Source organism: Acromyrmex echinatior, chromosome 5 (genome assembly GCF_024713525.1).
Source record: "Acromyrmex echinatior isolate Ae372 chromosome 5, ASM2471352v2, whole genome shotgun sequence".
Classification (NCBI taxonomy): domain Eukaryota; kingdom Metazoa; phylum Arthropoda; class Insecta; order Hymenoptera; family Formicidae; genus Acromyrmex; species Acromyrmex echinatior.
This window is the reverse complement of record NC_141856.1, coordinates 9,661,848-9,722,795: the sequence shown is the minus strand read 5'-3', so window position 1 is coordinate 9,722,795 and position 60,948 is coordinate 9,661,848. Positions and strand designations below refer to the sequence as shown.

Below are 60,948 nucleotides of genomic sequence, written 5' to 3'. Positions count from 1 at the left end.
GTGAATTTATATCAATAAAGTTTGTAGAGTATAAAGTTTGTTAAGTTCATTCAATTATGACGAATTTGAAAAAAATCTTTCGCATAATCCATCGCATTACCTAATATTTTAATGGCCCAACACTGACTAAGTAACGCACTTACAAAGCGTTAACAAAGCTAGAAAAGCGCATGCGATCGCTTTTTTAGCGTTTTGCAAGTGCTATTTGGGTGTACGTTTAATTAGATTAAAATTACATAGAACTGTGTGTATATATATTTATATGTACATATATATATATATATATATACACATATATTTTATTACTTTTTATAACAATATTTTACAATAGTTAAATATTTTGAATACTAAATACATAAGTACCGTTTTTTTTTTCATATAAATCTATACATTATATTTATCGCGCATATTTTTATCTTATATATTTTATAATTAAACAAATAGAAAGAGACTGTAGGTGTAAAATACAAATTAATTTTTCGTTACTTCGTTATTTTAAAAAATTATATATATGTATAGGATATGTAATACGTGCGATATATAAAATTGCATTTGATGTATAAAAATATAAAATCGATTTATTTTTCCCTCGACCTTTGAAAAATTGGAGGCACCCTACTGGTTGATCCCTAAATGATTGCTCGATTCTATTCAGCGATTTCTAATCATAAAGTGCATCACAAAAAGATTGTGATTAACTTTGTTCTATTTAGACAGATACAGGAAATTCGACTTCTACATATATTCAAAATACGTTTGACACACAAAACAGAAAAAAGTGTAACATTCAACATTTTTTCATCTTAAACTTTTTAAGTAAAAAATTAATAACTCTTACTTTATGCTCGTAATTCTTAGAGGATTAAATGATATTGGTATAATTAGATAATCTCTCTATTCGTTACTGCATCGCTAGCTAAAAGCTCATTTGCACTCTCCAATTGATGCATATATATTACAGTTATATAACTAATAATTACTTCCTATATGGTTGAAAGTTAACTACGCGAGATCGATTCTGCAATCACAGTGACGACGTCGCGTTACATTGTAATGAATTACGCAATCGATATTCAATGTCGTGATGCAAATTACGGCGTTGACGATCTACGCCCCTTATTCGCACATCTGCAAACCGACACGATGATGCAGCGATGCAAGGACGAGCGGAAATAGAGACTGAAGGCGAGAACGAAGAGCGGAAATCTCTCGGAGAATCCATGACAAACGGATGCGTTTTGCATCAGTCCAAAAACAATTCACGAAAAGGAATCTCCGAAAATAGCCAACACGAATTAAGCATATACTTTAAACTCTGATGTAGTTTTAAGTACACTGCATTTTATTCTTCTTATCAATCTGCTGTATTTTGTCATAAAGATATAACATCTGCTTGATTACATTCAATTATTTTAGTCGATTAAGCATTGAGAAATTAAAAATCGCAGCATGACAGGATTACAAACTATTATAAGTAAACGATTGACATTGAAGTTCTTTGATCTTTCATCTGACCTAATCAGATGAAATCTCGAAATAACAATCTTCATCGACACCACACAATTAATCATCTCTTTCTTCAAATCACATCAGTCTATTTTTTCTGCTTTTTCTGATTCTGATAAACATACATTATAAGCAATTTCCTATGTATTAGGTGTTGGAATTAATTCGTAGCGTTTTACAAGTGATGGGAAGTACTTTCATTAATGTATTTTTTAATGCTCATGTGAAATAAATAACATTCTTTCATTAAAAAACGCTACGAATTAATTCCAACACCTAATAATATAGAATAAAAAGAATCATATTATTCTTCGATAATCGCTAGAAAATAATTTGTTCTTTCGACGACTCACTTAGGAAATTTTATCCATTATATTTCGTGTCAGCCTACTCAGTATTACATATCTACTATTTTAGGTATCATCATCGCGAACACGCGATGAGTATAGGTAACAAGCATTCCAAGAAGTTTCAGTTACATCTGGTAAAAGAATAAAGTTTAGCCATAATGGCTTTTGCGGGTGTTAAATAAGATAAACAGCGGCAAAGTGTGGCAAAAAACGTATGAAAAAAATATCAGACCACATTTGAAGAACACAACTTTTAAAGTATATTCTAATAGTTTATTTTTATGTAATATTCCAAGATTTAGCCAATTATTTGCATGGATTTCAATTAGAGGAAGAGGCAAAAAAAAAGCAGCAAGAATTAATTTAATGAGCACATACCATAGTATTTTTCTCTCATTGGATGGCAAGAAACATCAAACCGATTGTCATATCGATTGTCAGATTTTTTTTACCGTACACATATACGAAGAATGCAGTCTTCATTGAAATAATAAGGTCAATGAATTTTCTTCCACATAACTCCAGTCGATGTATGCGGAACGTCTGGCGTATAAAGTCTAATCTAAGGCACGTATCTTGATATCGTCATTGGTGCAACCAACTATAGAAGCTCACGTCGATACGTCCCTCTTCTCTCGTAATAAGGATTTTTTCGCATAAAATAGCAAGAAATATAAAATTGACAGTACTGTAAAGTGTAAACTAATTAACATTTCAATCGATAAAAATACTTTTATGAATTATCTATATATATGGAAAGCAAAAATGCAATGCATAAAATTTTGAATTGGCTGAGAATAACTTTGGCTCTAGATTTACGCCAATTTTTAATAGTATTTTCTTACATGGTATATTTCAAACGTATACACGATAAAATGCTCTTATAAACAAATTATACATATTGTTATTCCTTTCTTCGCATATCGGTCAATATAACAGATATACGTTGCTACTCTGTGAAAGAAAATATCTATGAATAAGTAAAATAAAGCGCTCAAATGCTCCTGAATAATCCTGAATGTACATCTGGATGTCAATTTGATGTACGTTTAAATAATATTTGATAATAATAGAGCAATACATGCAATGATTTGGTGCAATATATCGTGCGTACAATACCTATACAGATAATCTTAAAACGTGTATGATTCTCCCTCCGTGATTTTTACTTTGTATAGTGATTCAATACGTTAATATTTTCTTTCCCCCCCTCCTCTCTTTCTCTCGTTTAATATTCTTTTATTATGTGCGTCAGTCATCTGCATTGTTCTTTGCGTATATGCAGCCGTATTGAATGACGAAGCGACGACTTCTTTATATCGTTCTCGCTTGCCTTCTCAAAGAACTGCATTATGAATGGAAGAAGAACACTTGTTTCTGCTTCTTTTGTTATTAAATATTCTTTTTATTCTTGCGAAAACAATTTTTTCAAAAATTTTTCGTAGTATTTTTACAAAAAATAATTTTCTTTATGCTGTAACATATATATGTATATATATATATTAGGTGTTGGAATTAATTCGTAGCGTTTTACAAGTGATGGGAAGTACTTTCATTAATGTATTTTTTAATGCTCATGTGAAATAAATAACATTCTTTCATTAAAAAACGCTACGAATTAATTCCAACACCTAATATATATATATATATATATATATATATATATATACATATATACATGTGATTTTCGTAGATATTTATGTTTTTTTTTAAATATTTCATTTAAATATATTTTTCTTTTAAACAATTTCAAATGTACAATATAAACTGAATTATATTATCTAATTTAGAGGTACACACAGGTGATCAAAGTGAGACAACGACGAAGATACATGATTGATAACGAAATTATAAGATAATATCAGACGAGATTACATTAGTAATGATACAAGTATCAATATCTTACGATGCTATTTATAAACTAGATCACTTCCTCACGGCACTCGCCAAACCAACGTGGGTTCAATTAAGTACCGTTATCTTTATACAACGGTTATGCCTGCTGCCGATGATTAGTTACGCGCTGTAGTACAATACTTTTACACGTATATTGGAATTATGCACGCAATTCCGAAGCAAATTAATTCACCGGGCAAGGAACAAAGACAACAATTTTCGTAGATGAACATTTAAAACTCATAAAAAATTTTAACTCTTCTTTTATTTGCTGTTCTAAATATTCAAAATAAAAAAAAAATAAGAACGGTGAGAAGCGAGCTATATTTCGAGACACATTAAATTGATTAATCCTTGTATCATTTGAATTTAGTTAGTATATACCAGAGCGTTTATTTGACTTGATCACCACAAACTGGTCTCACTATGTATGTCTCGCTAGGTCATTGCAATATGATGAATTTGCTTGTACAATTCAACGGTTTACGCATAAATGCGTAAACTTCAACATAACCGTTCTTACATGGGCTAAATATAAACAGCAATAGCAAGCCCCTAATGCATCTTTTCGCTACTTCCACCTTCTCTCCTTTTATCGTACGCACAATGAGCAACGTGATGCCCGGTAAACAAAATGTTCACGCCCATATATGTATTATATGTATACAAATCCAATCTACCCTACGCGCGTTCAGGCGTATTACATAGAAACGTGCACACGCCTATTCGCCGCTCATCACAGCGCAAGTAAGCATATGAAATAACAATTATCTTAGGATTAATTAGATAGCGCCGAGACATGTCGTGTCTCCTCTCTTGATATACTCGTATTACTGCGGATTAAAGCAAAATCTAAGACATGTTTTTAAATAATATTATAAAAACTAGAAATCTATGTGTAATAAATATTATGTAATGGCATATCAAAAATACAAAGTGATCAAAAAGGAAAACGGATAAAGTACAAAAAATATTAATGTATAAAATACAATATTAAAATCATATTTCAAACAAATTATCGATATCTTAATGTCAGTTAAGAAAAATATACTATTCGATACACGTTGATACTATTAAAATGTATTGAATCTAGATCGATAGAAGCTATTTGAAGCAAGATATGTAATAATTGGTAACGCGTTTCATTATTAAAAATAAAATATGAATACTATCTAAATCAATTCGATTGAAAATTAGAGACATATGTATATCTCTATAATCGAGTGACATGAAAATTTTGTAAATAACATAAAATTGTGCAAAAATGAGAGAAGATTAACTTTAATGTTCCTTTGTTTCAATCCTTTTCAAGTCATGCAATCGTATAATTATCGTTTACAAGTAGAATTGCCATCCATCTTTTTTCCACCGTCTTTTTTTTAGGGCATCTTGGGATGTTCAAAGGGGGAGTTCAAAAAACGTCTGGAGTAATTATAAGCGTTCAGAGTTTTAAGGAATCTTCTAAATTTTTTACTTTGACTCCTCTCCCGTTATTCTGTATTATTTCTGATTTACAATAGGTTTAGTAATCCTTAAGAAACTGATCGATCAATCACAGTTGAATGCGAAGAGAATAATCGACTATATAAAATTCAATCTTTTACATTAAATTAATACCACTAATCGTAATGAATAATTAGATGTAAAAAAATTATTCGTTTATTGTTTTGATTAATTTGACTAACCTACGCGCATTGTGATATATCTCCGTTACTTAAAAAAAAATCGCGGTATTTCGCGAGTACTCTTACTTTGCATACTCTCGTACTCTTGGACTCGTACAGCTCGCAGCGCGCATTCAACGTGCCTCGACGGCGACGGTGCGACGGCAACACGAAAAACGAAGGGACGAAAGCGAAGAGAAACGAGTCTCGGGGAAGTCTTTTGTACCTACTCCCGCGTGACGCAATGGACCCTCTCTCCGAACGAGGTCCCAACCGACTCCCGACTCCCGACGCGAACGTGAGTCGCGTAGCGCTACAGTAGTGGCTGCCGCCGCTCAGAAACTGGACGGGCAGTTGTGGCCAGCTGTGGTGGTGCATTTCCTTCTTCCTCTCTTTTGTCTCTTGCAATCGCCACTAATCTGACTAGCCTCCTGAGCCTTCTCTCGAAGCGCGTCCCAACAGTGGTGTTCCTATTATATTCAACATTTAATTAAATGCCCATTGCATAGATCCTGTGAATAATATAGTGAAAGTATTTGAGAAAGAGAGAGAGAGAGAGAGTGTGTGTGTGTGTGTATGCGTGTGTACATGCACATCCAACTGATCCACGTGGTACCGCGACATAAAGACTACTCTTACTGTGAATACATTTCTCGAGTACACTGAACACCTCGACGATCAAGCGAAGGACATGAGGCGGACCGTGGACCTGTTGGTCTGGACGCTGTTGGTCCCGTCGCTTCTATTCGCAACAGATCCCTTGCAGCAGGCTACTGGAGCAACAGTAGAATGCCCACAGAAATGCGTCTGCTACAACAACACAATGCAGGTGCGATGTATGTTCCTAAAGCTGATCCAAGTGCCACGGGTGCCCGCTAATGTCACCGTCCTGTAAGTCGTCTATTTTCTTTATAAAAAGCAATAATTATTTTAATTTAACGTAATCATTCGAAATTTCGATCACTACTGCATTATACATTTTATATAGAGAATATTCTATATAAAAGTCGAAATTTGAAATTTTCCTATATGCGAAAATTCTTATACAAGAAAAATGTTTAACCATCGTTGCTTGATTATTAATCAATGTAAGTGGAATTATATGGTAAATAACGAAAGGTCAAGAGAAAGCGCATTGATGTCCATATTCGCTCATATGGGAAAACACTAATCGAGATGTATGATTAAGAAGACCGCAACTAAGCGATTTCTCACATGTGAAAAATATGCATTCGTATTTTCCGCACAGTTTATTTATTATGTTTCGCAGAAAGAGAAGAATGATATATCATTTCAATGATGGAGACTTGTTCCAAGAACTCATCGTACTATAAATTACAATTAAATAGTAATTAATAATAGTAATAGTTGCATTGTAATCAATCTGCACAATTATCTGCAAGAAAACACAATTATCTTAAATAAAAAAATTTTTTAATACCGGAAATATGTTCTTTCAAAGCGAGAGTGAGAATGAGAGAGAGAGAGAGAGAGAGAGAGAGAGAGAGAGAGAGAGAGAGAGAGTTAATTACATTTTAATCAGTAAAAATCAGCAAATGCACGAATTTGAAATGGAAATCTAATTCAGCAAAGCGTACAAGTTATCCAAATTTAAGGCAAATTAGATCAACAAAACCGAAGATCACCGGTTATTTAGAACTGTGTGTGTGTGTGTGTGTGCGAGTATGTGTGTGTGTGTGTGTGTGTGTGTGTGTGTGTGTGTGTGTGTGTGTGTGTGTGTGTGTGTGTGTGTGTGTGTGTGTGTGTATATATATATATATATATATATATATATACACACACACACATACATATAAGTAACGATGTGACGTTAGGTGGAGTTTCGAAGAAAGAGAGGAATGAACAGAAACGAAAGAGAATGGAGTAAGACGAACTCGCGCGCGCGCACAATGCAAAACCACAGACTTATTTAAAACCATATTTTTTTATGTTCATACAGTACTATGAATACATATATTTTACGAATTAGTATATTTGGGTAATTTTTCCTGATAAAAGATCTCGATCAATGGAATTTGTTTCGAGCTTTATTTTTGTATACACGAATATTACATTAGCGCATATCTTATTCTATTTAAATGTTACAGACATAAATTTACAAGACATAAATTGAAAATAGTTATGATCAATGAGGCAATCACATAAATTAGAGACGCGAAATATGAATGATGTATTTTGAACAATCGGCTTTTATGAATGTCTACCTAATCAATCTAAGCTTTTATTGCAGTTATGTCATTCTTAATTACTTTTAAAAAAAAATAATTTTTCTTTTCTTTAAAAAAAAATAGTATCAATGCACTGATTTATAACATAAATATGTGTGTCTTTCTGATAAACGTATAACATACTTATATACATATATCAGACTCCGCTGCTTCAAGAAGCGCATATCCCAAAAAAAATATTTAATACTTGAAATAAGAAAACGGTAATGTGATATCGCAATATGTAAACGGCCGACTATTTTATCGTTTCACCTCGATTTATCTTGCGGTGATATGTGTCATTGATATCGTGTAGGTACCCATAAACTTTGACGCGCTTATTGGAAAAAATAAGACGATAATCTACAATCTGTATGAAGAGTATATAAGTTCTTTATCATTTTTATTGTAAGTCGTTACGCAAAATCTCGGACAAAGACATATGGTAAATATATATTGGCGTATCAGTTTGCAATTCTGTGAATCAACGATAAGTGTAATTAATTCTATTTGTCTTAACGTGACTTTAAATGTATGTGTTACATTGTAATCGTATACGTATCTCTTTTTAATTTATATAACAACTTAAAAATTATTGCTATAAAATTACAATTTACTTTATCTTAAAAAAAAATATTACTCAATAAAGAGATTCAACATTATGATAACCATGACCTTATTACGCTATTAGATGACATAGATCATTGTGATCATCTAACCTTAGAACACATTGTGGAAATGTAAATCTAGAATTCTCGATTAGGAAATATAATTTCCTCCGTTTTTTATTCTTTATTTATATGTAACTTTTCTCTCATGCGATTTATTAAATCATTTAAAATAAATAAATTATAAAATAAATAATTTTTCAATTGTATGTGTTATATGTACATGCATATAAGAAATATTTTTTCTCATCATATTATGTGAAATAATAAGTTCGAAAAAAATTACTAATCCATAATTTATAAATAATGATTGTCTCGGATTACATCCCACAAAAATTAGAAAGCAAATGTAGTGACAATTAACCAATCATTTATACGAATGCATCTCCGAAATATAAAATTTCAAAATATAAAGTTTCCGAAATATAAAGAACTCTTTGATAAATTTTACGATCACTGTTCATGTGACGGTGATGAAATTTTGTTAAAATAAAGAACAAGTAAATACAATTCATAGATTCTATACATAATATTATTTCTTGTATCACATAAGCCAAAGAAAAATTTTCGCGATTAAATCCTTTTTTTCTCTGTGTCTCTATCTCTTACGCTCACACAAATATGATTATATAATTTATATTATTTTGCTTACTATTTCTGTAACGATGACCTACCCAATACTCTAAAGCTTAATCTACATTGTCGTATCGTAGCGTCGCGAGTATCGTAAGCATCGTGCGACTTTAAAATTAACGCATCGGATTGGCTGATGCAACAAGGTTGAAACCTTCAACGCCTACAATACGACCAATGTAAAATGAGTCTAACGTATTTAACGCGTTCATCGTAGATTCGTCAGATTCAGAAAAATTTTATTTAGCTCAAAAGAAACAAAAAGATTCTCTTTCACACATTTGTTGAAAAATTGTAGCTGAATAAGAGTTTGAGCTCTCTTCTGACAATCTCAGTGCCAATGAAACAGCATGGATAATAACTTGTGCGAAAAAGTTGATAAACTCGGGCATCGTATGATGATTGCATAAAGTTAAGAGAAAATAATAAAATATAAGTCCAGGTCTACAATGAGTCGGTATAATGAATAGTCCTAAGTTTTACGTAGGTGAATCAGTCAAGTTGGCCAACAGCCAATTTGTACGATTATCAATTTTTTTAAAACTAGCCAAATTCAACTTTTTTCCTTCTGCTTGATCGAGCCAAACGATACACTGTACAACTAATGACTCATTATGGATGCGAAAAATAGTAGTCGCACCTTTGTTATTTAGGTTAAGATTTAGGACTTTCGACTACAGACTACTGACTCACTGTAACATTATTTATGCAAAGTTTTGTATAAATAATATCGTTTCTAAACAATTAATAAACAAGAAGAGCATACGTTTCTGTAACAATGCACATAAATATTGCACTTTTTGGCAAGTAATTAAAAATAAATCAAATTTGAATGTTTTATTTTTATACATATTATTTATTTATCTAATAGATGTGTTATTCGATTATTTGAAATTTATTTCTGATTGCGCAACAAAACTTTTGTATTATAATCATTATGCGTTTGACTGAATTCCCATATGAATTAAACTTAAAATCTCGATACATTTAACATGTAATTACTGTTTATTCTTTAAAATTAAAATTACAAAATATAAAAAAAAATATATATAAGTAGTTACACAATGTCTGCTGCATTTATCGATCGATAATCAATAAAATATCCAATAGAACGTTGATTGAAATATTGAATATTTTTAAGTATTCGTCTAAGGTCTCGTTGAATAAATATATGTATATATATATTATACTTATGGCACGATATCGATATTTGTTGAGATATTTGTTTCTTATGCTACGCACAATTATAATCTTTGATTACATAAAATAGCGTGCGCAAAAAATTATGCTGCGTAAAGTAAGAAATTATATATACTTGCTCGATTAAACTGCGATCGCTGATGTGAGATGTCCACGCACTAGCATAAACATGCGTTAAGTATCAGTAATTCTCGATATTTTGATAACACATAGAAATAAATTTCTTTTCTTCTTCAATGTTAACAATATTTAATACATCAAAATTATTTCTCTCCCTTTCTTTCTTTCTCTCTCTAATTGTATCTCTTTATACATAACTGTTGTAGAAATAATTTAAAATTTATTCATTTTCATTTTTGTTTTACTTTACGTATATCAATTATAACGTCAACGTTTATTAAAACATTATGCTGCGCTTTGCCTTTTGGATTATAGATACAAAACAAGGCATATCAATTCGAGAAAGTGAATTCGCATTCCGCAAGGGGACAGATTACGTCATCGTTATAATTGTAGATATAGTCGTGCATCTCTCAGTGAATCAAATGGCGAAGCTGTAGCTTCGATGAAATCTGTGATGAATATGGTTCAAAAGAGACGGATCGTCTTCCTGGAATCATTCTCATAATGTCCGCTTCATATACTGCTATTAGTATCGTTAATTCACTTGCGATTTATGTTATTAATATGAGCCCTCGTAACATTAAACGAACAAATTACGAATATTTATATGCATCGATGCATTTATATGGAATATATATTTCTCGAAACTCGCTTCACATTTCATACAGTTGATACAGTCAACATTAACGCGATGTTTTATTAAGACCTCGTTCAAAGTATATCATTTAACTACCGTAAAACTTGAAATTGTCTGCAGAGTAATTTAACGTCAGAATAAAGGAATTGAAGTTGATTACTGGAATCGCTTTCTTTCGTACGAAATAACACTATAATTTTTTATTTTATTATAATTATCACGCGCGCGCGTATGTGTGTGTGTGTGACTAATAATGTTTCTAGTATCTAGATAATCTCTTATCAAAGTAATTAGATCTTCATCTTAAATAATTTGAAAAAAGATATTATTTTAAGATACAGATAAAGATAATATACATATGTTCTAGTAAAGATAAGATAATACCATTTAAATTATCCAAATATTTCACCTAAATACCAACAAATAATGTATACGACTATAAAACGTAATGTAAACGTTTATATTAACAGCCATCATTATTCCACATTATACATCGATGCCTGAGCTGTAGAAGGCTATATAAAAAAACATGAAGAAAGGTCTATGTCAAAAAATGAATGAAAAGCGATCTATTGGGTCATCTAAAAAGAGACTAGGTGTTGACCATCAACACCGTCTAGTGACAAAAAACCGCGGATACTTTTTAGATGACCCAATATTTCGCATGAGGCGTGAAAACCGATCTACGAAACGCATACGAAGTACGGTTTATATCGAGAAAGTGAGAAGAACGATTTATATAATTTATATACATATAACGGTATATAATTTGTATACCGTTAATGAGACATATTTTAATTCAGTAACCTTTTTTAATAAGCAAATTGGAATGTGCAAGAATGTAACTTATTAATCGATATTTATTTATGTTAATAGATATATCTATCGATGAAATAATAATGATTGTTATTTACTTTATCTTATATTTCAAGAAGTGCTTACGAATACTTTTGCTCATTTCACTAAACAAGTAGGCGCGGAGAAATAGATATATAACTCCGATATTCTCGCCCACATACGAAATTCCAGATATTTATGTCGTAGAGAATTATATTTAGCGTTTAGAGAAAGCAACCGAAACATGATTATTATCTGATCTACAATCTGAGATTGTATGAAATAAATAAAATGACCATATTATCCAAACTTCTATCTTGTCGCGAAAATAAACGCGAATATAAATCCCTGATACCTTGTAATACTTTTCCATTGTTGCAAAACGTTAATAATTAATTACGTTCGTATTTAATTATCAGTAATTGTGTGATACGTAATTTTAATATAATCTCCTTCTTTCCGAGAAAGATAATCTCACACTCATCCCGAAACTCGAAATTCTTTCAGAGATCTCCGATTTAACAGCATCGCGGAAGTGCGCGGGGGATCATTTCACGGACACAATCAATTGCATACCTTGCTGTTGAACGACAATCACATTCGACGGCTGCCGGCAGGCACGTTCGAGGGCGCACCGAATCTACGGATTCTTTACTTATACAAAAATCGCATCGAGCACATCGCGCCGGGCGCATTCGCGGGGTTGTCACGGCTCGAACAATTGTACCTGCACCACAATCATCTGCGGGAGATCCGACCGGGCACGTTCAACAATCTGCCAGCGCTGGAACGTCTATTTCTGCACAGCAACAAGCTTCATCGGTTGCCGGCGAATGCGTTCGTTAACGTTGGTCCGATGACGCGACTGCGACTTGACAGCAACGCGCTCATCTGCGATTGTAATCTGGTCTGGCTGGTGGAACGCCTTCAGGACAAGCCTACGGAGATGGCGGCAATTTGCCAATCTCCACATGAGATGAAGGGTCGCTCCTTAACTACAATGTTGCCCGAGGACTTTCATTGCAGTTGAGTAAAAGCACGCGTAGAAGAGTACGATTTATACATATATAATATATCATCCAAGGGCAATAGACTGGATTACAGACATAGAATTATTTATTATAATCAATGAAATAAAAGAAAAGTTTTTGATATATTTCACAAGAATCTGTCGCATCTATCTATTGTATTGTTTTATTTTTATATTAGAGAGAATTTTATTTTTATTTTATTGTGTACTTTTTCGCTTCTCATGTCACAAAGAGAATAAGTTCAGATAGTGAAGTTTTAAGTTTATAGTAAAATTTTTCAAGTCCTTAATTTTTAAAAAACAAAGTGAGTAAATATTCCCCCCACTTATTCCTTAATTATTTCTCTTTTAGTCGACTTTTGAATACTTTGCTAACAGTTTATTCTTTCATTGTTCTTTTCATTGCTCATTATTATATATTATATATCAATAACACATTGTTCACACGATTATGATATTATCACTGTTACAACTTAATGCCGATTACGTCGTTGTGGTCATTGACACGTCGGCCATTGCACTGCATCTTATGTGACGATGGCTCTTGCTAGGATGATCCTTTATTATATCGGAACTTTCAATCAACTGATTGTTCATTAATTCAAAAACTTTAAGCTTTCAAATCGATGATAATGGAGGCAATTCTAAACCTATACTTACTTACAATTAATAATATTAATATGACTATCAATTTAGAGAACATATTTACACATATTTAGAGTCTTTTATATAATAAATAATCATCATATGATCCTCTCCGTGTTATTCGTACGAGCTCGCAATGAAAAATTCGGATAGAAAGTTCAATGTGACAAAGGCAGATAAAATAAATAGATAAATGACGTGATATATTATACATGTGTATCGCAAAATTAGAAAAGATATAAAAAAAAAGAAATGAGAGGAACACGAAAATAAATAATTTCATATCCATTTATCTATTAGGTGTTGGAATTAATTCGTAGCGTTTTTAATGAAAGAATGTTATTTATTTCACATGAGCATTAAAAAATACATTAATGAAAGTACTTCCCATCACTTGTAAAACGCTACGAATTAATTCCAACACCTAATAATTTTTCCTCAAAATTTTCGTCGTAATAGAAGATTCTTTTTGCAGCAAAACCGCGTATCATAGAAGGTCCGGAAGACACTGTAGTGCGATTTGGTGACACGATAACGTTGACGTGTCGAGTAACAGGTGATCCGATGCCAAAGATTAAATGGATGAAGAATACAAGATACTCGTGGGAGGCGGATGACGATGAGGAAAAGTATGTAGTAATTCGTGAGGACGGCGAAAAGTACGTGATCCGCGAGGACGGCACCTTGGTGATCTCTGGCACGACCGAGCAAGACGGCGGGATGTACGAGTGTGTAGCTAGCAGCGATATGGGTTCGGCCAAATCCAGAAAGGCCAGAGCAGTGATTACAGCGGCGCCTCAGTTGATACTCGCTGAAAGACCAGAATCCCAAAATGTGACCGCCGGTACCAACGTGGCCTTTTCTTGTCGAGCACTGGGTAATCCTAGACCTGAGACTCGCTGGCTCAGAGACGGCCGATCAATCCCCTTCAACGATAGAATCTCGTTCGAGAACGACGACACGTTGTTACGTATCCTCGCGGTTAAGGAAACCGACGCGGGCAAATACGAGTGTTATCTTAGGAGCACCGATCACACGGTTCATCTCTTCGCAGATTTGAACGTCGTAGATTTAACGGCGCCCCGATTGCTATTCAGACCGCAAGACATCGAGGTGGAACTGAATGCCATTGTCGAGATACCCTGCCGGGCTGAGGGTATCCCGAAGCCAGTGATACAATGGAAGAAGGACGGTAGCGCGCTCGAGGGTAACAGGGTCAAGATCACACGCGGAGGAAGTCTTCTTATTTTTAACGTGACTCCGCAAGACTCCGGCAGGTAAGATTGAAACACTAGCATGACCGCCGAGAGCGGTCATTAACTATCATCTTTATTTTCAATGGGAAGATTAAAGGAGTTATTTTTGTGAATGCAGGTACGAATGTTCAGCTATAAACGATTATGGCCGCGCAACCGGCGATGCTTTGGTGCACGTTCGACAGCCCAGTGCAACGGATACACTCGTCATACGAGCCTTCCAAAGTGCCACTGAGGAGATCGATCGTGCTATTAATAAAACGTTATCGTCTCTCTTTAATTCGGACGGCTCATCGAAACACGTTGATCCATTTCGTTTGATACGATTTCCGAACGCGATCGATCGCGCGGCTGCTAGACCCGCCGAGCTCTTCGAAAGAACTCTCATCAATATTCGACGTATGGTGGATACTGGCAGTAAAGCAAACGTGACTGGTGAATTCCGTTACGAGGAAATCTTAACGGCTGAACAGGTAAAGTTGATCATCAAGCGTACACTATCATGCTACGTATGTATATGTATCAGCTGAAATTACACTGAAATTACGCTGCACGTCCCGTTGCAGGTGAAGGAAATCGAACGATTGTCCGGATGCACCGGTCATAGACGTCGGCAGAATTGCACCAACAGGTGCTTCCATCACAAATACCGGGCTACAGACGGCAGTTGCAATAATCTGCGCCATCCTACTTGGGGTTCGTCGCATACAGGATTCCGGAGGGTATTGCAACCCATCTACGAGAATGGATTCTCGATGCCGGTCGGTTGGGAGAAGGGACGACGATACTACGGTTATCCGAAGCCCGCTGCACGTCTCGTGTCGACCACGCTAATCTCTACCCACGCAATTACGTCAGACGATCAGATTAGCCACATGGTGATGCAGTGGGGTCAGTTCCTGGACCATGATCTCGATCACGCGTTACCGTCGGTATCGAGCGAATCGTGGGACGGAATAGATTGCAAAAAATCCTGCGACAATGCCGCACCTTGCTTCCCGATGGAAGTGCCGCCAGGTGATCCGCGCATCAGCAACAGACGGTGCATCGACTTTATCAGAACTAGCGCTGTGTGCGGTTCTGGCGCGACCAGTATACTATGGGGCGGCTTGATGCCTCGAGAACAGCTGAATCAATTGACCAGCTATTTGGACGCGTCGCAGGTCTACGGCTACGACGACGAGCTGGCGCGCGATCTGCGTGATTTCACGACGGATCGTGGCCTGCTCCGGGAAGGTCCCACACTTCCCGGTCACAAGCCTCTTCTTCCATACGCGTCTGGTCAGTTTGTCGACTGTCGTAGGAATCCACTGGAGAGTTCGATCAATTGCTTCGTAGCCGGTGACATTCGTGCCAACGAACAAGTCGGCCTGCTGGCCATGCATACTTTATGGTTGCGAGAACACAACCGCATCGCTCGCACGCTACGCGAGATGAATCCACACTGGAATGGAGAAAAATTGTATCAGGAAGCGAGACGTATCGTCGGCGCAGAGATGCAACACATCACTTATCGACACTGGTTGCCGCGAATATTTGGATCGGCGGTCGAGGACTCTATGTTGGGACCATACCGAGGCTACGATCCCAACGTAGACGCCAGCATATCTAACGTTTTCGCCACCGCTGCTCTACGTTTTGGCCACTCGCTCATCCAACCGCGTCTAGAGCGGCTGAACGCGTCCTACCAACCAATTCCTCAGGGTCCTCTCAATTTGCGTGATGCCTTTTTTGCGCCTTGGCGACTAGTAGAAGAAGGTGGCGTCGATCCGCTGATCCGAGGTATGTACGCCACAGCGGCGAAACTGAAGCTGCCCGAACAGAATCTCAATGTCGAGCTCACCGAACAGCTATTCCGTACCGCTCACGCGGTTGCGCTCGATCTAGCGGCGATGAATATCCAACGAGGAAGAGATCACGGGCTTCCCGGCTATGTAGAGTGGCGCGATTATTGCAACATGTCGCGCGTCGAGACGTTCGAGCATTTGACTAACGACATCAGCAGCGCTCGAGTGCGGCAGAAGCTGCGCGAATTATATGGTCATCCGAGCAATATAGACGTTTGGGTTGGTGGTATTCTCGAGGATCAGTTGCCGGGGATGAAAGTTGGACCGCTGTTCAAATGTCTCCTACTGGAGCAATTCCGGCGAACCCGGGATGGCGATCGGTTCTGGTACGAGAATCCAAGCGTCTTTCGCGCGGAACAACTCGTCCAGATTCAGCAAGTGTCACTAGCCAGAATCTTATGCGATAACGGCGACAACATCACTCGCATACAACCCAACGTGTTTCTACTGCCCGTAGAGAGTCGTAATGACTTTGTCAGTTGTGACGAGATTCCTTATGTAGACTTGAACGCGTGGTCTGACTGCTGCGAAAATTGCGAAGATCGTGATAATACTATTTCCCGCGTGCGTAGAGAGGCTGAGAAGTATTTTGCACCCAGTCGTGACTACGAGTCGTTGAGTCGCGAAGAGAAAATCGAATACTTACAAAGGATGTTTGATGAAAGCAATCGAGAGGCTAAGCGTTTGCAACAACAGTCTGACAATTTGTCACGAAGAATGAAAGAATTCGAGTTACTTTTAAAAGACATTAAAACACAATAGAGAAATTAAGTGTGTACTTGGATCATTCTCTCTCTCTCTCTCTCTCTCTCTCTCTCTCTCTCTCTCTCTCTCTCTCTCCTCTCTCTTTCCAGCAGATAGTAACGCTCTTGCATTTTTAATATATGCCATATTCTTTATGCATTTATTGTTGTAAATAAAAACATTTGCAAAAACTTATAGCGAATTCGATTGGCCGCACTCAGTGTGCACTGATGCACATTAAAGTCATCGTACACAAAATAACGTAAAAATATGTTTACACATAAACATAGAAATCGATTAAATCCTGAAATACTCAATATATTTTATTATACTATTAGATAAAATATGTATTTTATAATTCGAAATATTTGCATTTCACTTTTATACTCAAATAAAATCAGTGTACAACGGCTTTAACATGCGCATTAGTTCTTCCAATCGAATTCGCCATTAGTTAATTATTGGCGTCATTTCTTTTAGACTAATGCAAATAATGTTAGCAAGGAACACATGTATAATGCGATGTAAGCCGAATCATGCATCATAACAAAGTTTAAACCATTTTTATAACAAAGCTTTTATATATATATATATATATATATATATATATATATATATATATATATATATATACGTAGGTCGTTTTAAAAGTTTTGAGCCTCAACATGAAGATGACATTACTCGTCAAAACCATTTTGGTACAATCGTACATGCTTTAAAAGATACCTGTGAAAATTGTAGTCATTTTAAACATTCAGTTGTTGTTTACAGTCATTTGTACTAGTCGATGTATTTTTATAAAAATGGAAAAAATCGAATATCGGTACCGTGATTAAATTCTTGCATTTGGAAGACAATACGCCTGCGCAAATTAAAGTCGCTGTTTACGGAGATTACTGGGACTCTGCCTCATTATTTGCTACTGTGAAAAGATGGGCAGCTGAATTTAAAGGGTCGTATCAGCTTGTCTAATGATGAGTGTTCGGCACGACCAACAATTGCGACTATCACCGATAATATCGAAAAAGTTCACCAAATGGTACAATTGGACAATCGTTGAAGGTTAAAGAGATATCAGAGGCTGTGAGTATATCGAAAGAATGTGTTTATCATACATTGATGATGAATTAGACATGCGTAAACTAACCGCGTTGGATGCCGCGCTTGCTCACTGTGAATCAAAAACGCATTTGAATGAACATTTCCAAGGTTCTGCTGGAGCGGATTTTTTAATGCGTCGATTAATAATTGTTGGTGATGAAACTTAAATACTATTTCATTCCTGAGATGAAGGAACAGTCAAAATAATGGATTGTGAAGGGTGAACTTGTCGATTCGAAGAAAGTGACGACGAAATTTCATCGGCCGGAAATGTGATGGAGATTTTTTTTTGGGGGGGGGGGGATAGTCATGGAATTATGTTCATCGATTCACACTTATTAACAATACTCTTATGCGAATAACACATCACAATTTATATACTCTTTAATTTGTATATTAGAATATACGACTTTCATACTGATGAAGATTCAAAATAAGGATCGAAACATTTATGTACTTATTTATGTTTAAAATAAAATATTATTTGCACCCGTACATCTAGTGCTGACTCATACAGGTTTTTTACACGCATTATAGATGTTCATTGACTATTTTGAAAAAGATAAACAATAATGGAAGTGTACTACGCATCATTAATTGACAGGCTGAAGACGGAAATTGTGAAAAAACGATCGTATTTGAAGAAGAAAGTGCTGCTTTTCATCAAGAAGCACACTGTCTCACACTTCAACAGTCGCCATGATAAAAATTCATGAATTTTGGTTCAAATTAATTGATCACCCACGTATTCACCAGATCTGGTCCCCAGCGATTTTTTTCTATTTCAAAGTTTGGCTCGGAGGGCAGAGATTTTCATCGAACGAACATGTCATCGCATCCGTAGAAGCATATTTTGCAGAACAAGACGCCAAATATTATTTGAATAAATTAAAGAGGTGGGAGCATCGCGCTGGGAAGTGTATCGACTTAAAAGGAGATTATGTTGAAAAGTAAAACTAAATTTGATCAAAAAATACTTATTATTTCTATGTTAGACTCAAAACTTTTCAAACGACCCTTATATACACACACACACACACATATATATATATATATATATATATATATATATATACATACACATGTAATTACAATGTATTCTACTCTTTATTTTATGTACATTTATCGACATTTGAATCAAACTGATAATCTTTAGTTTCATTGCGTAAGTGACAATCCAACATATTTCGTATGTTGTCCACGAGCAACAATATCCTTACCGTCGTTCTTTGTAAGCTCTACCGCGAGAAAAACCAAATTCTTTCCGGAACGTATAGTTTTAGCATCAACAGTCACTGTTTCACCAGGAAATGCAGCCTTCAAAAATCTGTGCCATTATATTAATAATTATTCTGTTGTACAATATAATAGAATATATATATATTTTTTTTTAACTAATAAAAATTATAGTAAGTTATATACAATTGTTATATTCAATTTCTAGTCTCTAACCAACATCTATCGTAAACTACATATGCGTTTATATTAAAATGTAAAATAACATAATAATGTAGTAACCCAGATAGCAAAGCATGTCTCAACAAAATCGAATAAATCTGTGATTGCTTATGAGCAATCGCTAGCTCGTAACACGTCGTAGATTTGTCTTCAACGATTTCGAATATATATATACCTATATTATAGCAACATGCAGACAACAATATGTATATGTATTGCCATAACAGTTTAATAGCAAGATAGTTGTGTCAATGTCATCTTGCGTTGTCAGCAATATGACAGCATTGCATGATGCTGCATATTATTATGCAACATAATGGCAATAGTATGAATTTTGATGATGATGATTTTAAAGTTGGCAAATTGCTATTCAATGTTGTCATATCGTGAAGGCATCAAGTTGTCAACAAATGAGGACTCAGTTGCTGCAATTCTGGTAGCAACATTTATAGCAATGCATACTTAGCAAGCAACAAAATAGATGTTGCTATCTGGGAACTAATAAATAATAAAAAAAACATGACAAACAAAATAAAATAATAAAATTTCAGATCAAAATCTTACGTTACATGCAGATCTACAGAAACACCAGGAGGAGGATCAGTTTTGTGAGTCATTAATGCATATGTAGATACACAGTCTATAACAGTAGTAGTAAAACCACCATGTAAGAAACCACCAACATTCAAATGCTCCTCAGCCACAGTAAATTGTGCTTTGCACTTTCCATCGCCAGCTGACAACAACTTTATCTGTTCGGAAAAAAATATATATTGCATTATATTAATATTTTTATTTACATTTAGTAGCAAATGTAAAAAAATGTATAACACAAAATAATGAATAGGTTAGATCTAATTATTAAATATTAATAGATTAAATGAAATTTTTTGTACTTACATTTTTCATACATCGACCAAAGCCTTTGCTATTCGCTACTTTCTCCAAAACATTTTTTATAAGTTCCATTTTACACGACATAATCTTTCCCGTATTCAGAACACACGTTTATGATATTAGTGCATCAACATATTATAGTTACGTACGTATTAGAATTTTAAAGATGTAGATGTAGACTCGTGTTTAGAACGCGCTTACAACGATGTTAGCGCTATAATTTACATTACGCATACTATTGGGTCATCTAAAAAGTATCCGCGGTTTTTTGTCACTAGATGTGTTAATGGTCATATATCTAGTGACAAAGTATCGCGGATATTTTTTAGATGACCCAATATAAACTTTTAGAGATAAAAGCGCGCTTTTATCAATAAAATAATAATAATTTTATGATTTATTAGTTTCGTAGATGTGTATATAATGCTTAAAATTTTAATAATACTCGATTTTTATTTAAAATTGTGATTTTTAATGTTATCATCTGTTTGTTGAGTTTAATTATCAGTAGAAATGCTGTCAGAGAAAAAATTGTAATTTTTCGACAATAATATATAAGATATTATAGCAAATTAAAAGTATGCGTACTTGTTTATATGGGCCCGTATTCAAAATGCGCTTTTATCGATAAAAGCGCACTTTTATCTCTGAAATTCTTTAATATGCGTGACATAAAATATAATATATTAGTTGCTAACATCGTGTTGTAATGTAATGTACGGGCTACAGTATTTATATAATTAAAAAATCACGAATTTAATAAATGTATTTTCGAAATTAAATGTATTCGCCGAAAATTTGCCGAAAACTGATCGCGTCTTTATTTCGTCAGTAGTCACAAAAATTTGCTCAAAGCCCAAAGCTAATCGTTTTTAATGTATTAGTATTTCGATTATCGGAAATATAGTACATAATTATATTAGGATAAAAAATTGGAGGAAAAAAAAGACACGAAATGACAAAAAAATCAGAAAAAAATTATTTATTTAAATATACTTGTAGTAATAAATAATAAAAATAAAAATGTAAAAAATCGATCAAGAACAATTAATAGGGTTACCCTGACCATCTAACAAATGATCCTGTGGATTATTGAGATATTTAGGCCCATCTCCTATTTTAGTGTATATCATATATTTAAGTTGTCCTGGTGGATACTTTTGAAACTTTAATTTCTCCAAGAGATCCTATACAAGATAATACGTGTAACAAAAGATATTTCACAAATACACATTTAAATAATGTATCTACATATATCAGTTGATATATACTTGAGAAGGTTTAATTTCTTCTACAGGTAATCCTCTTCTATATTCAATAGCGTTTTCAGGAGGAAAGAAGTGATCTAAAACACCTATCACTGCTGATACATCTTTCTCTAATAAATATAACGTAGCATTTGGCCCAGCATCGTAAGTATAAGCAACCTAACAATGTGTCTCGTTAATAAAATAAAAAGTATCCAGCTATTTTTATGCTATAACTTGTAGAAAAATATTTTATATACCTTTACATCATTAACTGCATCATTATAGGAATGTACAAGATTCATGATATTGTTAGAAATATTGTTCATATAAATGCATGGAGGATATGTATCCAAACATACAGCATGAAACTGATTAGAATCCTTCATAGTGAGTTCGGCAAAATTTTTGAAATCCTTCTCAACGATTGCTTGTTGCATTTTATTTGCTCGTTCCGGGACTACATGCATTATTCTATGTTGCAGGAGTTGAGATGTTTCTATGCTTCGTTTCATACCTATTGCACTTGGAACTTTTTTTTGTTCATCGCTAACCTGTTGATTTATATTTTATAAATATCTCTGCTATCTCTCTTTGTTATCATATCTACCTTTCTTATCAAAACAGGTAGAAAAAAATTTCTTTCTTTACCACTAGCACTAAAATTCTCATTTCAGACCAATGAGACGCAGGTACGATTTGTTTTGCTAAACTGTCTGTCCCATTCTTATCTGAACCCATGTACCATCTTACAAAACCACCCATAACACTGCGACATGCTGATCCAGAACCAGAACGCGCTATAATACTAATGTCTCCCTACAGAGATGTACAATATTCAGAATACATACAATATAATTTTAAAATATAAAAATATTAAATGTATTGAACGGAAAAAATAAATTATCATACTTCTATTTTATAAAGCTTGGCTAATGCTGCTGTAAGACATGCATATCCTGCAGCACTAGAAGCTAAACCAGCAGCGGTTGGAAAATTATTCTTTGAACATATACGAATCTTCCAATCGTTTGTATACCCAGATAATTGTGAACGTTTCCTAACTTAAAAAAAAATCTTAGTTTAATTTACAGTAAATATTTTTAAGAAATTTCTATGCACTAACTTACTCTCTTTTAAACAATTTTGAAGTCTTGTATTGTTTATATCTTCTTCTCTGAAAATGTCAGTTTATTACACATAAAAAGAATAATAATAAAAATGATAATTAAACATACTTTCCATTCAGCCAGATACGATCTTCTTTGAAATCAGAACTGAGCATAACAGTAGTTTTTGCATGTAGCTATAAAGAAGATACTATTAATATATTCATATCTCTAATGTATTTGCATCTTCTCCTCATACATTTAGAACTTTAACTTTAAATTTACCTGAGCTGTATCTAAAGTTGCACTTATGGAATCGTTAGTTGGTAAAATTAAGGATTCATTCCTCTTTCCCCCTAAAATCATACAAATCTAAAATGTTAATTTTCACTCAGAAAAACAACAGGATAAGAAAAACATGAGAGTTAAATATTTCCATATCAGTATTGTAACTAGCTTCTTACTACTTTTTACCGATAGCTAATCAAATTCAAATATATTCATGTAGCACAAACTTTGAGCGAATCATGATATATTCAAACGTATATATAATAGAATTAACTATAGCTTAATAATAATTGACTTGTATTTATTACTTATGTAATAATGTAATTTTCGAAAGCGAATATCAAAAATATTTTTTCTAGATAATTAATTGCGACTTATAAACTTGTATCTTTTTTTTCAAAATGTATATTGTGTTTATTACTTCAAATTTATTAAATAATAAACAATTTACGATTTTATATGTGACAATTACATTAATAGATACACATCAGTAGTAGTAGTAGTAGTAGTAATTAAATTAATGGCTTCTGCTCTTAGAGAAATAAAAAAGCAGTTAATACAGCCAGAACAAATTATAAATTAAAATAATGAATGCACGTTTAAAACCGGTCACAATATACTTTCAAAAATATAAAAATGATGTAATATTTGGACCTTGGACCGAAGCAGACATCCGCTTCAGCTGAGAAATCTTTCAAGCTAAGATACACATCAGCAAAAATTTTAAAACACAACAATACGTATACATATTTATGTGTGAATTGTATATATGCATATATGTATGTATATACATATGTATATAGGTATACAATATATATATAGGTATACACGCGCGCGCGCGCGTGTGTTTGTATGTGAAATATATCTGTCCTCGAAATATAAACAAAAAACTATAATGAAACATTTCAATTTCTCATTGAACAATAAAGCTTTAATTATATATGCGTACAATATTTAATAACTGCAATATTAACTGGTGCAATGCAAGTAACAGTAGTATTCATAATTGGCGTTGATGTTTAACTGTGCGACTTCCAAAGTTCAAGTTTCACTCCGAATCCAATCACTCTCATCACTATCGGCTGTTACCAGAACTGCCGGCTCGCTGAGTAGAGTCCTATATATACAGAAACTCGACATGATGTCCAAGTTTCTAATTGGCAATCCGATATGTGTTCTGATTGGGTATTCCCTAAGTGAAGCAGCCATATTGTGACCGCAGCTGTTTACAGTAGAGACCTTTTAACTCCGTTCAGCGGATTTAACAGTCGAGTGAGTCCTCGCTGTTATTGGTATATTCTTCTAGATCTAAAATTTTGATTGGATGAGAAAGCTAAAAGAATACACCAATAACAGTGAGCGAATAACTTACTCAACGCATTCTCTATTTCTATTACACATTGTGTGATTTCACTCGACATAAAAGCGAAGCAAATTGGGCGATCAACTGTTGAATCCTGCTAAATGCAGTCTATGCTTATATTAAATAAATTGATTTGTAAAGTTACTCAGTTCTCGCTTTTATTTTTGACTAAATTATAAATAAAAAAAAAGACAATCTTGAACACACAGTATGCATTCCTCTCGAGCAAGTGCGAGGAATCAGAGTAATATATATCTGTGTGTGCTGTGTGTGCTCTATGTGTGTGTGCGTATGTGTGCTCTGTGTATGTGCGTGTGTGTGTATGTGTGCGCGTGCGCGCATATACACATAATTATTAGTGTAATCTGTAATAAATATTACATCCAACAATATACAATAAAACATGTACAATAAAAATATTAATTTTTATAAACTATGCTGGGTTAGATGGTAATCCCATGGACCATGCGTCCAGCAACTTTTTGTCCTGAGGTCCAGCACCCAAACTGAGCATAAGTCCAGAGAGATCGCCACGATGGCCTCGTCCACGCATTGCATGAACAACTTTTGCAATACTGCGCACAATAATAGAATATATATTTCATTACTATATTAAAATATGTGATTTAAGAGAGAAAAAATACATGTTCAAACATAAATAATTGCATATATGTATATGTTTAAGAAAACATCTGATATCTCTGTTTAAAATCAATATAGAAGTGAAACAAATCAGTATATATAAATGACAATAATTCATACTTGGCCCATTCTTCCTGAAGAGTTGCAAAGTGTGCTTTGAGAACAGAGTTTCCAAGTTTTTCATTATCGAGTGATTTTTCAATTTTTGTTAACAGGGTCGGAAGTTTTGTTGGTAAAGAACCAGTCCACTTAACTATATGGGATTTTGCATTCTCAACTTTGTGTTCATTAAGTATTATATCTAATCTGCATACAGTTGTACAAGGTAAGGGAACTGCTACTGAAGTATCTACACCTAAAATTTAATTTAATGCAATATTGTTATAAAATATTTCTTTTATAAAATATATGTATATATAAGTTATGCTTTTTATAATAGTACAGTACCGATAAAGTTACATGTGTCAGGATCCATGTATTCCAATGTTTGTGTATTTACCCGTCGACACGCTCTTGGAACAAGACTGCTAAGTCCATACAAAGATTCCAATCTTTGAATCTTTGGGCCTCTCACCAAGATTTGAACACCAGTTAAACAGGAATACAGCAATTGTCTAAACTGATCTTTCCCTAGTATTTGTTTTAGATTTCGTAAAATTACAGCAGTAGATCTTTCTGCAATTTCAGAAAATTCCGGCGAAAGCTCAGAGTCATCCCAGTTAAAATTAAAATTTACTGGCAATTTTGCGTTCAATAAAGTAAAACCTTCTTCAGTTTCTGTAAATTATATTTGATATTATGACTTTTTTCCCCATTAGGAAAAATATTTATTTTAATACCGATTGTTATATTATAGATAGAAGAAAATAATATAATTATAATTGCTAACCAATTTGATGTTCAAAATTATAATTAAGTTCATCATCTAATAAACTCATTGGGAAAATTTCTATAAAATGTCTCGCACCAGCACTAAGGATCCACACTAACCACATGTGAATTCTGAAATATTTATATATATATAAATATTTCACGCGCGCGCGTGTATAATATATAATTCGAATGTAATTATAGCAAATAATTGTAAAAATTGTACACATTTTATTGCGATTTACAGGATGCAGGATTAATGTAACACTTACCTTACAAAAACATGCTTCTCATTTGTTATATCGGTAAGTGTTCTAGATTGTTTAATAGAAGTACTATGACAGCTCATTCCACCGTTTGCTGTCAATCTCATTGCCCTTTGCGGACATTCTGCTTCTTCCACATTATATCTTCTCTCTGCAAAATCTTGTAGTTCTCTAATTACCTCTTTTAAATTGTCAATCAAAAATGGCCACATGTTCAACAAGAATTGTTTATCTCTCATAAAAACGATAAAACTGCACCATCTTCTAAATCCTCTTGCCTATAAAGAAATAGATGTATCATTCTTTAAATGTGCCAGCATAAGAATGATAAAACAAAAGTGTGATAAAATCTTTAGATTCCAGAACAATTTTAAATAATAGCATGATTTGAAAAATTTGTTGTAATAACTACCAAACATGCTTTTTCGTTGCATAATTCACCTGGGCATCTTTCAATGTAAAAGTATGACTTAAAACATGCCCCCTGTACTCATCTCCAAAGTAGCAAACACCTTCTTTACCAGGATGCACTTCACAACTTAGACTCCTTGAAAAAAGATTTATAATAATGAGCTTTAAAAAACTGAAAGCATACATGTATCATATATTTTGTGTATACTTAATATCAAATATGAAACTTTAATCTTTAATAAAATCATTATGATTTATGAATAAAATATATTAATATATAATATAAAATATATTTCATATATATATATATAAATTTATATCCTTGTAACAATTTTTTAATATGAAATTTGTAAACCAAAAAATATAAAAAACACAATATACCTAATGCAAGCATGCTTTAGCAGATTTCCTATATCTTGCATTAATGATTGCTGAGCAGACAAAAAAGATGTTCTTGTTTCATGCTCATTACTTAAATATTTAACATTCCCAATACTTTGACAGCCCTCGCATTCATCTTGTCCATCCTCCAAGGTAGCATGACTTTGTCTCAACACTTCTTTAGGTCCATAAAATTTTAGTTTTTCTGTATTCTGTGTATCATAGTTACGATAAGTTTGTGTGGTAAATATCACTTTAGGTCCATGTATTTCACAGAAGGTGCACAATGCAATTGCAGCATTCATCGCTCTCGGGAAATACAAGCTTCTACAAATCCTTCGTATTTACTTCAAAAAACAATCCAAATATTATTTATTATGATTCTTCGCATGATCTTGGATTGTTAAATAAATAGAATAGCCTAGAAGTATATTCTTTATAAGTTTTATGCATTCTACAATCTGTATCCATACATACAGACTTATATATGTAATAAATGAATAGAATTATTTTCTATTATAATAATATTATTGTAATATATATTATAAAAATATCTAATAAATTAAAATGATGGTTAAATTCCACGAAATATGTATTATTAGACATTCATAGAATGTGATCTACATGAACGTAATTGAATATTTATGTAATTACAATTTGATTTACAAGATTAAATCAATTTCTAACATAACCTCTGTTAAAATACTTTTATAACACGTAAATCTATCATTTACCTGCTTCTTCGTAAATTGCTCAGCAAGACTTCACGACGAAGTTAATTTTTTTCATCCTTTTCACGTGATAAAACAAAAATGAAGTCGGGACAGAGACACGTGACATTATGATAGCTAATCTCGACATTCACACAACGAATGCGCGCATACGCCACATACATAAATGCATACATACATACACACATACATATCTGACATATACATATGAACAAAACTAAATTTACACATTTGCATGTCGGGTTGTCAATTGAAAGGTGCTATATCAAAATAAGTCATATAAATAGACCAATATAAATTTTATATCAAATACGATAAAGAACACAAAGATCGGTCAAATTTTAGATGTTACAATTAACACATTATATATTCTTTTATTGAATCAATTTATTCCAGATATAATTGCGATAACATTTCGTCATTTCAACACAATCATTCTACGCTAATAATCCCCTCTAAATTAAATTAAAAAGAAAGAAAGAAAGTAAGAAATTTATTGCGAAAAATATTAGTCTCAGCCAGGATAAATTTTATATATATACATATAATATAAATTGTACATATTGCATTGCATATCTTACACTATTTTTTGAATAACTAAGATATTAAGAAGAAATATTAAGGAATAATATTAAGGAGAAATGAAAGAAAACTTTCTTTTCTCTTCTATATATCAAATTCGTAACCAAATTTCAATTTAACACCTTCATAAGCAGCTCTCATCCATATGCCTACAGCATGTGCTCCAGGATGTGGATATTTGAATGTCTACACATTTATAAATTATGATAAATTATAATTCTGCTCCAAATTTAACTATTATATGTATGATGTACATATGTATACAAAACATTAAAACACTCAAATAATACCTTGCAATTATTTGTAGAATCAATAGAGAGAGATCTTGACATATGTATAGTTTGCATAGCAAAAGTTTCGGCAGCTTTGACAGCTTCCCCGAATGCATTGATAGGATTTAAACCAGAACTTAATGCGTCTCTTAATTTATTTTCCGCAGGTATCAAAGCATCCAACATGGTTCGATCACCAATCGATGTCCCGCTAATCTCAGATATCATCTTGTTTGCAGATGTTAGAGCGGTTAACCACATATCGATAGTCACTTGATCATCATTCCGAAACTTAAGAAAACTCTAAAATATTTGTTAAAATTTCTTAATCTTAAAGATGAAAAAAGATTGTATTGTTGATAATCTTACTTTAGCAGCAGTATCAAAAAATAACGAATATATTCCACTTTCTAAGCTACCCATTTCTTTTTCAATAATATGGCTTATTTGTATAAATGTTACAAAAGGTCTCGTTGCTAAAATTCTCCCTTCCTATGATACAAACAAATATTTACAATTGTTGAAAAAAAGAAGATTTATAGGTACTTTATTTCATTCATTGCATAACCTCGATTGCAAATTTTATAGCATTGGCACTTTGCGCAAGTATAGTTCCATAATTTCCATCACCACATTCTCCATCCATTATATCAAGTTGTTTTGCACATGCTATTAAAGCTTGACAGGCAAATGTTAAAACTATAAGAAACGCTGAACTATTCTGAGGTTGCATTATTGGTCCTATATTGGATACATTGTCTTTACACGCCGCCTGCAATTAAAAAACTTACATTATAAACAGTAGAATAAAAATCATTTACAATTACAGAATATATGTTTGAATTTATAACTAGTATGTAATTTGACTAGTAATTAAATTAATTAAATTGATATTACCTGGGAATTTTGCTCTTCCACTTTATGTAGCATTTCGTCATCTTTCATCATAAGCGCGCGAAAAAAACGTAATAATTGTAATTTTATTTCTATATTTCTAAATTACACTACGCGCGCCGATATTGACATGTGCATTCACATAGATACATACAACTGCATCTGACTAGCTACTATATAGAATAGAAATTTTTTATTGAATTGAAATACTGAGCAATACTGAGCTCTACGAAACAACATGGCGACTCATGATCAAATTTTCATTGGCTCTCAAATATCTGCGCGTCATGTTTATAAAAACAAATAGTGAATAATGAAATGTTGAATCTGTAATAACATCATCATAAATTTAATTATTACACTACCCTAAAAGTGTTATATTTTATACATATAGTTTATATATATATATATATATATATATATATATATATATATAATATACATAAGTATAATTATATGTTTAATAAACTATTGTATCTCTAAATAATATTTGAAAAATACTATATGCATGTATAGTATATATAATATTAAAATAGTAATTAAATAAAATTTATATTATATACGTAAATTTAATTTATATAATGATATTATCATAAATTAAATATATTGGACACAATAATTGATAAATTAGGATAATGTTATCTATTCTCTAAATTTTAGTTGTTTCAGTATTTGTACCAATTATAATAGTACATATTCTTATTTGCGTTACCTGAAAAACAGTAAAATAGAAATAAAGTACAACTTGAGAAGAAATATTTCTGTATGTATAAAGAGGTATTTATTCATGATCGTGTAAAATTCAACTGCATATAGTTGAATTTTATCGCACTACATGACGACTACTCTCGCACACTGCGTTTTGTCAGACGTAATATTGTGGCATTTAAATTGTCGTTAATCGGATGCTCATTGCAATAATCCGACAGATACGTAACAATACGAAGGACAAACAATTTAACTTGCCATAATATGTAACAATTCGATGAGTGAGCTCAACAATATGGATTGCATCACCAACCGATGAGCAAGCTGCAACTCGACGAATAACAATATGACAATTTTCTTACATATATATTATCAGTCTACAAATTTATACTAAATTTTTGCTCATGTAAAAGTTGAACACGAATCGTCGTAACAAATACCCGCAACATTATATGTCATGCATTCACGCGATCGTTGCACGCAATATATACAACATTCTAAGATTAAAAATTCATCAATCTCACACAGGATTCATACCGCACAGCTATGGATCTTTTGCTCATACTTATGTTAATTCCATTTTGGTATAAGCATTTTGGTATATGTATTGGATCGCGTTCTTAATTATTCGATGTAGGTTGAAAACCTAATCAGAATCGGGATCTTTTAATGACTGAATTATTCGCGTATCTTCGCTCTCTGTCTTTTTATTTTATTGTCTACCAAAAGTTTGTGAAACTCTGCTGCAGCGTTCCAAAGCTCTATAAAAAAACGTCAAATATTCTGCACCTTATTAAAATTGAGCAAATCTACAATACAGCAACAATAAAGAAGTATCAATATTTTGCAGAAACTTTAACAAATGCTTAGAAACGATTGTTATTAAATCATTTGGATTATTAACGCTATTATTGCATACGTGTAATATATATGTATATATATATATATATATATATATATATATATATTAGGTGTTGGAATTAATTCATAGCGTTTTTTAATGAAAGAATGTTATTTATTTCACATGAGCATTAAAAAATACATTAATGAAAGTACTTCCCATCACTTGTAAAACGCTACGAATTAATTCCAACACCTAATATATATATACACACACACACACACATACACACACACACACACACACCAAGCTTGCAAATACACTGACTTATCGCTTCATAACATGTGACATGATCGTATGCGTATTATGTACAACTCGAGTGATATTTTCACAGGTAATTTGATACGACTTGATACATGTGTTAAATTCATATCCGAGATCCTATCTCAATTTTCGAATTCGGCCAGATTTTAATCACATATTTAAAACGCGATACTGGTTAATTTGTGTAGCACGAGCTGTGATACTACTTTTAAAGTAGTACAAGTCCTTGGAAAAATAATCTTAGCTTTATACGAATATCTCAGAGTGACTTAGTGATATTGTTAAACAATCGTTTGCCCCACCAAGATTCCAAATCAAACGGTTTAAAGTCTGAAAAAATTTATTTTTTGTCATTTACTTTGTACAATCAATTACAGTAGATAATATAACAGAAGAATATTATTTATTCCTAATGGTGAATAGTAATATCGCACTTACCTTGCAGACTATTGTTTGGTTCACCATCATTGTAATATACTATTGAATCCTTAGGACCTAGTGTATAAAATATTAAATTATATAATCTAGAATGTCTTTCTTTTTAATAAATATAATGAGTATGAGCACATATACATGTATACATATATACATGTATATATGTATATATGCACATACATGTCTTAATCACAAATAAATCATAATATGTACAATAGAGACATAACAATAATTTTTCACGAGAAATAAAAAATAGAAAAATCTTTTAGAAAAAAATTGTATACTTAAAATATTAAAAAAAAAAATTTCTGATAGAGATGTATCTACATGTTTTAGTTGGTTGTACATATATATTGTTACTTACTGCAAAGTTCTGCACATTCTGTATCATCGCAACATTCATTTCTTTGCAGTGTATTAACTTGATTCCATGCTATTAAAAATAATAAACAAGCAGAAGTAATATATTTAGTTCAACATTGGAAAAAATACATATATGAGCACACATATTTTTTTTCGACTGAAGTGTCATTTTCATTATTTTTTTCATACTTACAAAACTAACTCTACGCTTTATTTCAAACATGTATGTAAAATACTTTCTTACTTACATTCATAAATAAATTTGATAAGTTCCTCATGCTGTGGAGTGATAACTTGTTGCATCTGATGTCGTTGTGAGATGAGCTTGGATTTTCCATTCATATGGAAGACTGGCTTTGGTATGTGACTGTGAATATGAAATATATATATGTATGTATATATATGTGTATGCATGTATATATATATACATATATATATATATATATATAGAAGCTTTATTACAGACATAGCATACAAGTATAATGGAGCAAATAGTTATTTTTCGTCATATATGTTTATTATACACATGCAATCTTACGCAATACGCAATGAAATGCGAAGAAACAAAATTATTTAATTGTCCTAGGAAATACAAAGAAAAATCAGTTTCAATAGATATATTTGTACGTTTCGTTAGATATACTCTATTAGGAATTTTAACGCATCAATTATGTTAATCGTTTGACAATTTTACAGAACAAATTCTGATGAATTGCATAATATCGAAAGCAACGGTGGCTGCTCAGCGGAGGAGAGTAATGTGAAAAAGTTGCGCCGAAAGGGGTTAGAGCGCCGCTCTCTCTCACCAGGTGATCTCGTGATCGTCTTCGATATCGGTTTTCCTCGTCAAATCGCGCAAAGTTTCCAGTCTTTCGAGATTCTGACTGATCCCTACGAAAAGCGAAAATTCAATTTGGAAACTCCAAACCATAATCTACAATTGTCGTCTAGGCTAGCTAGGCGGCATTGAGAAATCCAAATTTAGAGTACCTCGTCGTGTTTTCGCTACAATCTTGCTAGGTCCTTTTGATACGGTATACATGTTCCTCGTTCGGATAAGCGTGAAAGTTTCTTTTCGCGAACGCAATGCCAGGTCATCCGCGATCAATCGTCACGCCTGTCGCGTGTTCTCGAGCGATTCGTTACTGCTCGTTGCTACTCAGTCTCAGTAGGCTTAATAATTTCGCGTTAGTCGATTGAAATAAACTGCCTGAAACTGTCGATTACCGAATGATGTCGAATGCCTGAATGCCGATATTGCCAATTCAGTAAGGTTAAACTTTAAAGTCAGTTGAAACGAAGCCAGCAGTGATTGCCGGCTTACTACTGCTCAAGTGCTCGCAACTCGCAAGTCGCGCAAGACTCATCACACAGTCTTACTTTACCCTTACCCTCTTACCCATCTATCGCGATTTACGATTACGAAATCGCTGATCACTCCCGCTCTCATCAGGCGTCATCAGCGCAGCCCATGACGATGAACTGCACTAACAAATATCTATTCCAATAAATATACTCACGAGTGGAATATATTTATGCTCCCCACAATACTCCCATCAATATGTACTAGATATTAGACGTTCTAGTTCTATCGCTATTCCGTACACCGTGGTAAGAAAAATCATTTTTCAATTTCTACAAACTCCCTATAAAAATTATTCTCACTATGTTTTAATTTTTAATTTTATATTTCTAATGAGTTCGTATAGAGTAGAAAAAGAGGGAGAGAGAGAGAGAGAGAGAGAGAGAGAGAGAGAGAGAGAGAGAGTTTAATGCGTTGCATATATAATTATTTTTAAGATAATGCAAATATTGTCTTATATTTGAAAATGTATTAGGAATGTGTGCAAGAAATACAAAAATACAAAGAAATTTAGTCGTGATGCACAGTTTTATTCTCTGCGTAAATCAAGAGTACAGATTATCCTTATTAACTTTGAGTTCAGTTAATACAGGCACCGCAGGTGTACTTGTTTTTTAGCCATCTATTTGCACTAAGTACGCATAAATACAATAAAAACGCAAATATAAGCAAATATAAGATAGGAAGTATAGTATTATGAATAATAATATAAATGTTAGGACAATCGATAAAACTATAAAATTCGAGAGAGAGAGAGAAAGTTTTTCATTCTTTTTTTCGGAATTACAAATAACATAGGAAGTTAAAAAAATCTCTAATTACCAATATTACTGTTGCGTTTATAATCATTTCTCAGAATATATTACTCATTTATAATATATTATTACACATAACTGCAGTAATAATAGCAGTAATAATAAATTCATGCTACTAATTTATATTAATCTATAATAGTAAGGTCTCTACAAAGTCTCTATACAATAGTAGGAATTACAATAGTAAAAATAATAATAAATCTGTAAAATGTATCTCTGTGTATATAGAATGTTAAACAGCTGAGAGACAAAATTTACTTCAACATAGAAAAATAGTTTATCAATATATAGATAAGATTGATTATTCATTTGGATATTCGTCCAAATATCCGATCCATTAATCCGAAAATTTCATCTAATTTGCGAATTTCACGCTTAATTCGCCGCTTTGAGGCAAAATTTATCATAATAAAACCTGTTGCGATATATTGTATAATCTGGATATTTTTTTTCCATGGACGCATTGTTGCTTATGTACAAATGTAAATTAATCCTTAACATGCTATTATTACATAATAATCAATTGTAATGATTCAGAGAACAACTTTAAAGCAACTTGTCTATCATATTAATACGTGTGTGTATGACCACAATTTTATAATTGAAACAATATCTCAGACATGATTGCATACAATCAGTTACCTTATTAAGTACGTACAAGCACAAGCATTTTTCATGTGTATACTTTTGCCCCCATCTTTGTATTTCTCTTATTTCAGCCCCTTATGTTAAAAAATACAAATTCGTAGCTTAAATTATCGGCGATGTGGGAGCGTGGTTTAAACAGAGGGAAAAATCGTAGATACGCCGTTTAAAATAACACGGCAGTCCCAAGTAAATTTAACCTCCCATTTTACAACAGATAATTTTAAGGTACTTAAAGTGCGAATAAAGATTTGTCTTGATCTTTGTTAATTTGGCGCTGAATGTTCTGATTACCGGTAGTCGAAGAATTCGAGGTGGCAGTTGTGGTTGTAGGGAGTGTTGGTAAAGCTTCAGCCGCGGCTGCACGTTCTGCTAAGAAGCGCTCAAATTCCGATGATGTTAAGGATTCTTGATCACCTTGCCCTCCAGGCTGCAATACAAATTATATTGTTTGATACTGTAAATGTAATTACATCGAAAAGAGAATCTTTTAAATTTATACGATTATTATGATTTTGAACATTTGGTTTGCTTGAAAACAAATACATGTAGTATTTATAAAATTGATTTGAAAGCCTAAACTACTAAAGTACTTACTGTACGATCTAACCAGGCTGCCATTTCATTGAATTCAGATTCCAGGTTTGGCTAAGTATAGAAAAACAAACACAAACATTGAACAAAACCACAAAGAAATACAAATCATATGTTATAATGTTGATGCAAACAAAATTTAATAATAACGTAATCAACATATGTCTTCATGCTTTTAAAAGCGATATGCAATCGTGATAACGAATACATAACATAGGTAAGCAAGATTCCATAAGAAAAAGTTACTATACCTCTTTTGTATCCTTCTAGTGTATATATATATGTACATATAAATTATCGAGAACATTGACAACACAAATTTACATATAACATTAGCGCATGCAGTGTTTGAAATTGGCATAAAACCGAATCGTAAGAATTGAACGTTTATATTATTATGCAAGTTACAATATTTTAGACAATCTTTGGTAGCATCGATCGTAAAAAATGTGTTTATGTGAAAAGATTGATGAGTGTAGTGACTAATTTTTTCTAATCGTTAGTTTAAGAAGGTGAGGATGTTACGCACACTAGCACTAGCAGTGGTCTGTTGAGGTAATTTAGGATTATTGCGGTTGAGAATTGCCGTACTTAAACTTCCTCCTCTCACCTGCTCCAAATTATCCTCGTACTTGCTGCTACTGTAATTGGAATATATTAAAGTATTATTGAATCAAATTAATCTATATACAAATACATATTGAAATAAATAAATATATATTGAAGGAAATTTGTAATGTGTGATGAGCTTTATAAAATAATTAAATATACAATGTAATGTTAATTATTTTCTTTTTTTATCATTTTTATCCATGTCATAAATAATTGCAAAAAAAGTGCGTTGCAAAAAAGATTGGAGCTTTGTATTAATATTTACCGTGTTACACAATTTTATTTTTAATTATAAAAGATATATTTTTTAAAGAAAAAAATATATATCACAGTCTATATATAATTTATTTTTACTAAATCATAGAAAGATTTTACACACGCACGCACGCATGTACGCACTACTCCATTATATATAAATAATTTTAACAATCTTCTGTTATTATAAATGATGAAATTTTAATTAATTACAATCTAATATACCATACCTATTTTTTGTTGTTTCGTATGTTGCATTACGTGATTGTGCAAACATATCAAATTCATCATTATCTCCTTCTTTTTTTTCCTTTTGTTTTGCATTTTTGTCTACACCTTCAGCCGCATCTAATATTTAAAATATGATAGAATAGTATCAATCTTGAGAAAAAGTTCATATGATACAGAAAAAATATATGAGAAATAGCACTTTTTAAATAATATTTAACACAATTTTGCACTATACAATTTTACATTAGATTAATACAACTTTGACTTACCGAGTTCATTCATTTGTTTTGTTAAATTATCCACCTCATCAGATAAATCTATAAGTGACTCCGCTTCTCGTTTAGTAAGAGTTTGAATCGATTCAGTATTTGGTGGTTGTGCAATTGTCTGGGCTAATATAGTGCTCGCCGGTACTTGCATTTTATTCTTCGTATAACGTGTATAACGAAGAAAGAGATTATTTAATTCATCATTAATGCGTAATAGTTCTGCTGTCATTTCATCGTGGGCCAATTTACCAATTAAATCGACAACACGTTCTTGCATTGCTTTACATGTCGAATGAAGTTCCTGCAAATAATTGTTTAGACATGGAATTACAACATGAAATTTATATATTGGAATTTATCAAAACAATTTTGCAAAAACATGAAAAATCTAAAATCATGAATAAAAACGGGAATAAAACTTTATTCAATAAATTTATAGAAACTAATGAGACACACATATAAAAGATTCCTACGTTCAGTAACTCAAGATCCGCAGAATCTGGTTGTTGCTTGCAACTTTGATCTGGACTTGTAAAGTATGCCAACATTTCCGATAACACGCGCATATTTCCTTGAACAACATCGAGTTCACTTTGTAATTTGGCCAATTGCTGTTCGCTCAATTGAGTTAACTGCCCAGACTGTGACTGTGTTTGAGAAGGTAAATGTTGCGTTCCCAAAGACGCGGGTTGCTCATTTGTAGTCAGACTTGCCGGAATTTGTTCTGTTTCAGGTACACTCTATAAAAATATTATTGACAAAAAAAGAAACAAAATTATTTTCAGAGATACGAATGGACCAAATATATGCAGATAATAGTTTCATCTCAATCGATAGCATCTTACTCTTTCTGGAGTGATAATTGGTGCCATAGCATCTAGATCAGTCATTGGGAACTGTATGCCTTTTATCTTTAATTCTTGATAAATTTGCACAACACCTTGAGTGTGCGACTGATGACGGAATGTATCTGCCCAAGTTTGAATTAAACTTAAAACTTTCTCTTGAACTGCTGTCGGTGGTTCGTTTTTGGGACCGATTAATTTAAATAAATCTTGCACAAACTCTCTCGAACAAGCAAGAGCATGAAAACGTTTCCCACAATTTTTCACACATGTTTCCAATACCTATTATATATACAAATTACATTATATTACAGCCACTTGAATTAGAAATTAATAAACATAAATATGCTCATATTCACAATATTACAGTATTCTCCTAGTGATTTGATCAAGAATACATTGCATACTTAAAAATATAGTTGTAGGTATAATAATATTGACAACTGTCAATCAACGTGGCACTAATTGTGTAAATTGTCCAAACCAGAAAGTGTCACTTAATTAAAGTGGCACTTACTTATTATATTATTGTTACAAAAATTCGCAATGTGTCAAGTAAAGCAAAAACTCAATTAAAGCAAACTATTAGATATATACATTATAGATATATACTTTGTTATATTGGATATGATTCTACATAAGCAGTATCATTATGATCTATAATACTAACAGTAAGCGTATACATGACTATGGTGTAATTTTTGCCTGCTGCCTGATTAAGTCTGCGTTTTATAGCTTTAATAGCATCTTTTGGACCATCCTCAGTTTCGTTTATAATATCACATATCTCCATATTAAGCGTCCAATTCTCACTGGGTAAGCTACCATCTGTAGCAGACTCTGAAATGACAAAAAAGAAAAAAAAATCACACTAATGACGACTGTAGGCGACGACTGCAGATGACGACTCGCTACGAGCCTATAGATCTGTTATTCAGATTATTTGATACGCAACAATGCTATCGATCATAATTAAATTGATCGAAAATAAAGTGAAATCGCGTTCCAAGTACGCACTTTGGAAGTCCTCGTCAATCAATGTGGATCTCTAATAATTCTCCAAAAGAATAGAAGAGAGACGCGAAACACGTACAACAATAATTCGATACGACAATAAAAAATGAGGAATAATAAAGGGTACTTACCGATCTTTTGTCCTACTTGCGTAGAAAAGGGATTGCTTACTCCAAAAAGTGACATTTTCTCGGAGCACGGAAAACCTGCGTCGTTAACTGCCGCGTTTTCTGCCGTTCACTCTCACTCGCATACGTATATACGTATACGTGAAACGTGCCCGATAATCGCTGACAGGAATGATAATTGGCGCACACTGACAACTTGTCAATTTCGCGTAAGACCGATTGACAGAATCATATGACCTATGCAATAGTAAAGGCGGACCGAGGCGATCAGAAGCGACCGAGGTAGACATCGAATCGCAGCAATCGCAAATGCCATGAAAGCGCAATGCATGATGACCGCCAATCAGCGGCGCGTCCCGACGATGCTATCCAATGCCACCCAATACTGCCATTGCTGCCATTGCTGCTCAACACTATCCAATGCTGAGGCAGCGGGGTGCTACTTGGCAGTACTTGGTGCTACTACCTACAGGAACTCGAACATTATAGGTTACTATAAGTGTGCGCCATCGCGCAATACCGTTTTCATTGGGTCTATAAGTAAAAAGTAATAACCAATCATGTTTGATCGCTCGGCGAGCTGCTTAGCTGCTTTGCCTTTGCATTGCACTATTTGCACTATTTGCACTTCTTAATAGTTCGTACTGCAGCAGTGAACAGCTGCAGCACCATACAGCGATACAGCGATACAGTACCTTGCAGTTGGCGTTGCGGTTGGTATGATATACTGCTATATCGTCTATATCGATATATACTTGTACCCGGCACGGTGATGTGAAATGTGAATAATGCGTGATGTTACTTTACCGCACTAATTGCAAAATCGCTCTAAAGCTGAAGCTCGCGATATTTTTTTTATACAAATCATTTTGCTACGTTGTTCGACATGCTAAACAACAAGTTGTAAAAGTTAAATTATTTTATGACCGCATAGTATTTTAGGAGATATTATTTATACAACGATAAGAATTCAGATAAGTTTCACTTTCTCACAATGTAAAAGGATTGTTGCATTATAATCGGAGGGTAATTGCAATAATACAATTTCTGTCTGAGCGGAGCATCTCTTTATGGTATTAGGTATGCAAAATTAAGATATTACTGACATACATGTAAATAGATATACAGTTATACAAGTATATCTACAATTTTATTTTGCAGTGTCAATGTAATCGAGATATATACATATATATATCGATCGGATCGCTTCATGACATCGGCCGAACATTTTATTAGTCTTATAACAGTAACAAGTGCAAAAAAATTAGCTACTGCGCTTGTTGTCTGTTTTATTATATATCATGGTGTCATACATCTTATTTATGGTAAATATAGTGGAAACATCTGCAAAGTAAATAAAAATTAACAATTAGCCATAAAAACAATTTTTGCAATGTTATATTTTTCATTTTTTAATTCTAATGATACAAATAATTTATTATTGGTGCACATATAAACAGATTATTAACTTCTATCATAGGTAGCGATTCTTGCAAATGGTTATTGACAGAAGGCAGATACAAAGGAGACAAGGAATGGCAACCATATGGCTGCATGATGCACCATTATACGCAAACGTAAGATTATTTTTAATTTATTTTATAAAGAGATTAATTTTCATATAGAAAAAATTTATGTCAAATTTTATAGAGACAGCAGAAGATGTATGCGATATCTAGCTTTCATGGGCCACCATAATCATTTTGTATTTATCGGTGATGCTAGAGTAAGGCAATTATATAAATCATTTGTTTCACAATTTATGGTTGATGGTAAAACATCCGATCTTACGGAGCTACCGGAAAACTCTGACTTAGGCTTTAATGATGGACAACTCAAGTTAAACGTACAATTTCTATGGAGACCACGACTTGATAATTCTATAGCAGCAAACCTTAGAAGCTGGATGGTATGATACATGTATATTATACAATAATAGATAAATTGTATAAATACATATAAGGAGTTTGAATCAGAGGATGAAATAATGAAATTTACATTTATCTCGTTATAGAAGGCAGATGCACCTAGTGTAATTGTCGCAGGCTCTGCTGCAGCTGTAATTCTTGCAAATAATAACAGTGATACACAACTTTATTCGGAATACAATACAGGTTTGATTCGACTAGTACAACCGATAGACTTTTTGGCTAAAAAGAATTCTCAATTTCTATGGCTCTTACAAGATCCTGTGCTCAAGGAAAGACTGCCTGCACAATTGTCGAGTTTAGACAACAAACAGATCAACTTGTGCAACAAAGCAGCTGAGAAGGTAACATCAACGATATGTTTACCTAATAATATAAAGGAAAAGATAAATATTCTATAATCGCTGCAAACAGATATTATCTCACAGCGAGGCTCGTATATGGCAAAGCAGCAAGTTAGTCGGTATGGGTGTTCTTGAACAAAGTCCAGATGGTTATTTGGCTAGTCCATTGTCACTTCGGCATAAAGTTCAAATATTATTAAATACATATTGCAATGATCATATGAATTTCGATGATGGCAGTTGTTGTAGTTATCCCGAGCCGGCAACTACTTTACAATTGTTAACTCTATCTGCGCTTGCATTATTGTAATTGAGTATCTAATATTTTATTTGTAATTCGTTAATTCGATGATTTATTCTTCTTATGGAAAACAATTTTTTTTTAATCTTTTATAGCATAACAATAGGAGGAGGTGTATGGCTGTATCGAAAATTGTACAGGTATCGTTCCGAAGTATCCTATTCTCATGTTACCACTGAGGAAGTAAGTGACACGGAAGAAGCAGGTACTTCGGAAGTCATTCAAGTTAAGCAACTTGAGGTACAAGATTTCTATACCCTCATTACATCACTGGCTCTCTTTTCAATTATATTAGCATATTTTTACTTATGCGACAGGTAAATAATCGCTTGCCGAGGTTTGTAATCTTGTCTTAAATAGCTATTGCAATAGCTTTAATAACTCTCTGCTCTCTCATATCATTTTTAGAACAAATTTTTTCATGAAGGAGAATAAATATTACAGTGAATTCAGTTTTTGGCTACCACTTGGCTATATCTTAGCTCTTGGATTATTTTTCACTGAAGATCGCGAGAGAGGACCGAGAGTGTTAAATAGAGAACAAACGGATGAATGGAGAGGTTTAATGCAAGCGGTTGTGCTTATATACCATGTTACTGGTGCCAAAAATGTCTTACCGATCTATATGTATTTAAGATTAATTAATTCTGCCTACTTATTCTTGTCTGGATATGGACATTTTTATTATTTTTGGCAAACTGGCGACGTATCTCTTGTCAGATTTGCTAGAGTAAGTATTAGAAAAAAAGTTTTATAACGTAACTTAAACTTAAATCATTAAAATCATATTTTCACCAGTAGAATTAAATCTGTTTGTTGCGTTTCAGGTCATGTTTCGATTAAATTTATTGACAGTATCCTTATGCCTTTGCATGAACAGGCCATATCAATTTTATCACTTCGTACCATTGGTATCATTCTGGTTTTTGGTAATTTACTTTTTAGCTTGGTTACCACCCAGAATATATTCTGGAAGTTTAACAGAATACGGACCGAGAGCCGTGCTATACTTTGCTCTAAAACTCTTGGGTCTTGTATCAACAATTACCGTATTATACATGTCAGAGGTAGATAAAAAAAAATTTTTTTTCTGAAAAATATATTTAAAATATAACACGTTTTATTAACGCAGGTGTTCTTTGAGAAAGTTTTCGTCACGAGACCCTGGAAAGCATTATTCGTGACAACTGATGATGATATTCGCGAATGGTGGTCTCGTTGGAGAGTCGACAGATACAGCGTAGTCTGGGGCTTGACTTTCGGAGCTGGCCTTGTCGCTCTTCAGAGAATAGATCATATTCCAAGCACTGCATTGTCTTCTATATTGGCATTAATTTCCTTAATAGCATATACTACTTTCACAATTTTGTGTCACTCTGTATCAGAATGCGAGGAAATTCATTCTTACGTTGCGTTCATCCCGGTAAACTGCTTTAATGCGTTTATTATTTATTCCTTTCCATCATATTATATTTTTCACCGTTTCTCTTATATTTATTAATTTTTTTTTATATTGCTATTTCATTATTAATGTAACCTGTTAGATTGTAGGATATATTGCTCTTCGAAATGCATCATTGGCATTACGGGGAAAACACTCTGCACTTTTAGCTGGATTGGGTAGAATAAGTTTGGAAACTTTGGTTGCGCAAGGCCATATATGGTTGGCAGCAGATTCGCATGGAGTACTTGTACTATTACCCAGATTTCCCGTATTAAACCTGTTGGTTACGTCGTTTATTTTCATATGCGCCAGTCACGAAGTAAGAAAAACAGATTATTTCTTATATTGACTGATATTTGCAATTATAATTTTAACGATAATTAAAAAATTTTTTTTTTCTTATTGAGATTCTTTCTTCTAGATTCATAGATTGACTCACGTTTTAGCACCTTATGCAGTACCGAATGATTGGAAATTAGTAGCTCGCAATTTGTTGCTGTTCACAGCTGTGTTAGTACCTATCGGCATTCACGATGGAATGTTTTAAAAAATGCAAATGTCATCCTCATCCTCATGCAAAATAAATCAAAGATATTAGCAGTATTATAATGTACGAAGACAACTCCATATCAAGTATAGTAAGGAAGATTAATTAAGTAAATAGATATTACGCTTTTCTTACAATAAAACATGATGAAAAATAAAATGAATTGCGTATCATGCCTATTTCAAAAATTATCATGTGATTGTGTAAAATATTTTTTACTAGAATTATTTTCTGTATTTGATTAAAATCAAATTGGAAATACAATTATCATTTTGTCTATTCACTTATATTTTATATTTTGCAATTTAAATTTACAATTTTAGAAATGATATATTTTATTATATATATTTATAAATATATATACGTAATAAAAGCAGCTCAATGAACTGGCATAAGTTCTATTTGATTTTTGTTACTTAAATTATATTTGTAATTTTACAAAAATATTTTACTAATTAAAATAGCATTATCTATTAACTGATTTCCATATCATATTTTACATGGCTAGTATAGATGTCATAACCTAAAGATATCAAATTATCATAAAGTACTCTGTATCGTGTGGGAAGGAAATAAAAGTTAATAACTTGTGCTGGAGGCCAAATGACCCATTCAGCTATATATAGTTTATGCGCTTTTTTCCTAATTTCATTCTTAAACTCTGTCAAACTGTTATTCTCCATCAAGGCCAGTGTAAAAAAAAATGTACTTATACAGAGAGGCGAGCAAATTAACTGATCAATAATCACTTTTTTTAAAACTATACCAATAGTACGTCCAGTCATTCTAGTGTCTAAAAAACTATACCAGTAATGACAAACTATCCCGATGGACATGCCAGACACAGACATATTTCTCGTTCTGGTAAAACTCCATTTATTCCATTTGCCCTAAAGAGAATATCAACATCATCATGCAAATATTCTATCATAAAAGGCTATGATTAACAAACCTTTAATATCTCATAATGTTGCTCTAAAACATCTCCTATGCCAGAAAGAGAAATCGATATCCCTATATTTGTGTACAATAAATGTTTAGGAGAGAATAAGCATTCCTTCAAGTGATTTATTCTATTAAAGGTTAGCCTTCCTCTTGCAATATTCATTACCTAAAAAATAAAATATCGTTATTAAGTACTGCTACTGCAACATTTAATCCAAATCTTATATATAGTGAGTACCGAATAAAAGTCAAAGTAAATTATATTGTTTATTTTAAATAATTTTACTATTTTAAAATATTTTACTATTTTACTGCAGACATGAAAATATATAATTATACACATTTATAAAATGCTAATTTTACGTTATCCGATAAATAAAATATCAATTAAGATTACTAAATATTAAATATATATAAAATATATAAGCTTATTAATAAATGATAACCAACACAATCTGATAACAATAGAAATCATCTGGATAATTATCTAATTATTTAGAATATCCTCTCCCTCCCTATTAAAATCTTAATAAAAATATATACTCATTCGAAGTGTTTTCACTCAAAACGAAAAAGAAATTGGCAGAAAAATGTGGCAGTTGACCTCGTGAATCAAATTATTAAGCGTTGAAATTTGACAAGGGATCATCTCGATTTATATAATAAATTATTGAAAATCCTTGATATTAATAAAAATTGACAACATAAGGTGTAAATTAAAAAAAAAAGGCAAGACCGTATAAGTCGTTCCGGAAAATTTAGTATTATAATGCGTGGTAAAAGTTCTGAAACGGCTATATCTAAAAAAATATTAGATTTATGTTTGAAACAAATTAGAGTTTAAGAAAAGTCATCAGAAGTTGACATTAAATTGACCTTGGAAAGTGATTTCATTTTAAAAGGTTATTCCAAGATCAAACTAATATTCACATCCGATAGTTTTCTAAACTCTATTACTTACTTTTATTTTAAATATTTTTTACATAAATCAATATTTTTTTTTAAATATTAGCCATTCCAGAATTTTTATCACGCACTATAATACTAAATTTGTTTAAACCTACGATCCATGATATAATATTAGGTGTATCATTGGCGATAGCATAATGGCAATAGCAATACTAGAAATAACCAATCAAATTTTGACCTCAATGCACTTTCCTACGTATAATAACACGTATATTGGAATAGCCAATCAAATTTTGACCACACAAATCTGCTACTCCACATCCTCGGAAATGATACACCTGGTCTTACATCAAGCTACGACCTACGACCTTGTCTTTTTTTCTTAATTTACATTTTATGATATCAATAATTTACTGATATTAATAATTTTAACTAACTTGTACAAATCGAGATGGTCCCTTGTAAGGCTTTAGAGGTTAAGACTCCTGAGTAGTTGCCGCGATTATATTGGAATCGTGACGTCAGAAGCGAGGAATGACGTTAATTTATGTTACGTGCCATTTGTAAATAAAGATAATTTAGATAGATCTAAATGACGGGATCACTTTAAAACACTTGTAAGAATCGAACAAAATTGTCCTTTCCTTCCTTGATAGTCAGTAAATAGTAATAAAAGAACGTAAAGCGAGCTTATATTTTGGCAGAAACACACGGTCTAACAGCTGTTGAAACGAGTGAAAAATATGCTTCTACATATAAAATTCCAAGATAGCTTTAGTTTTCTTCAATAATTATGACTTTTATAAGCACGAGACAAGTCACAATTTCACAATTAAGCACGTAATAATGAAATGGCACGTAACATAAAATTTCGTCGAAACGTTATTTTTCACGCCTAATAGTTCAGCCTTTTATCGTGACGAGGCGCTGTAACACACGTTCAACTCAACTCAAGAGGCGTGTCAGATTCCCATCTAGGTGCTCCCCAGGTGTCATGTTATCTTTGTCTAATGTACGATAAACAACAAGGATGGAATGATAGGGTGACATTCGAGTGGGAATCTCAACTCAGCAAAATAGAGTCTTTCTACCTGTTCCTTCTACCTGTTCCTATTGCCTGTGCTTTTCATTGTATTTCCGATTTAATAATCAGAGATCTGTTTTCTGTGGCTGAACTAGTGTTCACTTTTGGAACTTAAAGTGAGATAAACATTTTGTGATACAATATTTTTTTAAAGCGAGAAAGAAAGTTCTAGAATAGTCTAGTGCAGAAACAGAAAACAGACCACTGACTATTTTGCACATCTTCATTATTGTTAGTCTATGGCCTAGTTTCCACCGAGGGTTTAAACCGGAAATCGGATCAGAATGTAAAAACCAATCAACTACAATCGTTCGACTGTAACAGGGGAATACTCGACTGTAGTTGGTTGGTTGGTTTTTACATTTTTATCCTGTTTAAATCCTCGATGGAAACTAGACCTATGTTGCATATGTCAGTAACGTTTTTAGTTGCTATCAGCTGACTAACGGCGTTGTTTCGCGCCGACGAATCTAAATAACGAGAGTTAAAAAGGCGGGCTTTGGCTTTGGTAGGGTTATATTGGGGATAACGGTACGCAATACGTTGTACGTGGTACGTTTGCGAAAATAACAACTTGTTCGCGTTTGCGATCGACATACGTAAAAGAGACTATGTCGCAACCATCAGTAACGGCATACTTTAATACGCGCAAACGGCAGGGGTGCGACGAATTACGTGCCAAGTCGAAGATTTTGCTGCTGGAGCGAGATAATCAAACACAGACGAGTATCGAGAATTTGGAGAAATCTCCAACAAATACGGGAACTAGTCCGAAAATCGTGTTGCAGAATGCTACGATGTTGAAGGAAGGTGCTCGGGTTAATAAAGCGGTCCGTAATATCCAGTTCGATTCTTCGAAAACGATCCCCGAGAAAATGAGTAAACCTAGAACACGAGCCACTCGCTCTCGTCCATTGCCCTCTATGGATGGAAGTCAAGCGGATATTAGAGATAGCTTTTTGAAGGTGGGCAATGATTCCTCGGAGATGAAAAAAGTTCCCTTTGAAAAAAAAGGTATGCTTAGTCCGAAGAAGTCGCAGACACCTAAGAAGACATTGAAGGATAACGCGATGAAAGAAAAGGAACATTCTGCCAACAGTTCTCTCACTTCATCCTCGTCAAGAAAGCTTTCAACGATGGAGAGACTTGTAAAAAATGAAAATTTAAACTTGACTGACATCAAAAACAGAATTAATAAATCTTCTAGATTGGCAGAGCTGAAAGCTATAACGCAACAATTTGCTAAGTATGATATGGCATTGGAACAATTGCAAAAACAGGATGAGATTAAGAAACCTCATATGCAAAAGTTTGAGAAGGTGGAACTCGAAATACCCGTAAGGTAAAAATCTTATTTGTGAATTTAATTATCAAATGTATACATATGTATATAGATATCCTATCATTTTCTTTATTTTTTTTTCTCCATACAAAGCCCACAAAAGACGTACAAATCTCCAACCAAGGGATTACTTACTCCAATCAAGGAGAGAGATTTGTCAAAGACAGCCAGTCCCCAGAGGCAAATTTTGTTTGAGCCTAAAGAAACAGTATCAAGTCCAGGAAAATCCAGTCCTATTAAGGCATATCAGAAATATCTGTCAGTGGCTGAATCTGGATTAGCATTGCCATATGATTATAGATTCCTAGCTGAAATATTCAGATGCGTAGATACGGTAGTACTCTTGTGAATCTGTTAATATATATTTTTATTTTAACTTTTACTTTGCAGACTTTAATTTTTACTTTATACCTTGTTAATTATTTTGTCATTTAAATTTATGTTTATGATATAAAATGTGTTAAGCAATCAATTTTATCTTTAGGTTTCAGCAATGCTGTTTAACAGAAAAGAATTGATAACATTTAATAAACTGAGACCTGCAGTTCAAGAATTGCTACGTCGTAATTTTACGCAAGAGCACCTAGCTCAAATAAAAACTATTTACCCTGATGCATATGTATACCATCAAGAGAAACATCGAAATTTTGGTTCAGTGTCCAAGCAAGAAAAATACGAATTAGTTCTAACACCTACGGTTGAAAAAGTTAATGGGAGAAATACGCCTGATGCAGATAACATATTAAAAACTGCGTCTGAAAGTAGTATGAGTCCTACTATACTGCTGGAAAGAAGAAAGAAATTTTATAATGCTTTATTAGGTACATATTCTTTCTTTTCAAATGATTTTATCATCAACCAATCAAATATAAAACACACACACACACACACACACACACACACATATGTATCTTTAATTTATTGTTGCAGAGAGGGTAAAGATTGAACATGAAAAATTTTTATTGACCTTTGAAACTCCGAAATTAATGAATATACCAAGAGAGAAAATAGTACGCTGGCATCCCGAATTTGATGTGGAATCTTGCAAGAAAATTGAGCAAGCTGCATTACCACAACCACCTTATGTTGAAAAACCAACTGCAAGGGATGTTCTTGGTAAGAATTATGACATTGATGGTAGAAATAAGAATTTTGGACAAATTTTATTCTATTGCTATTATAAAAAAAAAATTATTGAAACTATTATTGTAATTTATACACCTACTACAGAAATTCATAAGATATCAGGATAATATAAAAAATGCAGATATAGTTCTATTATTGTATATAGTTCTATTATTGTATATTATATGCATGTATCACACTCAATGATATAATATGATCTTAATTTGAATGACAACTTTAAGTAGGACAAAAAAATTGCACAAAAAGTTGCAAAATAACAATGCGTTTGCGTAGTTGTGAAACTCGGTTTTTAGCTGTTGCAAAACTTTATTGATTAATCAGCATATAACGCAATCGGTATAAAGGTACTGCTTATGCGTAATACTTAAGCAGTTACATTATCCTCGCATTATGCGCTACCCAACCCAATACTTAATTAATAAATTAACTGTAGAGAATGGATTTAAAGTGTCACTTCAAAAAGATCAAGTTATTCGTAGAATATGTAGGTTTCTCTTGTTTTTTTAATTAATGTGGTCTAGCAAAACAGCTATAAGATATTTACACATGAATATTTTTCATTCGTATTATTTATTTATTTATTTATTTATTTATTTACTTACAGACAAAGCTAAATCTTTGTTTAATTGTGGTACACGTATGGAAAAGGCATTACAAAGGCTCGCTGAAGCAAATCTAACTACTAAATCCAAATCTTCACCTTCTACACAAGATTCTACAACTCAAACAACAAAAGATGATATTCCAAAGGTTAACATTGCCATTGTGGACACTCCATCAAGTACGCCATCCATACAAACTGATCACTTCGCTACACTATTTAAAGGCATCCCTAAGGCTCTGCTCGAAAAGGTAAGAATAAAATTGCTTTGAAATGGTAGTTGATATTCAACGTTTGCGATTTTATTTATGTTTTAAAACTAATTACCGTTGTTTCTTCTCCTGAATTTTCATAATTATAGGTTCGTGCTAAACAAGCAGCCAAGGCATTAGAAGCAATGACGAGAACACCAAACGCAGACAAAGAGGCTACGTTATATTCCAGACTTCCCGAATTAGCAAAGCTCATTCGCAATATTTTCGTGACGGAAAAGAAGGGTGTTTTACCACTGGAGATAGTCATACAAAAGTTAGACAATTCTTTTAGAACGAAATTAATGTTACAAGAAATGGAGGAACACATACGACAACTGTGCAAGCTTTTACCTACGTGGGCCAGTATACATAACGTACGAAAGGTGGATTATTTGAAATTAGATAAAAATGTTGAACTTGCTAAAGTGATTAATCAATTAGAAATTTTAGCCAATGATAAAGTTAAGATAGCGTCTTAATTTGTATATTCCGATAAATTATATTTTGGATATCGCTGCATTTTTACCTAATAGTGAAACTATTATGCTACTTAAGTTTGAAGATCTTAATTTGCACATTTACATCTTTATCATGATAAAAAAAGAGGACTGCATTTTATTATATGTAATTTATGACATTACCATTTGTTCTTCACACTTCACAGAGCATTTTTAGTAAATATGAAACTATGAAGTATGAAATAAAATGTAACAAATGGGAATATACATATACATGCAACATTTTATATTTTCTTTTCCTATTTTATTGCTTATATTAATAAATTATAATTACTGTATTATATATTAATTTGAAGGATTGTTTGTTCAGTAAAATGCAATGATCTTATTAATGTGAATAATATTATGATGTGAGACTATTTTCAAAAAAGAATATCAATGGATTCGTTACTTAAGAAATTAGAGTAGAATAAATTATATAAGAAATTTGCTATATTTATTAAGTAAAGCTGCTGACAATATTTGTGCATTGCCTCTGATTTTAGTGTGTATGTTTATTAATAAAGCTATTGAAAAAAATAACTTCTGGATAAATTATGTTTTCATATATCCGATAAATTATAATTATAATAAAAATACTTATACGTATGTATGTAATTATATATAATCTGTATATTTACATGCACGCCTCATACAGATTTATTTAAATACGTTTATTAATTTCACATTTAAAACTTAATAAAAATTATATTTATACAGTAGTTTGCGAAATTAATATCAAATATTTGTTAATTGATAATATATCATATCTAATTTCATCTTTTGAAAATTTTGATACATTTTAAGTTGTTTCCACTGTTTTTATATAGTTTATTTTTATGATCTTTTTAATTTATGCTTATTTATTACAACTTTTAAATTAAACAAATATGGATATATGTGTATGAATAAAAAAGTGTGTGTGTGTTTCTTTACCAACAAGTACAAAAAACGATGAAAGATTGCTATATTGTCTGTAATTGTTAAGAAAGATTTATTATATGCGCTAATATCTTGCGATAACTTTACGACAGCTGGACGTTTATGAAAATGTCCAGCTGGTGTCAGCGAATATGCACATATATATGGATGTGCGTGTGCGCGCGCGTACACTTGGACGATTTCTAACCTTTTCTTTCAAGTTGAACGAATCAATTGTATTGTTGTATTTACTGTAATCTCATGACATTTATTCACAGTATACTGCACGTAGTTTTAAAGTTGCACTGAAAGAAATTTTTGAAATATCATGTTCCTAACAAACATACTGTTGAGAAAGGCAAAGAGCAAGTAAGTAAAACCATTAATAAAACCGAACAAAAATTTAAGGTTAGAATTCGTGTATATTCACGAAAAATGCCAATTTTTAGTGGGAATAATATAAAATATATGCCATAATTCATATTTTATGAAAAAAATTGATTTACTAAGTGTTAATTGGACATAATATGTTAACGATTAAAAAATATTTATTATTAATTTTGATCTCATTATAGGCGTGTCTTAGTCCTTACACAAAGTGTTGTAACCGGTCATCAGTTAGTGCGCATCAGAGACAGATTAGCTGATAAATTAGAATTTAGATCCTTTGATCCTTATAGTAAGTAATTATTTATACACACGTACATATAAGATTATGTACGTTAATTACAATAATAATAAAGGAAAGAACATAATTGAATAAAATAATTGTATGTTATGTGTATACAAATGTTCAATATATTTTATAAAACATTGCATATATTATATTTTTCTTTAATAATAATATATATAATTTTTAATAAATAGTAATTACAGTATACATTAGAATGTACATTATGAGATATTATTTGATACTTGAAACTAATTTATGATTTCTTTTTGCAGTTCGAAAGGTCACGTTATACAAAGAAAAGAGAAAATTATGTAGCTTATAATTTACAACTATTATAGTATACTTAACAAATATTATATTAGGTGCGCAACTAAGTTCTCGCTGTTATTTTGATGGAAATGCCATCAAAATAACAGCGAGAACTTAGTTGCGTACCTAATACAATACTACTTGAAAAATTTCTATGTGGAGGATAACATGCAAAAAATTTATTGTCTCAAGTACAGTGTAACATTCAGTCTGATTTTTATTTATTATATTCAAATATAATATCCCAAAGTGTGTAACACACAATATAATAATAATAACATGATATGTCTCTATGTCTAATCTATTATGAAAATATAGTTATCTTATATAAATATATGATGTAAGCAGTAATAAATATAATAAACAGAAAATATCAAGCATACACTGATAATGTAATATAAATGACTGTAAATAAATGAAAAAAATCATATGATAAAATATTGCTCTTGTTTGACTTTATTATATAAAAGTACAATTTTGTCTTATTATTTACAGATTTGTAATTAGTTATTGACTATAATTCCAAATATATACTGATTTGACATCCTCCCTCTCTTTCCCTGGAAAGTCGGGAAGTTCCAGGTTTAATTCCTAGCTGAAACAATATTGAATTTAGAATAAAGAATATACATAAAATAGGACACCTAATCATTGTAAAATATATAATATTGTTCATAATTTCGGTTATCGGTTTTAGCCATTCTCAGCAAATACATAATATATTAATAAAGAATACCTTTTATCTCACTTTTCAACTGGATAGAAGATATTCTTTGTTAATATATTAATATATTATGTAGTTGCTGAAGATGGCTAAACGTTCAAACTAACATCTTTTAATACACATTATACTATTAATGATTATATAAGTGTAGATTGTGCACATCTCTTACCGCGTTGACTTCAAAGTAGCTTCCTTAAATCTGTATTATATTAAAACAATATTTTTTGCAATAAATTCTTTACAGATTTTTCTAATTTAATACAATTTAGGAAGGATTATTAGTATTTCAGATTAATTGTGTTGGAAAGTTGGAAAGTTATTGGCGCACAATCATGTCTGAAATGAATTTATTTAATAAATATGTAGGTAATGATAATATTTGAAACATCCAACTTTGATTTAATTAGCTGTTTCATATCATAATGATTTGACGTTCGAATGCATTCAGTTTAAGATTATAATTTGATGAATTTATAAAAAAAAAAGGCAAAGAAGCTTTCATCACATAGATAATCTCATTTTACGTAACATTATTGAAAGTTATCAAATAAAATAAAATGCTTGGTGAACAAATGTTTTGTCTAAGTTTCATTCGGTCATGTCGAAAGGACAGAAAGCGAAAGAGAGGCAAACGGAGAATCGGCGAGAGACCAGCCAAGAGTCTCGACATCGAGATTGGGGGTAGATTTCCTTTGATCCTTAACAAGGAACACAAAGTTGTATTATTTCCACCTGGGTTTCAAACGGTTCAAGATCCGCCAGGCGTGAAACACGATCCGCCCTCTCTCTCTTTCTTTCTCTTCATCTCTCACTCGCTTAGACTTTTCTGAGATGTTGGAGACTTGTCTCACTACTTATTCTCTCTCTCTCTCTCATCTTCATTCCCTTCCTGTTTTTCACTCAGTTTTGATTGAGGGAGCAACGGCAAAGTCGCGCAGTTTACTGATGTTACAAATTCAATTTCTCCTTAGCCCAGATCATTGTCCACAGGAAAGGGGGGAGACCGCAGAAGAGATTATATCCTGGAAAGAGAATCGTCTTTATCTTTCGCGATTGTGCGTGTGACAGCTCGTGAAGGTCGAAATCTTCACTACTTTTTTCCATATCTCTCTCTCTCTCTCTCTCTCTCTCTCTCTCTGAAGAAAATATTTCTTGCTGGATATGCACGCACGCAAACCTACAATCGTGAGACAAGCATTTTAGCCGCGCGACAAGCCAAAAAGAATACAAAACAAATCTTTCAACATGCACATTTTGAAACGTCACGTCAATTTTGTATCTCGCAGATTAATTTTTAGCAAATATAATAATATTAATTGTCAACTTTTGGTATCATGTGTAAGAGGACGATTGACCTCTAAATTAATAAAATTCATTCAAATCAAATATATATATAAAAGAAAGTTATTTTAATTATATCATTTATACAAATACATGAGAGAATCGATTCTATATCTTCAAACAAAGTGAAAATTACAAAAGTGAGCAAATTTACTATGTGTGTTGACCAATGAAATTATTCGGTATTCTAGTAAATTCGCTCACTTTTGTAATGTTTACCTCGTTTCAAGATACAGAATTCCAAGAATGCGAGTTTATTCAGTCATTTGTTGGAAATCGCGCGACAATTCAGTTATCAATATGCATTTGATTAACTTGCACTTACTACATAAAATTCTCGCTTTGCAAGTGGAGTAATCCACTGTAATTCGTGATGCTAACAATAAGAAAAAGAGAAAAAGATTTGTTTTTCAACACGAAAAATGCCAGTAGAGAATTTGTGGGGAATCGTAAGAGAAGAGAAAGCGGGAAAGAGACAAGTGTAAACAGATGCGGAAGGAGTCTGGTCGCTTTTTCCGGGAGCGTTTCAGTCAGTTTCAGTTGCCTCGTGCATTCAAGGGTGTTTTTTCTTTTTGCGTCCGCACGAGTTATTCTCCGCGCTTGTTAACAGTGTGCGCGAGCTCGCTAAAGTGGCCTCACTGCTAATTAACTGCGTTATTTTTTACAACTCTCTCGCGCATTTCTATTCGTCATTGCTCTCCTCCCCTTAACTGCCGCTCTTCTCTTCTCTTCGGCGCGGCGCGGCGCCCACCCTGCGTAAGGGCGGCCAAGTTCAATATTTTTCGAGAGTGCAGTGGCTTCCGTTTTATTTATCCGCCATGATCTTAATCATAAAAAAAGAGGAAGGCTTGTAACAACTAAAAAGGAAATTAAAAAGTTATAGTTTAGAGTAAATATGCAAGAGTAAAGTCGAATTTTTTAATATATTAAATCATATTGGTTCTACGATAGTTTCAATAAAGTTTACTAAAGTTATTCACTCTTCTGTGTTATTTGCGAAAGAAGCGACGAATGTTTCAACGTCAAGCTTATAAATACAGCATTGTAATATCTTGTACGCTCGCATCTATTGAAACATTTTATTGGAAGAACTATTAGAATATATAATTTAAACCGAGTTCGATCTAGGGTTTTTAGAAATCTCGGGCTTTAATTTTTAGGGCTTTCACAATTGTTCAAAATTTAGTTATATCCGTGTTATTCTATTACTTCAAGAGAGCGTGTGCGTGAACAGCAGAATGGCGTTATCGCGATTTACATTTTGATCGTCCTTTTTTTCCGACGGACATGATGAGCTCATCATCGCGACTATTAAGCTGTAATAATCTGCGAAATAACTTAATAATTAGTGACGCAAGCGACTTTAAGTCGACTAATCTGTACGAATGAAAGAAGACATATGATATCGGATATATGTATTTATTGTAACTCAGAAGTGTTTAAAACTGTTTCCTGTATATGTGATATTTCCGTTGACTATAGAAAGCAATTACAGCAGTATATTGTCAATTTATAATTTATAGAATTAAATGTTTACTATTTCAATAATTAAATACACTTAAAAATTTTGAACAGAGAGAGAGCGTGAATTAATTAATAATTTATTTGAGGCTAAGTCTGGGATATAGTCACTGCCAACAAGAGCAAAGAGGTATAATAATTTAATCCGCGCGTAGGGATATAAGATCATACGTATAAGGATCTGAGCACAAGAATTGTCGTAACACTTACTTAGAGACTTAAATTGTAGACGTAAGTAACGCACAAGCTTTGGCGTTTGACGTACGATTTATTGCCGTTTCTTGGAGACACTTCTACAATTAAAATCTCTAAGTAAGTGTTACGATAATTCTTGTGCTCAGACGCTAAGAATATCGACGCCTGAGTCGTAGAAGGCTATATCAAGAAAAACATGAAGAAAGGTTTATGTCAAGAAATGAATCATGAATGAAAAGCGGTCTATTTCGTATAAGGCGTGAAGATCGGCCTATGTCGGAACGCATACGAAGTACGGTTTATATCGAGAAAATGAGAAGAACGGTTCAAGTCAGTTCAAGTAGTATGAAATTAAAGAAGAGGTATAGCGCAATATATTTTCTTCTCATAAATTTTATAGTGCTATGACAGAATAGGAATCGTCTTGATTTTCAATCCTGTTTCTCGCACTCATTTTATTCGTATATTATTTAATTTTCTGTAACTAAATTTGTGTAATTTATGAGTAGTGACTAGTATTGCACTATCTATATATATAGACCGTTCTAATTTTATGTGACTTGAACCGTTCTTCTTATTTCCTTGGTATAACTTCGTATTTCGTATGCGTTTTCGACATAAACCGGTCTTCACGTTTCACGCGAAATAGACCGCTTTGCATTCATTTCTTGATAGAAACCTTTCTTCACGTTTTTTTTCGATGTAGCACTTTCTACGACTAAGGCGTCGATATATAATATCAGTGTCGGTCGCGATGGTATAAGATGTAAGATCAGTAAGATGGAGATGGTATCTCTCTGCACCGCATCGGGGCCGTCGGATGGTCGGGTCGGATCGGATCGGGTCGGTCGGGGTAGACGCGGGCGACGCGGGCGACGCGGGTGACGCGACGCCGCGCCGGTGGCGGTGGCGGTGCGGTGGTGGCACGGCACCCTTCTTTTCTCCGCCACGAAAAGGTACTTGAAATAAATTGAAAATGGCTGGTATCGCTCTGGCCCCCGGACAAGTGATACCTACATCATCTACACGCACACTAGCCTCCCCCCCTTTCATCGCCTTTCACCCTCTACCTCCCCCCCTCCCTCTATCTCCGTTCCGCGTTCTTTCATGAATTCGAAACGCGCGGCGACGTTCGAATCAGATCGGAATCCGGCCGAATCATTTCAATTAATTCAATTGAGGGTAGATAGGTAGGTAGGTAGGTAGGTAGGTAGGTAGGTGGGTAGGTAGGTAGGTGGATGGAGAAGGAGCGAGGGAGAAATAGTGCGTGTCTCGAGAAAGTTTGTATGAGAAGCTTGTTAATCGGGACTGTATTCCTCGGAATTGAATCACAAGATTAATTTGTGACGTTACAAGTATCAAATCATCATATTCATCGATAAATGATGTAAAAAATATATAGGTATTTTAGCTCTGAAACAAGTCCTTTTAAAATATATTTAAACTTATGTGTCACTATTACTCAATGATAAAAATTTAAAAATTCAATCAACAATCATCAATTAACAAAAGTCATCTTCAGTATTACAATTGTAATACTATTAGGTGTTGGAATTAATTCGTAGCGTTTTTAATGAAAGAATGTTATTTATTTCACATGAGCATTAAAAAATACATTAATGAAAGTACTTCCCATCACTTGTAAAACGCTACGAATTAATTCCAACACCTAATAGAAATGACTTTTTGTTAAAAGATCGAAACGTTTATTGTTTATATATTTAGATACGAAATTATTCATTTGAGCAAAGATGTTTAGCAATTGACTCCCTCTGTTAGTTGTTGATTTTTGAAAATTACATATGTCTATCGCAAAGTCACGCGTTAAAAATTTTAACATTTTTTTATTCTTTGAAACAGAAATCGCATTTGTTGTAAAGTCTCGAATTCAATATATTGCCTCGTATTCTCTCATTTCTTCTTTTCCCATACGTGGAAATTTATATATATATATATATAAGTTTACGCGGTCGCTCTAAAGAAATGGCAAGATTAAATTTTATCCCTTCCGTTGAAAAAGGAAATAATGTCGCGATGACTCGCGATATTCAATAAGTTCTTGCCGTTCTTGGTTCCAGAGAAAAGTTGTTGGTTTGCCCGGTTTGCGCAGTTTTCCGCGTGCGTTGACGCAGAGGCGTATAAACGAGGGCGCGGCACATACATATACGTATATGGGTGTGTACACGTATACACACACACGCACGTACGTAATCTCACATATATACGCGCATACACGTAGCAGTAAGCCAAGGCACACACGAGCGCGACAAGGTGTATTGAATCGACGAGTATCATGCAGCTGACAGCTAGAGCTAATTGAATCTTGACTCTATCTATCTGTCGACCGAGGCTGAGACTCGCCACCGCTACCAACGCCGCGCCCGCCACGAATTGCATTTTCCGTTCGCCGCGGTGCGGTACTGCGGTATGGTATATCGCTCCCAAAGAATTCTATCTTTCCCTGCATACCTCGCGCTTCCTTCCTTCCTTCCTTCCTTCCTTCCTTCCTTCCTTCCTTCCTTCCTTCCTCCCTCCCCCCTCCTCTCTTACTTTCTTCAGCCTTCTCACTCTTCTTTCTCTTTCCTTTCTTTCCCTTCTCTTTCCTTTCTTCTCCTTCCCTCCTCTCTTGCCGCTTGCTCACCCATTACTCGTTTTTACCCACATTATTGTGCACCGTGAAAATATTACAATTTAAAGATATACTTATAACTTGACGAATCCCCTTCCAACATCTCTGAATGTTGTTACGAACATTTTTTGTTTATAAAATACCTACGTAGACAAAATACATTTTTAATAATATATTTTGCTACAAGTTTCGGTTAATTGCTGTTTCCAATATTGATTAAAAAAAGAATTCTGTTTTGTAGTAGTGAAATCTGCAATGCCTATGTCATCATCGCACGCGTATCATGATTACTACCTATCTTCGAAAGGAAAAAGTTGAGTATTCGTAAGGCCATATAAAGGCACGCGCGTCATTGTGTTTATCATCAATACAGCCTTATTAATACGTCATCCAAACGACGTTATAAATGTTTCGACGTATAACCCTTTGCAGGAAGAAGAATCTTGGCGCGCAGCATCGCAAAATCTTTTACAAGGGATTACAAAACGTGTAAACGAATGTGCGGTTTCGGCCGAGACAAAAACACCTTCGTGCAGACTTTCGCCACTGTTTGTATTCGCCACTGTGAGAATATGTCTGTTCAGTGTTTATGCATACTCGCATCACGCTTGTGTAGCAAAGAAACGAGAATGATGTGGATTGGGATGAGGAAAAGAGTGATGGGAAAGCGAAGAGAAAGAGGCAAAAGAGAGATGGAGCGAGAAGCCGATAAAGAAAGAGAGGGAGAAAGAGTGCAGATGTGTGTGTGTATGCGGGGGGGGGGGGTGTACGTGTGTGTGTGTGTGCGTGTGTTCAGATGTGTGAGAGAGAGGGAATTCAATATAACTGCACACACGTTTATAGGGTCGATGGGAATATATTGGAGCGGATATTGAAATACTTGTTGGTAGTTTGAGTTGAAGGCGAGAGATGCCTTTCTCGATGCCATCTTGATTGCGCAATCGAGGCACCGATGCGGCCCCCGCTACAGAATTTGACGATAAAGATCGCACTCGGATTATGGGAGGCCACGGAGGCCGTTTCCTCCTCCTCTGTAAACGGCGATAATGGCGACCGTTCAATTACCTGTTTCACGAGCTTATGTGGAGTCTAATTGAAATGCGGTGTTACACACATGATGCTTCCATTGTTGGATTGCACCTGATCAATTTTTCAAAAATTCAAAGAAAACGTTATTTTTTCATAACAATGAAACTGTCTATATTCTGTGTGATCAGTTCATTCTTCAAATCTTATGCGTTTTTAACATTGAAAAGGCCGATGCTCTTGTTAAAAGTTGTTAATTACAGAGAGAGAGAGAGGGGGGGGGGGAAGTACGATCGTAAAGAGATTCAAATTGACAATGGTCCAAGGTACAATAAGCTCGCAGATAAACATCCGTGAGTGCGTCGATTATATTCGGTAGGTAGGTATATCAAGATTGAACGAGTGCAAGATATGAAATAATTTAGTGAAGCGCGATGGTCCCGAGCCCACCTGGACACACATTAAAAATGTAGGGCTAACGAAACCCTTCTTCTTTCTTTCGTCCTTTGTTATTCTACAATCAGCATGCACGCACATACGGCATATTATTACCTGTATAAATAATATACCGAGCCGATTACGCATTATGGTGAAAGGTGCATCATCGTCAAAGAGTTTTCTAGCCAGTAATTCGTAGTCGGCCGATGCAGCCTAAAACGAGGAAGCGATATCCCCAACGCGACTGGGACTCATACGAAAAGAATTCCCTTCCATCTGTTATCATTAATCTTCTCGCGTACTTGTGACCGATGAAACTCGACAAGCGCAAAACGTGCTGTTTGTCCGAAAAGAATGAATTTAGATCGGAGCAAATGATTACATTATAAATGATTTTTTTTATAGAATCATTCGAGCCATTGACATCGACTTCCTGAAAATGAGTATTCTCTCGGATATTATGAAATTCATTAAAATGATTGATAACGAAAAGTGCTATATATATTTTCAATTTTTTCAAGTTATATTTCTTTAGTCAAAATATTGTATAATTATAGAGATTAGACGCTATACTCTTTTAGTAATATTTTTCTTAATTATAACCATATAAT

General features: G+C 33.2%; 11 protein-coding genes and 3 long non-coding RNA genes across 27 annotated transcripts; 6 read left to right on the top strand and 8 right to left on the bottom strand.

Moving 5' to 3' along the window:
* Positions 1 to 1,340: 1,340 nt before the first annotated feature.
* On the bottom strand, positions 1,341 to 6,188 carry LOC147909791 (uncharacterized). Its single transcript, XR_015545071.1, has 2 exons — positions 6,056 to 6,188; positions 1,341 to 5,886 (listed from the first exon to the last, which is right to left on the bottom strand). It is a non-coding gene; the product is annotated as an uncharacterized LOC147909791 (long non-coding RNA).
* Pxn (Peroxidasin) lies at positions 6,108 to 17,455 on the top strand. Its single transcript, XM_011060620.2, has 5 exons — positions 6,108 to 6,307; positions 12,250 to 12,767; positions 13,893 to 14,694; positions 14,792 to 15,146; positions 15,240 to 17,455. The coding sequence occupies exons 1-5, from the start codon at positions 6,108 to 6,110 to the stop codon at positions 17,280 to 17,282; spliced, it is 3,918 nt and encodes a 1,305-aa protein (XP_011058922.1). The 3' UTR covers positions 17,283 to 17,455.
* Positions 17,456 to 17,631: 176 nt separating this feature from the next.
* LOC147909790 (uncharacterized) lies at positions 17,632 to 18,860 on the top strand. Its single transcript, XR_015545072.1, has 2 exons — positions 17,632 to 18,347; positions 18,474 to 18,860. It is a non-coding gene; the product is annotated as an uncharacterized LOC147909790 (long non-coding RNA).
* Positions 18,861 to 19,453: 593 nt separating this feature from the next.
* LOC105148733 (acyl-coenzyme A thioesterase 13) lies at positions 19,454 to 21,552 on the bottom strand. Its single transcript, XM_011060621.2, has 3 exons — positions 20,724 to 21,552; positions 20,388 to 20,575; positions 19,454 to 19,692 (listed from the first exon to the last, which is right to left on the bottom strand). The coding sequence occupies exons 1-3, from the start codon at positions 20,802 to 20,804 to the stop codon at positions 19,524 to 19,526; spliced, it is 438 nt and encodes a 145-aa protein (XP_011058923.1). The 5' UTR covers positions 20,805 to 21,552; the 3' UTR covers positions 19,454 to 19,523.
* Positions 21,553 to 21,687: 135 nt separating this feature from the next.
* Mvd (mevalonate diphosphate decarboxylase) lies at positions 21,688 to 24,717 on the bottom strand. 2 transcript variants are annotated; one of them, XM_011060623.2, is made up of 9 exons: positions 24,314 to 24,717; positions 23,362 to 23,432; positions 23,206 to 23,273; positions 23,098 to 23,144; positions 22,880 to 23,031; positions 22,619 to 22,786; positions 22,228 to 22,521; positions 21,992 to 22,147; positions 21,688 to 21,907 (listed from the first exon to the last, which is right to left on the bottom strand). In XM_011060623.2, the coding sequence occupies exons 1-9, from the start codon at positions 24,366 to 24,368 to the stop codon at positions 21,758 to 21,760; spliced, it is 1,161 nt and encodes a 386-aa protein (XP_011058925.1). In that variant the 5' UTR covers positions 24,369 to 24,717; the 3' UTR covers positions 21,688 to 21,757. The 2 variants fall into 2 exon arrangements, with proteins under 2 accessions (XP_011058925.1, XP_087262219.1); XM_087406093.1 differs by lacking the exon at positions 24,314 to 24,717 and adding an exon at positions 24,019 to 24,294.
* Positions 24,718 to 24,859: 142 nt separating this feature from the next.
* Positions 24,860 to 28,250, bottom strand: LOC105148736 (folliculin). 2 transcript variants are annotated; one of them, XM_087406092.1, is made up of 8 exons: positions 28,032 to 28,250; positions 27,298 to 27,509; positions 26,947 to 27,052; positions 26,512 to 26,783; positions 26,259 to 26,371; positions 25,817 to 26,146; positions 25,490 to 25,724; positions 24,860 to 25,302 (listed from the first exon to the last, which is right to left on the bottom strand). In XM_087406092.1, the coding sequence occupies exons 2-8, from the start codon at positions 27,336 to 27,338 to the stop codon at positions 25,161 to 25,163; spliced, it is 1,239 nt and encodes a 412-aa protein (XP_087262218.1). In that variant the 5' UTR covers positions 27,339 to 27,509; positions 28,032 to 28,250; the 3' UTR covers positions 24,860 to 25,160. The 2 variants fall into 2 exon arrangements, with proteins under 2 accessions (XP_087262218.1, XP_011058926.2); XM_011060624.2 differs by lacking the exon at positions 28,032 to 28,250 and having other exon boundaries at positions 27,298 to 27,602.
* Positions 25,554 to 27,988, top strand: LOC147909789 (uncharacterized). The gene is made up of 3 exons (XR_015545070.1): positions 25,554 to 25,694; positions 26,487 to 26,544; positions 27,574 to 27,988. It is a non-coding gene; the product is annotated as an uncharacterized LOC147909789 (long non-coding RNA).
* Positions 28,251 to 28,390: 140 nt separating the features above from the next.
* LOC105148737 (putative dihydroxyacetone kinase) lies at positions 28,391 to 30,034 on the bottom strand. Of its 2 annotated transcripts, XM_011060625.2 has the most exons (5): positions 29,780 to 30,031; positions 29,451 to 29,654; positions 29,252 to 29,374; positions 28,901 to 29,185; positions 28,391 to 28,796 (listed from the first exon to the last, which is right to left on the bottom strand). In XM_011060625.2, the coding sequence occupies exons 1-5, from the start codon at positions 29,828 to 29,830 to the stop codon at positions 28,695 to 28,697; spliced, it is 765 nt and encodes a 254-aa protein (XP_011058927.1). In that variant the 5' UTR covers positions 29,831 to 30,031; the 3' UTR covers positions 28,391 to 28,694. The 2 variants fall into 2 exon arrangements, with proteins under 2 accessions (XP_011058927.1, XP_087262220.1); XM_087406094.1 differs by lacking the exon at positions 29,252 to 29,374 and having other exon boundaries at positions 29,780 to 30,034.
* A 500-nt stretch (positions 30,035 to 30,534) lies between these two features.
* On the bottom strand, positions 30,535 to 33,838 carry LOC105148738 (MAPK regulated corepressor interacting protein 2). Its single transcript, XM_011060626.2, has 6 exons — positions 33,438 to 33,838; positions 33,254 to 33,338; positions 32,696 to 32,814; positions 32,449 to 32,517; positions 32,088 to 32,144; positions 30,535 to 31,979 (listed from the first exon to the last, which is right to left on the bottom strand). Exons 1-6 carry the CDS (start codon positions 33,487 to 33,489, stop codon positions 31,909 to 31,911), a joined length of 453 nt encoding a protein of 150 aa, XP_011058928.1. The 5' UTR covers positions 33,490 to 33,838; the 3' UTR covers positions 30,535 to 31,908.
* A 481-nt stretch (positions 33,839 to 34,319) lies between these two features.
* LOC105148739 (TOM1-like protein 2) lies at positions 34,320 to 39,513 on the bottom strand. 4 transcript variants are annotated; one of them, XM_011060628.2, is made up of 9 exons: positions 39,222 to 39,513; positions 38,747 to 38,916; positions 38,077 to 38,358; positions 37,705 to 37,971; positions 37,232 to 37,532; positions 36,962 to 37,079; positions 36,394 to 36,505; positions 35,868 to 35,918; positions 34,320 to 35,700 (listed from the first exon to the last, which is right to left on the bottom strand). In XM_011060628.2, exons 1-9 carry the CDS (start codon positions 39,274 to 39,276, stop codon positions 35,503 to 35,505), a joined length of 1,554 nt encoding a protein of 517 aa, XP_011058930.1. In that variant the 5' UTR covers positions 39,277 to 39,513; the 3' UTR covers positions 34,320 to 35,502. The 4 variants fall into 4 exon arrangements, with proteins under 4 accessions (XP_011058930.1, XP_011058932.1, XP_011058931.1 ...); XM_011060630.2 differs by having other exon boundaries at positions 36,475 to 36,505; XM_011060629.2 differs by lacking the exon at positions 35,868 to 35,918 and having other exon boundaries at positions 39,222 to 39,512.
* An 812-nt stretch (positions 39,514 to 40,325) lies between these two features.
* Positions 40,326 to 46,593, bottom strand: LOC105148740 (mpv17-like protein 2). Of its 7 annotated transcripts, none has more exons than XR_015545122.1 (5): positions 45,332 to 45,662; positions 44,735 to 44,893; positions 44,532 to 44,672; positions 43,675 to 43,753; positions 43,259 to 43,512 (listed from the first exon to the last, which is right to left on the bottom strand). XR_015545122.1 is itself a non-coding variant. In XM_087406309.1 (4 exons), the coding sequence occupies exons 1-4, from the start codon at positions 45,374 to 45,376 to the stop codon at positions 40,539 to 40,541; spliced, it is 369 nt and encodes a 122-aa protein (XP_087262435.1). In that variant the 5' UTR covers positions 45,377 to 45,662; the 3' UTR covers positions 40,326 to 40,538. The 7 variants fall into 7 exon arrangements, 5 of the variants coding, with proteins under 5 accessions (XP_087262435.1, XP_011058934.1, XP_087262434.1 ...); XR_015545123.1 differs by having other exon boundaries at positions 44,590 to 44,672; XM_087406309.1 differs by lacking the exons at positions 43,259 to 43,512; positions 43,675 to 43,753 and adding an exon at positions 40,326 to 40,562.
* LOC105148741 (N-acetylneuraminate (7)9-O-acetyltransferase) lies at positions 40,411 to 44,046 on the top strand. Of its 2 annotated transcripts, none has more exons than XM_011060638.2 (11): positions 40,411 to 40,543; positions 40,699 to 40,795; positions 40,869 to 41,127; positions 41,233 to 41,490; positions 41,561 to 41,796; positions 41,887 to 42,108; positions 42,200 to 42,521; positions 42,619 to 42,858; positions 42,924 to 43,214; positions 43,336 to 43,554; positions 43,657 to 44,046. In XM_011060638.2, the coding sequence occupies exons 1-11, from the start codon at positions 40,429 to 40,431 to the stop codon at positions 43,780 to 43,782; spliced, it is 2,385 nt and encodes a 794-aa protein (XP_011058940.1). In that variant the 5' UTR covers positions 40,411 to 40,428; the 3' UTR covers positions 43,783 to 44,046. The 2 variants fall into 2 exon arrangements, with proteins under 2 accessions (XP_011058940.1, XP_087262433.1); XM_087406307.1 differs by having other exon boundaries at positions 43,643 to 44,046.
* A 509-nt stretch (positions 46,594 to 47,102) lies between the features above and the next one.
* On the top strand, positions 47,103 to 51,103 carry dup (chromatin licensing and DNA replication factor double parked). Its single transcript, XM_011060640.2, has 6 exons — positions 47,103 to 48,062; positions 48,156 to 48,396; positions 48,547 to 48,883; positions 48,993 to 49,178; positions 49,813 to 50,060; positions 50,171 to 51,103. Exons 1-6 carry the CDS (start codon positions 47,332 to 47,334, stop codon positions 50,540 to 50,542), a joined length of 2,115 nt encoding a protein of 704 aa, XP_011058942.1. The 5' UTR covers positions 47,103 to 47,331; the 3' UTR covers positions 50,543 to 51,103.
* A 535-nt stretch (positions 51,104 to 51,638) lies between these two features.
* On the top strand, positions 51,639 to 52,901 carry mRpL33 (mitochondrial ribosomal protein L33). Its single transcript, XM_011060641.2, has 3 exons — positions 51,639 to 51,850; positions 52,057 to 52,160; positions 52,427 to 52,901. Exons 1-3 carry the CDS (start codon positions 51,810 to 51,812, stop codon positions 52,474 to 52,476), a joined length of 195 nt encoding a protein of 64 aa, XP_011058943.1. The 5' UTR covers positions 51,639 to 51,809; the 3' UTR covers positions 52,477 to 52,901.
* The last annotated feature ends 8,047 nt before the right edge of the window (positions 52,902 to 60,948 follow it).

Excerpts from the sequence above, each read along its gene's own strand:
- Pxn (XM_011060620.2), top strand. The coding sequence starts at position 6,108 with ATGAGGCGGACCGTGGACCTGTTGGTCTGGACGCTGTTGGTCCCGTCG. Across the intron at positions 6,308-12,249 it reads CCCGCTAATGTCACCGTCCT|AGATCTCCGATTTAACAGCA; the intron begins GTAAGTCGTCTA and ends AAATTCTTTCAG. Across the intron at positions 14,695-14,791 it reads ACTCCGCAAGACTCCGGCAG|GTACGAATGTTCAGCTATAA; the intron begins GTAAGATTGAAA and ends TTGTGAATGCAG.
- LOC105148733 (XM_011060621.2), bottom strand. The coding sequence starts at position 20,804 with ATGTCGTGTAAAATGGAACTTATAAAAAATGTTTTGGAGAAAGTAGCG. Across the intron at positions 20,576-20,723 it reads TTGGTCGATGTATGAAAAAT|ATAAAGTTGTTGTCAGCTGG; the intron begins GTAAGTACAAAA and ends TTTTCCGAACAG. Across the intron at positions 19,693-20,387 it reads TCTGTAGATCTGCATGTAAC|ATTTTTGAAGGCTGCATTTC; the intron begins GTAAGATTTTGA and ends ATAATGGCACAG.
- Mvd (XM_011060623.2), bottom strand. The coding sequence starts at position 24,368 with ATGAATACTACTGTTACTTGCATTGCACCAGTTAATATTGCAGTTATT. Across the intron at positions 23,145-23,205 it reads CGTATCTGGCTGAATGGAAA|AGAAGAAGATATAAACAATA; the intron begins GTATGTTTAATT and ends TGACATTTTCAG. Across the intron at positions 21,908-21,991 it reads AAGAAATTAAACCTTCTCAA|GATCTCTTGGAGAAATTAAA; the intron begins GTATATATCAAC and ends TATCTTGTATAG.
- LOC105148736 (XM_011060624.2), bottom strand. The coding sequence starts at position 27,602 with ATGAATGCTGCAATTGCATTGTGCACCTTCTGTGAAATACATGGACCT. Across the intron at positions 26,372-26,511 it reads GAGAAGCATGTTTTTGTAAG|AATTCACATGTGGTTAGTGT; the intron begins GTAAGTGTTACA and ends TAAATATTTCAG. Across the intron at positions 25,303-25,489 it reads CTTCAGGAAGAATGGGCCAA|TATTGCAAAAGTTGTTCATG; the intron begins GTATGAATTATT and ends TATTGTGCGCAG.
- LOC105148737 (XM_011060625.2), bottom strand. The coding sequence starts at position 29,830 with ATGATGAAAGATGACGAAATGCTACATAAAGTGGAAGAGCAAAATTCC. Across the intron at positions 29,655-29,779 it reads TGGAAGAGCAAAATTCCCAG|GCGGCGTGTAAAGACAATGT; the intron begins GTAATATCAATT and ends TTTTAATTGCAG. Across the intron at positions 29,186-29,251 it reads TTTTTGATACTGCTGCTAAA|AGTTTTCTTAAGTTTCGGAA; the intron begins GTAAGATTATCA and ends CAAATATTTTAG.
- LOC105148738 (XM_011060626.2), bottom strand. The coding sequence starts at position 33,489 with ATGTATACCGTATCAAAAGGACCTAGCAAGATTGTAGCGAAAACACGA. Across the intron at positions 33,339-33,437 it reads TGTAGCGAAAACACGACGAG|GGATCAGTCAGAATCTCGAA; the intron begins GTACTCTAAATT and ends CGCTTTTCGTAG. Across the intron at positions 32,815-33,253 it reads GACGATCACGAGATCACCTG|TCACATACCAAAGCCAGTCT; the intron begins GTGAGAGAGAGC and ends TCATATTCACAG.
- LOC105148739 (XM_011060628.2), bottom strand. The coding sequence starts at position 39,276 with ATGTCACTTTTTGGAGTAAGCAATCCCTTTTCTACGCAAGTAGGACAA. Across the intron at positions 38,917-39,221 it reads GCAAGTAGGACAAAAGATCG|AGTCTGCTACAGATGGTAGC; the intron begins GTAAGTACCCTT and ends TTGTCATTTCAG. Across the intron at positions 37,533-37,704 it reads CGGATCTTGAGTTACTGAAC|GAACTTCATTCGACATGTAA; the intron begins GTAGGAATCTTT and ends AATTATTTGCAG.
- LOC105148741 (XM_011060638.2), top strand. The coding sequence starts at position 40,429 with ATGACATCGGCCGAACATTTTATTAGTCTTATAACAGTAACAAGTGCA. Across the intron at positions 41,128-41,232 it reads CAAACCTTAGAAGCTGGATG|AAGGCAGATGCACCTAGTGT; the intron begins GTATGATACATG and ends ATCTCGTTATAG. Across the intron at positions 43,555-43,656 it reads TCATATGCGCCAGTCACGAA|ATTCATAGATTGACTCACGT; the intron begins GTAAGAAAAACA and ends TCTTTCTTCTAG.
- LOC105148740 (XM_011060632.2), bottom strand. The coding sequence starts at position 44,890 with ATGAATATTGCAAGAGGAAGGCTAACCTTTAATAGAATAAATCACTTG. Across the intron at positions 44,673-44,734 it reads AACATTATGAGATATTAAAG|GGCAAATGGAATAAATGGAG; the intron begins GTTTGTTAATCA and ends TATTCTCTTTAG.
- dup (XM_011060640.2), top strand. The coding sequence starts at position 47,332 with ATGTCGCAACCATCAGTAACGGCATACTTTAATACGCGCAAACGGCAG. Across the intron at positions 48,063-48,155 it reads GAACTCGAAATACCCGTAAG|CCCACAAAAGACGTACAAAT; the intron begins GTAAAAATCTTA and ends CTCCATACAAAG. Across the intron at positions 50,061-50,170 it reads CTAAGGCTCTGCTCGAAAAG|GTTCGTGCTAAACAAGCAGC; the intron begins GTAAGAATAAAA and ends TCATAATTATAG.
- mRpL33 (XM_011060641.2), top strand. The coding sequence starts at position 51,810 with ATGTTCCTAACAAACATACTGTTGAGAAAGGCAAAGAGCAA. Across the intron at positions 51,851-52,056 it reads TTGAGAAAGGCAAAGAGCAA|GCGTGTCTTAGTCCTTACAC; the intron begins GTAAGTAAAACC and ends ATCTCATTATAG. Across the intron at positions 52,161-52,426 it reads TAGATCCTTTGATCCTTATA|TTCGAAAGGTCACGTTATAC; the intron begins GTAAGTAATTAT and ends TTCTTTTTGCAG.